General features: G+C 47.5%; 2 protein-coding genes across 5 annotated transcripts; both read left to right on the top strand.

The window, feature by feature from the left end:
- Positions 1-19,821: 19,821 nt before the first annotated feature.
- LOC104481082 (zinc finger protein 862) lies at positions 19,822-65,899 on the top strand. Of its 4 annotated transcripts, none has more exons than XM_086748589.1 (8): positions 19,822-19,887; positions 37,744-37,862; positions 38,440-38,543; positions 39,449-39,711; positions 40,671-40,738; positions 56,643-56,830; positions 59,945-60,595; positions 61,431-65,899. In XM_086748589.1, the coding sequence occupies exons 2-8, from the start codon at positions 37,747-37,749 to the stop codon at positions 63,593-63,595; spliced, it is 3,555 nt and encodes a 1,184-aa protein (XP_086604715.1). In that variant the 5' UTR covers positions 19,822-19,887; positions 37,744-37,746; the 3' UTR covers positions 63,596-65,899. The 4 variants fall into 4 exon arrangements, with proteins under 4 accessions (XP_086604715.1, XP_086604714.1, XP_086604713.1 ...); XM_086748588.1 differs by lacking the exon at positions 19,822-19,887 and adding an exon at positions 20,225-20,404; XM_086748587.1 differs by lacking the exon at positions 19,822-19,887 and adding an exon at positions 21,853-21,903.
- Positions 47,329-52,925, top strand: LOC147600563 (uncharacterized). The gene is made up of 2 exons (XM_086748591.1): positions 47,329-47,926; positions 49,671-52,925. Exons 1-2 carry the CDS (start codon positions 47,500-47,502, stop codon positions 50,255-50,257), a joined length of 1,014 nt encoding a protein of 337 aa, XP_086604717.1. The 5' UTR covers positions 47,329-47,499; the 3' UTR covers positions 50,258-52,925.
- Positions 65,900-70,425: the final 4,526 nt, after the last annotated feature.

Here is a 70,425-nt window from a genome sequence, read left to right as displayed (position 1 = left end):
GGCTTGATTTATTTTGGTTATCTGCCTGATGCTAGGAACATAACATCTGTTTCAGAAATCACCACGTGGTAAAATGTCACTGATCACCCCGATCATACGGGAAAACTGATTGACTTCAAAAAAGAAACTCAAGGCAGGGCAGAGACCGCGTCTTGCGAACTCCCTTCCCTCTGGGCTGCAGCGGAAGGCAAGGGACCCAAGGGCACTGGCAAGTGGTCCCTAAGTGTACACAAGGCCAATGAGATTGCTAGCATGGGTTGGAGTATATGTTGTTTCCAAACTCCTAGCTCTCCCCTGAATGCTGGAGCCTCCTCTGCATTCAACTCCTGACAGTAGGGCAGTCACGGACTGCAGAGCTGCCTGCGACCCCTGAGGTTTACAAGACTAACATCCGTTATATTTCATGTGTTGGTTGGGAATGGAAAAACCTCCATCTAGCTTCCCCAGAGGAAACCTACTGCATCAGCATACAGTCTCCCTTTGTCAGGGAGGGAAAACGAAACAGCCCTTGTAGGTCCCTTCTGGGCCATTTCCCTGAGAAAAGCCAAGGGGAGATTATCTCTTCCAGGTCATTTTTTTTCTGATGCTTTTTCAATCTTGAAATCTGGCTTCCCACCTTCTCCCTGTGATACAGTCTTACAACCACACATCCAGCATCCATATGTTTCTTTCTAAATCCTCCCTGTACTTCCCTGCTTTAGTGCTGTCGTTTCCAGATGGAGGTTCCCCCTTGGTTCAGCTAGATGCTCTCCCTCCTCCCTTGCTCTCCGTCAGCTGACGGATGCTGTACTGGTGCTCAGCCATAGCTTACACAAGCGTTGTAACTTGGCCTCTCTTCATCTCACCTCATATGTCCATCCCTGAAAAGCTTTTGCAGCTGCTCTCTGGACCTAGTCCAGGTTGCCAGCATCCTTCTGGTGCCACATGTCTTGGCACTGAAGGCAGCAGCCCTCCTCATCCCTTCCCTCACATCAGTGTGGCCTCTGCCCAGAGGATTTAACCTGGGCAAGTCCGAGGAGGTGACTTTGAACAGATGCCTGTCAGCCCTTCCCATGCTGGGAGCGAGGCAATGGGACTGCTGCTGGCTGCCAGGTTGATATGACACGTAACTGATAAACCCAGCGATTGAAGAGATTAGGAGTAAAGGGAGTTAGCTGGGAAAGAAATCCTTTGTGGACCAGAGGCTGCTCTGCTTGCTTGTGTGTGATCCATTCAATACCATGAGATTCTGCAGATATAAAACTCCTTTGTCACTGTCTAACACTCATAATACACACAGACAGCTGCAGCTTTGGGCAGAAGGAGCCCAGAGCCTCCCTGCAGCTTGAGGAAGGTTTGTGTTGCTCCCCATGGGGCACCACCTCTTAATTACCTCTGTTAAAACAACTTAAATGAACCTAGCAGCTTGTAGAGTCAGGAGGCTCTGAAGGATGCTGTGATGAAGACGTGGTCAGGGAAATATTAAGATAGCAGCAAGGACAGATGGCATGTTCCCACCTGGAAGGGAGAGAAGAAAACAAAGAAATGGAGCTCCCAGAGGCAGCTGAGATGTGGAGGAGAGGCCACCGCCATGGGCACACAAACACGCACCCCGCAGATGGAATCCATCACTCGTCTGAGGGCACAGCATCTTCCCTCCCGTCAACCCTGCAGAACAAGGCGAGAAGTGCTGACAGCCAGTCGCACCTCTCCACTGCCAGCACCGACACCGCACTGTGCTGCCAGACACTACCAGGCTCAGAGCTGGTCATGTCTCACTGGCACAGTGGAGGGAGGCAGAAATGGGCGCTTTGATGAGTTACACCCCAAGCGCAGCGAGGTAGGGCGGGGGCGAGGACTGCTGCTGGCAGTGCTCCTCCTGCAGCACCTCCCCACAGCAGGCTGCCCCCGGGGGAGTTCCATTTTTTTTTGATGAATCAAGGCCTGAAAGTTTCAAAGCAATCCAGGAACGTGGTCATGTCTTATGCAGCAGTTTTAATGGTAGCTGTGCGGATAAATCCCCTGGACCACTTTGAATATCACAAGAAAGATCTGGAACAGTGAGTCATCAAAGGGCTCGTTATATTTCCCACAATAATTAATTGTCTGCTGAGAATTCCAGATGAAGGAATCACATTTTGCTTCCACTTCTCATGTCAGCCGCTTGCGAGATCTAACTCCTACTCTGCTCTGAGCCTCTGTCGGGTATTGTTAGCTGGTCCCTGTGATGTGCTCCAGCCACAGAGGATGAAATAGTGCTGGTGTATCTCTTACTTTCCCCTTGGGACGCTGACGCTTTGTTCTGGCAGCCTTGCCCCGTTTGTGAGCAGTCTCGCTGAAGTTGGTCGGACCGCCCAACCATGGCAGTGATGCTCGTGTGGCTCAGCCCAGCGCAGCAAATGACTCTGAGCTTCATCAGGCTGAACGCTTCTCAGGAGGGGGTAAAGTGCACTGCCATAACGGCCGCGGGTATTTTCCATGAGTTGCTTCCTGCTAGAGCCCCATCCCCCTCTGTCAGTCTCCAGGCCACCGGCAGCAATAAATGCCACCATTTTCTTCCACCTTCTGCAAGAGCTTCACTCAGTATGAGTAGGGCGAAACTGCTTCTAAATCCCTTAACTGTTCACAAAAGCGGATTACATCAAAGATAACCTTCCACTCCATTCCTGAGAGGGAAACGGTATCACCCTGCAGACTGGTTCCTCCTTACAGTTCTTTAAATCCACAAAGAAAGGACCATTTTTTAGTGCTTTCCACACAGTGCTTCGCGCTTTTCCACCTGCCCTGATCTGCGGACCCTAAATATCTTCAGTTGCCAGGGCAGAGAGCTGCACAAAGAATTTAGGCATTGCCTCAGCTTAGTTTTCCTTTGCTTCCTTTCCAGGGTCCCACAGGAGCCAGCCATAGACTTCCATGCACCTGCAGACCACAGGCAGAAAGCTAAACTGGCCTTGAGCACAACAAATGCCACTTTGGGTCAGGAATTAGCAAGCTCCTTCACACAGCGTATCCAAGCCTCTGTTTCTCAAAGAATAGGGAACTGCAAAGGCCGAAATTTATTTCCATTTTAATCCTATCATAATTCCAGTAGGTGACTGTGAAGCAGAAAAGAATGTCTCTCTTTTCATTATAGAAAGCTGAATAATTCAGACATCTTCTTTAGGCCTCCTCCTCTCTTCCCAAGATAATAATCATCCCACATTTTAGTGCTGCAACAAAACCAGCCACCCAGGACTTCATCGTATTCACTCAGCTTCGTACTGACAGGAGCAGAAAGCACAGAGCCTCTGCCATCGGAGTGAAAAGAGAATTTTATTTAATTGCTGGGACATGGGGCTGGTGATGTAGTTGCGCTTTTCTGGCTCCCTTGGAAGACGGGCAGTGGTGGGTACCCACATGCACAGATAACTGCACACACATGCCACATTAAGGAGGATGTTTATGCAGCCCAGGACTGGGGACTCAGCTGAAAAAGGGAAAAAATCTTGCTGCAGATTTCCTCTGTGATTTTGGCCACATCACTTTGTCTGTGACTCACTCCTCCACCTGCAAAGGGAGCAGCGAAAGCACTGCCTGCCTGCAGCTGGCGGCTACGAGCAGCAGCACATGCAATGAGCGTCCAGGACTCGACCACCACGGTGACAGGGAGTGATGAAGAGTTATTTCTCACCCTATCTACCTTGTCCCCAAACCTCCAGGACGTGCCAGTGGTGCTGAGTGCCTCGACGAGCCCTGCCTGCAGACAACACGGCCTGAACTGGGCTAGGCAGGCTCCTGCATTGGGCTTTAAACCCTCACGGCTGGAGGTTTAAAAACACGGCGGGCTCCAGCCAGGCACCCTGCCCTCTCCATATCCCTGAAATGGGAAGCCTTGTTCTGAGAAGCACAGATGAGTTTAGCCAAGAAGATGAAAGTTTAGGGGCTGTCAAATTGTATGTGATCAGAATCAGGCTCAATTTGTAACGGGCGTACAGATTACAGTCCTTGCCCAGTAATCTAAAACCAGGTGATGCCTCCAAGAGAAAGTAGTTATGAGGAAAAAATGATGAACAAGGGCAAAGTGGCAGTTTAAGAAAAGAGCACACCTTCCCTAGATATTACAAAAGTTACCGTAGCTTTACAGTCACTAAACAATATTTGAAAATATCCTGACTGAGGGGAGCTCTACAGACAGACGGTTTCAGTAATACCTAGACAGGGAGTCTGCGAGTACCTGTGCAAGTGTGTAAAAAAGGGAAGATGAGGCTCTAAAAGGAGCTGGAAGGGAAGCAGTGAAAAATCTATGACTCAACAGTGAGACAGATAATGTGGATAAAAATGTTCTGAGAACAAAAGAAATTCTAAAATTGTTATAGAACTTTTATCGCATGAAGATAATGATATATCTAATATTTCTGTAGGAAAAAAAAAACCAGCAGTATCTGATAAATATTTAGCTTCTGTATTCTGAAAGAAACTAGGTGGCATATTAGTATCCCACGAGATTAATGCATTATTCCACTCTGTTCCACATTAACAACAAAAGTTGTTGCATATCCTTTACTAGAGATAAATACTGCTAAATGAGGACATCTGGATAATGTTCAAAAGGTTTCTAAAAGTTCTCTGAAGACCTCTCTAGATAGCTAATGTCAATCTTTAATAAAATCAGGGAAAACTGAGAATGGCCTGTAAACTGTAAGGGAGGTGCTGTTCTCTTAGTACTTTTAAAGTGGGACAGCAAGGGGAGAGGGAGAGGGAGAGCGACGGGAAGAGGGAGAGGGAGAGGGAGAGGGAGAGGGAGAGGGAGAGGGAGAGGGAGAGGGAGAGGGAGGCTGTCCCCAACCCGGTCCCCATGGCCAGTAGCCCAGTGCTGGGGGGAGGGATGTGAGGAGGAGGCAGGCGTGCACGAGGCTGGGTTATCATTGCACAGAGCAGGGTACAGGAGAGAGATTACAGATACCATGATGTTGTCTTTGTGCCTGAAGTCATTTGGAGGAGGGAAAATCGCAAATGCGCTTTTGTCCTGGAACAGTGCCCATCACTGAACTGGCTAAATTATACCCGATCACTGGGGCTGATATTTCTTGCATTGCAAACTCACTAACTGATAGACCTCAAAGCATTATCACCAACCAGGAATGGTCAACATGACGTCTAAGATCTCAAGAGGTTTCACAGAGGTGCATTCCTGACCTGCTGCTCTCCTACACTCCAGCAATGATCCACAATCGATCAGGGCCTGCAAACTTCTCCTCTCCCACTGCCTTGTAGGCTGGTAATTAATGAAGAAGTCAGAATGTTTACACAGGTAAATTTTGGTTACACTGACAGATAAAAGACTGCGCTCTGGAATACAGTATTTTGACCAGCACGGTGGGTGCAGCACACAGTGCAGCAATGATGGGCTGCCGGAGCACTGTTATGCCCAGAGGGAAAGCGTGGTCTTTGATGCACAGGCATGATCCTGCCGAGTGGTGCCCTTGCTGGGTAATCCTTGCATGTGTCTGTGCAAGATACTGGCCAGACTCACAATTATTGGAAAATGTGGGCAGCTGAAACGCAGGCAGATTTTACACCAGAGTAGCTCTTCAGAAAAGCTCTCCTTTCAAGATGCTCCTGGGGTGAATCTTTTTAAGGGCAGATCTTTTTAAACATTGCATGATATGAGCCAGTGGGAGAACCAGTCTGTGTCCTGGAAAGGACACAGTGACATGTTGGGATTTTGGTTTTCTATGACCAAGCAAAGCCTAAGCAGCCCATGTCAATGTGCACAGTCTCTGCTGGCTGGAGCGCAGCCCATGCACAAACGCCTCTGCGGACTGCTAGAATTTTGGTGTCACATGTTCTTTCAATATTAAGACTTCCTCTGGTTACTGAGACTGGCTGCTTTTCATGCCACTCAGTGGTCTTCACCCTTCTGCGTGACCCTTTTCTTCTCCCAGCCACCCTTCTCACAGGTATCTGAGCTTACACATTCTCTCATAAACTGGAATGTCTGGACCTGGGCCCACTGGTGAAACCAAAGATAAATACAGTTAAATAGATTACCCTTGGTTTCACTGCCTTGCCTGAAACTCCAAATAGGTGAGATTAACTCTTCCCTGCCTCTACCCCACTGTTTGGGTTGACCATCGCCTCTCCTTCCTCAAAGTTTCTCAGGTAGCATATGGCCATAGAAGAGGCAGAGGTTGTACACTCAGACATGAGAAAGAAGATGGTCCTCTCCTTATTCTTCCATGATGCTGGGAGAAGCTTTCGCTAACGGAGGAAGACCTGGACACTTGCAAAGGCTGCATGTAGAGATATGCTAATGCACTTGCATAGAAAAGAGAAAACCTCAAGTTTCCTAAGCGCTGAGAGAGCTGTAAGGAAACAATCTGTGTGCATGTGTGCACGTGGCACTGCCTGAGAAGATGCATTGCTCTCTTTCATGTACGTGATGTCCCTGCTCCTTGCAGCGGGGTTGGACTAGATGACCCTTGAGGGTCCCTTCCAACCCTAACCATTCTATGATTCTATGAACACTTTTTTAATATGTACTTGCTCTTGTCAAGCTCCCAATATAGTTTTTTTTTTCCTTTTGAATGCAGTTTGCCTGCTCCCTCTTGGGTATGAGCACTGACTTATCTACCCGTTACATCAGCTTCTCCAGGCAGAGAGATAAACACAGGCCTAGGGAAAAAGCTTTGTCAGCTTTTGACAGAAAGATTAAATGCAAGCAGTTACTGCACCTAAGGCAACACTGGTGCCCAGCACGTGAATCTCAGTAAACAACAAAAATCCCTCCATTTCAGAGACTCCAGTAGAGTGAGAAATGCATCCCACTTAACTATGGCAATGGGTCTGACCCCAGGGAGCTGAAAATCAGTCAGCCGCAATGCTCCTTATTCTCTTGCCGTAAACATTGTTTGCACGGTCTCTCCTCTCTCAGCAGTTGCTCAGAAAGTTGCCCTTTTTGGGGCTACAGAGGAGCAGGCAGTTGGTCCAAGCTATCGCACCATGTAGCTGCAATGGGAGAGAGAATGGTAGTATAAGGCCTATAAAAGTATATAGGCTTTATACTATATATATAATATATAGAATAAAAGTAGTATATACTATAAAAGTAGTGTAAAGAGAGGATCAAGGCATTGCAAAGAGCAGGTTCAGCTTCTTCATCCAGCAGTGACAGGTGAAACCAAGTTTGAACAGGATAAATGAAAAAGCAACTTAACAAGAAATCTCCCTCCGTCCTGGAAAAGGGCTGGTGAGGTTTACCCTGGGATCTGTGAAATGATAGCACCAGTCACAACTACAGACCTGCCAGCTCTGCTGTTGGCCAAGTCCTTCTGCTTTCCACTGCACAGACTCTTACATGGTGCTGCGGATCAGAATCGGTGTCATTACACCATGTCTTGGATACCAAAGCTGGCAGCAGAAATGCAGAAGTTTAGCAGCCTGGCTCTGCTTTACTCTGCAGGTCCTGGGTGACCCCTCACTCAGCAACATCTACCCCACACCAACAAGCGCATTACAGCGGCTGAGCCTGCACCTTCCTCTGCCACCCAGCCTGCTGCTTCTAACTGTGCGGTGGAAAGATGCTTTGTCCCCTTACAGTTCTCCTATCATCCCCGCAGCTGCATCCAGGCTTGAGCTATACGTGCTGTACTCTTCTGATGGTGCATGTGAAGCAGGTAACACATGCCCGTGTCCTCAGACTTGGATATGACATTTTCTGGGGCAAGCGCATCACTGGGGAGCTGGAAGGACACGAAAAAAAGGAAAAACTGAAACAAACCTCCCATGAAATGCTACTCAGAGTGGGAGCGTTGAGGGCTTTCGCAGTACTCACTGACACGGCTCTGAGAGGGACTGCGGCTGCTCTGAGGCTCAGAAAGCGAGAGAAGATATCATCCTTCAGTACCAGTGTCTGCCAAATTGTGCTTTAAGATACACACTAACAAAATGGGATGTGTCATGCCACCACAAGTACCCGGAAGCCTCTAAAGGCATAAACAGTAATGAGAGAGGAATAGTTTATTTTCACATCTACTCCAAATCTGCCAGTCTTTGACCCAAACACGTGTAAACGATAGCATAAGGGTAGCGTCAGAGAGCAACCTGCCAAGGTACCCTGAGCATTCATTTGATTCAGGCCTTCAAGGTGGCTCAGAGACCCACAGGAACATGCGTTCTCTGGATTCGAAAAAACAGCTTTGCCAGGAACCCAGCGAGCCACGGTGAAGTGGCTTCAGGCTTCAGCTGAGGATCTCCCATGCCCCTTGCTGGAGAAACCGTGCAATAACAGAGCTCTGGACACAAACTGAAAACAGTGGAGACGAAAATCCAAGTACATCATGATACTATATCCCCATGGATAAAGAGGTTGCCCAAAACTAATTTCCAATAGGAAAAATTAATAAATAAAGCCATACAACATTAAATATTCAATAGCACGAGCCTGCCATATTTTGGCATTGTATATCTGATGAAATACAGCGCATATTCTCCTGTTTTTAAAACCAGAATGAGCACTATGGAGACTGTGGTTCATGGGAAATCATATTAGATGCTCATATGGCATAGAGGAAGATGGCATAGAAATTACTGTGTTTTAGTATAAAGGTACTGAAATTAGGTTCAAAATAACTAGCTGGTGTCCTGATAGCCATTTAGTGGTCAGGTATCTTATTAGCCCAAACTGGGCTGTGCCTTGCCATAGGCTGTCTCCATTGCTCGAGTTACCAAGCTCCAGGTCAGCTCAGAAGCCTTCATTCGGCACTGCATGTAGTGCTGTGACTGCAGGATGGAGATACTCAAACCTTCTGAGCAGCTCTTGCATGGAGCCAATTAATGGCAGAAGAAGAGTAGGGAACCTAAAAAGAGAAGTGATTTTGATTTGCTGCAGTGAAGTAGAAAAAGTTAATGCTACATTAACACGAGCCAGCTGCCCACATGGGCAGTTGCGGCTTTGCAACTGCCATCCAGAAAGCTTTGCCATTGGTTGAAGAATCAGCCATGCCGGGTGGAAAGGGGCTTTGCGGGGTTCAGCATTACCATGCAATATGACACTTGTATTTCCACACTCTGTGCTTTCCCATCAGTGCTTTTCTTTCCCCTCTCCTTCGCTCCACATTGTCCTCTCACTGGCACAGGCTGTCCCAGTCCCAAAATACCTTCCTGGCAATTCCCCCATGCTCTGCCTTAGTTTCCATCCTCAGGGAGATATCATCCTTGGAAATGAACTTGGGTTGGAAAAATATGGAAAACCCTATATTTAGAGACACAACTTTGTTCACAAATCAATTTGCACCTGCTAATTCACCAAAGGTAAGAGAAACACCACCCTCCTTTGCAGGAGGGATACCACACTCGCTGGGCTTCAGGTGAAGGAGGAGCTCCAGGGAAAGCCTTGCGAGATCCCGCTCTAAAGGTGCTGCTCTGCCTGCATAGCCTTCAGGAAGCCCTCTTTTGTTTACAATATAGTCTTTTAAAAAATTATTTGGGAAACATGATCATCGCTGTTTGTCTTTTAATGTGTTCCTAATGGAGCATAAAGTGAGCGGACTCATCTTTTAACATTTCATTTCCCCCTTTATGCTTTGTCTCTTGGTACTGATGGCAACTGAATCGCCCAGAGGGAATTGGTAATGAAATTTCTGTAGCAGCCCAAACCAAAATTGATTTTAATCTAGGTCCTGCATAAACGAATGTTTTCTGACATCTTTTGTTTTAATTCCTAATTTTCCAAAGTTAAAAGTGGCAGCAGCCACACTTTTCTGACAACTGCAAGGATGAAAAAAGATTTTTACTCAAAAGAAATTTCTGCATTCTATGAAAAAATAACAAATTTTTTCGTTTTATCAGATAATAAAAAACTTAAATAATGAAATAAATAATTAAAACTTGTCTCTAGAATAAGTACCTCAAGTAAGAAATTGGAAAGGAGAAAACGTGTTTCAAAATGGCACTGGAAACCAGCTAGATACCAAGGAAGTAACCAAAAAAGGGAATGCTTAGAAACTGCCAGAGGTGTCTCCTGCATAAATTGTTTTAAATCAAGATGTGTTGGTCATGAGAGACGGACACTTCCAGGGATGGGGCATCCACAACTTCTTTGGGCAACCTGCTCCAGCGTCTCATCACTCTCATAGTAAGGAGATTTTTTTCCCTGTATCTAATCTAAATCTACCCTCTTTGAATTTAAAACTGTTACCCCTTGCCCTGTCACTACAGGCCCTGGTAAAAAGTCTCTCTCCATCTTTCCAAGCCCCCTTTAAGTACTGAGAGGCTGCAATGAGGTCTCTGGAGCAGAGGACATGGAACAATGGAAGTTACAAGACAATTACACCTGCTTTTGGTAAAATAAACCCCACACCAGGCTTGTTTTTCGCTCACATTTCGGCACAGCTGAGCCAGCTGAGCCTCCCAGCCTGGCACCACGAAGTGGGCTGAGGGTGCCTGGCTGCGTGTGGCCCCTCTGTGTGGGTTTTGGGCACCGTGTATCTGCGAGGTCCACACTTTGCCTCCTCTGCGCACCAGCAGGAACGTGTTCCTCCCCTCACAGCCCCCACCCGGGTCCCGCAGGGTGACAAGCCCTAGGTGGGGGTGCCTAGCATGGGTGGAGGGGGCAGTCTTGCTGCCCGTGGCAGCCCCTGTCTCCACAGTCCTGGGCGAAAAGACTCAAAACCAGAGCCACGACAAGCACAGGTTTTGCTAGGAAGGGGGCACCATCTTGGTGAGTGGCCCACTAGCCATGCCTCCACGTGAAAACATCGTGGTTGACGCAACCAACAGGTATATCAGGATCTTTCCATAAGCCCTGGCTCTGGGACGGGGATGGAGTTGGATTTCCAGCCCAAGTGGCCAGTCTTCTGTTGAGGACCCAACATAGCGAGCAATACAGGTCCGTGAGAAGGGTGTTCAAAACCTTTGGTGCTGGCTGGTTGGAAAAAAAGATTTGAAACCAATAGAGGCTTATACCTGCAAGGGTTTGTGTGTCGGCTTGGGCGTTTTTTCAGTTCTTCTTTAAAGTATGAAAGACCCACACAAACAGAGGAAGTGGCCTAAATGCCTATACTGGGGAAACAATGAAAGGGAATATACACAGTGTACTATCATAGTCACAAAATACATTGGGAAAAAAAACCACAACCCTCCAACTTATTTTCTCCTTCTACAGGAAGGACTAGTTATAAGAACATGAGACAAATGATTTTCAGGCAAGTCTAGATGAAACTGATAGTGGAAATTAAAAAAAAAAAGTAACATCATTCCTAGTAGCAAAATCCACTGAATCTACCGCATACTTGTAAGGCATTTCTTTGTCCACATGTTCTTACAACTGATGAAAACAGGAAAATGAATTTGGGTCAGATTTTTTAAAGTGTTGAAGCTGTTTTGATTTCAAAACAGTAAAACAAAAAAAAATTCAAAGCTTTTATTGATTTCACCTTCAGTTTTAATCTATTTTTATTGAAATAGTTATTAAAAACACTTTTTACACTTTCTATTAGCTGAACAGCCTTTTCTTTGATAAGGAGGTAATCAACAATGCTACTAGCTAAAAGAAAATAGCATTCAGCCTTTGAGGGAAACTAAAGCTTTCACTCTGTAAAAACATGCTATTTTAGCCCCCGCAAAGAAACTCATTTAAAAAAATCAAGTTGGCATTTTCCTCCTCCTGATACAATGTGAAACACACCTAAAAGTGAAGCTCATGTGCTGAAAAAGGTATAGAAAATGAGAAAAGAATCTTTTCTCACTTTTAAAAATATATATTTTTTTAAATATCCATGCAAGTCTTACCCTGTTTTCAGCTGAGTGGGACTTTTTTGATGGAGTTCTTCACCTTGAACAGGTTCTGTACATTTAGTGTTCGTGTTTGCGATTAAAAGTAGTTTGTTTTGCTTTAAAAATACCCTACATCATACACACAAAGGTGGTTCTTGCCCTAAACACATTGTCATTAGGCAGGAGTGCTGGTAGCCTGTAGGGTTCAGGGAAAAAAAAAAACAGCTAGCCACTGTGCAGCCAGATTTATCTTGAAAATTATATTTAAAGCAATAATAAAAAGGTGGATGCCTTTTATTTACTTCTAGCTTAGGAATCTTTAAATATTTTGTACATCAGCTCAGCCTTTCTGCAACCTCTTAGCCAGAGGACAAGAAAGCACTATTTTTAAAATGAAAGCTGAGAAACCCATGTAATCAGAAGCTTTAAGGAAAATACCAAGTGTCACGAGAGTTGGCAACGCTGCAGTTCCCTACCACTCTTTTTCTTCAGATCCTGTTTTTAATGGAAAATTAAAGGCTGTTTTCCCCTTACATTCTCCAATAGTATAGTTATGAGCAATGTGTTGCCCTTTAAGTGAACACTCTTTTTACAAAGCAATTTGATTATCTTCAATTATGCCATTATCAACAGCTGAGATTAGTAAAAAATCAAAAGGTTTGTAATTACATCCAATTTTTTTCTCATTACAGACAATAAAGTCTGGACAGTCATTTTGCCTTTTGTTTATTATTAGCTTCCAGTTACATTCATTTTCAGACTCTGATGCATTAGAACAACGTGAAATGGTTTGGACTGCAAAAAAAAAACCAGGTGACAAATTACTTGCTACAAAAAAAAGTTTTTTTTTTTCTCTAGGACTTCAAAACCGGAAGTGTTTATTTGATGTAGATTCATTTGGTTATTTTAAATAAAACTTTAATTCAGGGCTAAATTTGATCTACGCATCTCTAATTTGGAAGAGAGAATCCTGAGATTTATAGATCATGTTCTCATGATGGAATGCCCGTAACATAACACGCCGGTGCAGCAGTGAATGGCGGAGGCTCTGCCCGTGAAAATCCGCTGGAACTATTGGCTTTGGAGCTCTCTGCTCTGGCCGTGCAGTTGAATTAACTCACTTGAATAAAACAGCTCGTTAAGGATACCATACGGCTAATAGATACTGTAGCACAGACTGTCTGTAACATGCCGAGTTAGCATTTCTGGAAGTGCAACCCTCCCGCCCCCCAGATAAAATGAAATGTTAATAAATGATGTGTGCAGAAGGCATTCAGTCTGGCTGTCTTGAAGTCAAAGCGTACGAGCTGCCTGACAAGGGCCGTCCTCTCACAAGGAAGCAAGCAGCAAAAGGGGTCCCCAGCCTTCCTGAAAGCAGCAGGGAGGATCTGTGACTCCCTGGTAAGAAGAGTGGGCAGAGGGTTCAGCAAAGGGTGTATGGCACAAAACCACCTCATGTACTGCAAGGCTTGGGCTGGAGCCACGACAGCCTCTTGCAAATTGTGTCCCCTGCTCAGGAGCTGAGCCTCAAAAGTACTGCGATACCCGAACAACGAGTAATGAACTGATAAATACCCCTGGGAGAGGATACGCAGCCGCGCAAATGACGCAGCAGCATCTGGAGCTCCCTCCATGCCACAGACAATGCCGTGGATCTCAGGAGGGAGCTGAAGGCGTTCCCAGCGCTCTGCTCAGCGATGTGCTGGCCCCACGGGACAGAGGAGCAGAGGGTGCTGGGGTCCTACCACTTGGGGTGCAGTTGGGGAGAAGCAGACACCGGCTGAGCAGGCTGTCGAATGGCACCCAGCACCAAGCCGGACCTGGGGTCACACATGGGGGTTGAATCCAGGCAGTTGACAGCCAAGTAGGTCAGGCAGGGTGCTGCTACGCCAGCTGCATGAAAGGAGCCACCTTCGGAGCAGCTGGGAGACACACTTAAACTCGGTATGTCCTGAACAGACGAAACCCACACAATCGTGCCTAAGAGAAGAACTATTTTCTCTCCATCTCAGAAGCCAATGCAAGGATTTGTACTGAGCAATCCCTCAGGGCAGGAATAAATTGCATATTATCAGAATTTCAGAAATCTGCTAGCTTAGTACTGATGACATTTTAATAATCCAGAACAGCATGATTTACATTAATAACACACTCATTAACTAGAATCAGAACTGGTTCCTTTTGGATCTCAAAACTGAATTGTCGGTGGAGAATCCCCAGCAGAGATGGTGATGTGTTGGGACTTTCTAAGAAGGCATATTTACGTCTAACCTATTCAGTATTTCAGTCAGTGATCAGAAAGTTCAATATAAAGTTACTGCTGATAAAATTCACAGGGGACATCAAGATTAGCAAGCGAGGGAAGAGGAGGTATTATGCTATCTGATCTGCGAGTGCTTGGTGTCAGAAGCACAAGACCATTCCCAGAAAGGGGTTTTGCGGCCAGTGCCATGCACAGAGATGCAGGCACAGGCCATTCCCACAAAGTGGTGTAACATCCTTTGGGTAACAGCAGCTCTGGAAAGGGTAAAAGGACAAACTGAACTGGGGAACTTTCAGTGTCATGACACGACAAAATACCAGGGCGATCCTGAAAGTATAGTAGTAAGGAAGAAATGGCAAAGTCTGGCAAAAATGCCTTTCATTGAGAGGTGTAAAGAGATCAATTTGTTAACTTATCCAGAAAGAAACATTTTGAGTTGACTAGACTACAGTATAGATACACCTTCCCATATAGAAAATATTAAGAATGTACTGAAATATAAAGAAAAGTGTAAAAAGAACCAGGGGTTTAGAAGGTGGATGCAGCCAAATTCATACAGAGAATTCAAGCCCACATTCAGAATGAGGAAGGTGAGGACAAAGGGAAAAAGAAATTCTTTATCTCTTGATTTCTTCAGACCAGAACTCAATGTCTTTCTTAAAGACAGCTTTATAGTTAAACACAAGTTATTTGGCTCAAGACGGGGTAGCTGCTTGTGACATACAGAAGTGCGCATTCCTATGGACTGCCAAACATGTGACGGACGCCTAGAAACAAACCAATGAGTTCTGAAGTGCTTGTGAGTGGAGACATTCCTCGCTCTCCAGTCTTTGGGCCAGCTACAGAGAGACCATTTCATATGGAAAAGCAGTTCTGATTATTCATTAAAAACACACCAGCACAGATTCTGAAACCCCAGTGTTTGAAAAAGGCACTATTTGTATGTGCCTCACTTAGGCCAAAAGATTTCAGGGCTGGTTTTGGGGAGGCCATCTAAGCTCTGGGTTTCTGGCTACGCTTTGAAGTCTCATTCCCACTGCCGTCCCCACAGCCTGAGACACGGGCACTGATCTGGGCAAAAGGCAATCCACATGCATGCACCAATACTACGATAACTAAGCAGCTTTCCTCTTTTTCTGGTGGATTATTTTTAACACAGTTCAGCTCTCTGCTCCCTGCAGACAGCTTTGTCAGCACCGCTGGGGCTGGGCAGGCACGGCAGCACCCACTCGCTGCTCAGCAGGAAATCCTAAAGGCAGCACTGCCTCGGAGGCATGAGGATGCTGAGGCTGACCCAGTGGGTCACTGTTGCCACGGGAGAGGTCCGACTTTCCTCCTCTCCCCCGACAGCATGGTCCCACCACCTCTTTGCTGGTGTCGGCACTCGCGTGGCTAACTCTCTGCAGGGTTAGCCAGCCAGCTCAGAGAGGGCAGCAGGACCAGCCTACAGCACGGTGCTTCTGGAGTGGCTCTACCCACCTGCTGCCTCACAGCATCTTTGTCATCCAGCTGTACCCTCAAATTCCCTCTACAGCATTCCCAGGGAGGGCTCAGTGTCTCCGTACACTGATCTAAACCCCAGGCAGGATCATCTCACCCTCCCCACTGTCCCTTTTTCTCCTCTCTCACTAGATTCAGAGCTGCTGTGGCCAGGGGGTGAGCAGGCTCAGGTTAGCTCTTGAGACGGGCTCGGCAGGCAGTAGCACAACTGCCAGGGCTCGGAGAAGACTGAAAAGGAGAAGAGGTTGTACGCAGAAGTTTCTTGCTTTCCAATTGAACTCAGCAATGTTTATCTGCCTCCTGGGGGATGGTTCATCAGGCTTAATCCAGTGACATCCATAAAGTTCAGAGAGCACTGCTTTGCTAAAGCATTCGTATTCTTCTACTGATAACAGTGAAAGACTCATACAGCATGATGAGGGAAAAGACACAGAACTGCTGGGTAAAGGTCATCACCGCTTCTATTGTACAGCAGAAATAAACACAAGCTGCAGCTCTGCACAGTTATGCGGTCTTCAAAGAGCTCTTACCCCGTGCCTCTTTCGGGGCTTGTCCCACCCTGCTACAGTCATTTGTAACTATGGGTTTCTGGCCGAGTTTCCTTCTCAGCCATGTAATTTCCTTTTTCTTTTCTTTTGTGGGATGTTGTCACGCTCTGATTTTGGATGTAAGGAAGGCCCCCTTGTGTTCTAGCCAACCTCAGACGAGTCTGGGAGGCTAGGGGCCGCTGGACCAACCTCTCACACACCGGAGCGAGGTTTTGCTCGTATTCTCGGGAACAGAATTAAGACTCAAAACAGAGTCAAGCACTACGTAACTTTATTTACCTGACAAGTTCGCAAATGCAAGAGAAAGAGAGAAAGAAAGGAAAGAGGGAAAAAAGCTTCAGTTGCAATAGCCACCACCACGGAGCTGCGGTGTCCCAACAGTCCAGTTCACTCGGTGGGGGAAGTTCCGTCTGATGTTGGTCGTTTCTGTCCTTTTATCATTCGTCTCATTGCATATTCATTGTCCTTCCAAGAATCACGTTGCATATTCCAAGAGCGGGTTTGCTTGGCCGCACCCCTCACGTCTTTGGGCGCCTCTGTTTTTCTGGCCTGGGTCTGGGCACATACGTAGGGGTAAGGCTAAATTTCTCAGAATCAGCTGTGCATTCAGGTTCGCAGGAAAATAGGAAGATAACAGGAAGCCTCTAGTCCTGTGGCTTGACTGGCTTGCAAGAAAACAGGAATTGGCTTGCAAGATAACGGGAATTGGCTTGCAAGATAAGGGAATCGGCTTGTAGGAGAACAGGAAGATTCTAGTCCTATGGTCTAACTGATGTTCCATTGTTTAGGTGGTGGTTTGACGTTTTGACAATGTTGAGACAAACATTCAACACAGTCTCTTACAGATGTTTTCAGATTTTCAAAGGGAAAAATCTATATTCCAATTCACCATTCAACAACCAATCAGTATGCAAGAGAAATGTCCCTAATTTTAGTGTGGCTTCTTAACAGTTTTTTTAACCCTAAAAGCTAGTGAACAGAATTACCAGCCAGCTAACTTCACACTGACTGAGAGCATCAGCACAATGGTCCTGAAGACTTTTGGTGTGCAGGAAAGGTGTTGTCTGCGTAATGGCAGTAGGTTTTTCCTTTCTGCTTGCAACCAACTGAGTGACCTTTCTTGGAGGAAGAGGCAGCCCAGCCCCAAGCAGCTCAGTCCTTGAAGCCTGGGAAGCAGACATCAGCCTCTTGGTATCAATGTGGTCATGCAGGATCTTGACAATCTTAAACGACAGAATATTCAGTAAGGTGATGGCTGCCGTGCACGTTGGCTTACAGAAGAACCCGGATGGTTTCCTACCTTTCCTTGGGCACCCTGTTGGAGACAGCCAGGCAGCCCCCCACCAGCCTACCTTCAGCACAGGTCCTGACTTCCCCCCTCTTCGCAGTGTTGCACTTCAGCCACCAAGTGTTTTTAGGGAATGACATGCTTGTGGCGCAAAATACATCCAGTCGCTTCCGCTGCAGGTTGGACTTTGCAGCTGGCAGAGGTACCTGGCGACTCCCAGTGTCTTGAGCTCTGAAGACCATTTAAGTGCAGTTGTTGACAAGCTGGATTGTGTTTTATCCTCTTCTGCAAGCATTATTTTTTTTTTTATACCATTGGCTAAAAACTCAGCATCAGTAGAAGAACCCTTTTTCCTCTCCGGGACACTATCCAGCATTTCATGGAGGAACTAATACTGGAAAGTCAACACTTAATTACCTCATTCCTAACTGATGTTGCCATTTGTAAAGTTCTTTTCTGAGAGCCCAGCAGGCAAGGGGGAATTGCTGTGGGTGATGGAGTAGGGGTATGAACACTAGCGAGCCCCACAAGGAAAAAGTGCTGAAGCGCTCATTAAAAATAAATTAATCCTATGTCTTCTTAATAAGTGAGGGGGCAGTTTGCTGAGGAAGGGGGAGTCTTTCCAAGCCCCAACAGTAAGACTTTTGCAGAGAGAGTACAAGTTTGCACTGGGTTCCTTCTGTAACTAGTTTCTAGACAGAAGACACAAAATCTTTTTTGCAGGGATTTTATCGCCTGACTGTTAAATGTATAGAGACAACAGGCACACATTAAGACAAGGCAACTGCCTTCCAATAAATTAGCATGCCCATGTTTGCAAGGAAACCTAACAGCTGATATTTATATTGTACTTACCTATTTAATTTTCTTTACAAATAAAAGCTTTATGCCTCCCTTCGAGCCCGCTCTTACAGCCTTAGACTACAACAGCTACAACAAAACTATTACTCCAAATTAACATGGCATTCAGCGTGCATTTGTATTACTTCCATGATTTTTATTGTTTTCTTAATTATTATTTTTTCTCTCAGTTCATTCATCAATCATATTTACAAGCCCATTTTCGTGCTTGCTGCCAGTTTAGTGTTCTCACACATTTCAGCACACAAACAGAAACTGCAAACTAGGGCGGCTCCATTAGGATCTCTAATATTTCTAAGGAGTCGGAAGGTGCTGACAGCTTATGGTATGTCTTTCCCAGGCAAGTGCAAGTGCCTCAAAGTCCATCTATCTGCGATTACTGGAAGGGGTAAAATTACACAGCACGCTTACCCTCCAAACAGGAATGTTCGCCGGAGAGGTTAGAAATGGGGAACAAAACGTCTATTGCAGCTGGAGATCTGACGAATTATATGCATTTGAACTTCTGAGTAATCATCTGTGCTACACCAGCTGTCTTTGCAAAGCGAATTTGTTTTGAACCCCAGTTGATTATCTTCCTGGTTGTTTTGCCAGACATATTATCTTTTGCTGACTTAAGTGATATGTCAAGACCTGATCCTGAAGTCCTGCCACCTCCCAAACTCTCAGCGGAAGCAGCTCAAGGATGGCAGAAGTGGCCCCCTATTTTCCTTGGGCTAGGTCCTTTTTCACTTGTGCCCCCACTGATTTCTCTCCGCTCCACACCTCATGCTGTCCTTTTATAGCAGGCACCTCAGGGTGGTGGATATTAGGAAAGAATTTTTATTTCTTGGGACTGCAGAAAAAGGTATTTCTTAGGGCTGCAGAAAAAGGGAAGTAATTCCAAGTACCGAACCATGCACATTGTCACCACAGCCCTGTTTGCATACAAGCCCATTGTCAACCAAAGGAACTGGAAAATGATGGCTATTTATCCATCTCCCCCTTTACCCCCTGCTGTGCCTCTTTTGGCAAAGCTGCTAAACAGTTTGCATTGTTTCAAATTTAATGCTTGCAGATGGTTTTATTTAGAATTTGTTTTATTGGTGAGACATGCTTCCTCTGTTTATTAAATTATGCCTACTTTTTGTCATCCGTCATGTTGCCCGTAATTTCTGCGCGGAGCTCGGGGGTAGCGGTGGTGGTGTTGCTGTTGGGTGGGTTGCTTTTTTGGGGGGGGGAGGCGGGGGCTAATCTGAAATACGATCGAGCTGCGAGCGCCAGGGAAGCCCCGCGGCTTCGCGTTCCCGTTTTGCTCGCAGAAGGCCATGAGGCTCCCGAGGGCCGACACGGGGCGTGCAGCGGCGGGGTCCTCGCCCCGCGGCCGCCCGGGCTCTTCCCCCGGCGGGTGCAGGAGCCCCGGGCCACGTCTCACCGCCGGCCCCCAGCGGCAGGCGGCCCCGAGGGCGCGGGCGAGCGGCCGGCTGAGCTCCCCGCTCCGCGGGGCGCCGCGGCGGCTGCCGGGCGGCGGCAGGTGGTGACCGCGGCAGTGCCCGGCGGGGAGCCCGGCGGCTTCGCCGGGCCAGGCTCCCTCAGCCCGCGGCTCCCCCCGCCCGGGCCGGTTTTGTCCTTAAGGGCCCCCCCGAGCCCCTGGCCGGCGGCGGGCGGGGATCGCCGCCGGCTCCGCGCGGAACTGGCAGGCTGCGGAGCAGGAGGTGGGAACCGGGGGCGGTTTGGGTTTGCTCAGCTTTTTCTGGTGTTTTTTTTTTTTCTTTTTTTTTTTTTTCCTCCCTCGGCTTTGTGCGGCTTTTTGACGGTTGTTTTTTATTCTCCCCCCTCCTCTCTTTCCACCTCGGTATTTGGACGAGAGGCGGGAGCGCCGCGGCCCCGGGGGAGCCCTGGCGGGCCGGGCCGAGCCGGGCGGGCCGGCGGCGCCTCCCCCCGGTTCGGGGGGTCCCCGGGCTCGGCCCCCGAACGCCCCTCTCTTCCGTTCTCCATGTCATTTCCTGTGCTAATAAGATGGTGGTCACGGCCGGGAGGGAGGGAGCCGCCGCCGCCTCCGCCGAGCCCGGCCCGGCCCCGGGACCCGTCCTCGCCTGGGACTAGCCAGCGGGGCCGGCGGGGAGGGAGGGCGCAGCCAGCCGGGCTCTCCCCTCCCCCCCCCTCCTCCCCTCCCCGGGCGGAGCGGGCCCCCCGACGCCGAGGCGGGCCCCCCGCGCCCGCAGCGCCGAGGTGAGTCAGCCCCGCTGGTAGCCAAGGTGGCCACGAAAATGGCTGCGGCGCGCGGGGGCGGGGAGGGGGAAAACCCAGCCCAGCCCGGTACGGAGCAGGGGGGATGTTGGGGGGAAAGGTCTGGCCGAGGGGTGCTCTGCTGGGGGGGTGTCTGCAGCGGGCGGGGCGGTGGTGACCCGCGGGCACAGGTAGCGCCCCCCCCTTTCCCCTACGGGGCGGGCGGTGCTGGGCCCGGCCCGTCCCCACCGCGCCCGCCCTTCCCCTCATCGTGTGCCCCCCCCCGCTCCCATCCCGCTCCTCTCTTTTCCCCTCCCCGTGGCCGTTAGCGGGGCCCGGCGAGTGACGCGGCCGGCGGCCAATCGGAGGCGGGGGTGGGCGGGCGCGCGCCACATTGGAACGCGGGGGCGGGGCGGCGCGGCGCGAGGCGCTCCCCGGGGGCGGTGGTGGCGGCGGCGGGAACCTACGGGAGGCGGCAGCTGCCGGGTCGGGGAGCTGCAGTCGGACGCTGCTTCGGAGGGGCCGGGCAACTTCATCGCGGGGTTCCCGGCGCCCCGGGCTTCGCCGAGCCCCGCTCCGCCGCTGCAGCGGCGGAGCGGGGCTCGGCGAAGCCCGGGGCGCCGGGAACCCCGCGGTTGCAGCACCCTGCTTGCAGGCATCGTGCCTGCAACATCTCCCAGCTCCTTTGCAGAATGCAATGGAAGAGTTGCCCTTGCACCCCTTAGCCAGAATACTTTCTTGACTCTGGTGGAAAAAACTTCACCAAATGCATATTTGCGGCCTTCCCCCCGCCCCCTTTTTTTTTTTTTAAGTTATTGCATCTTTCCAGCTTCTTTGCAAATGCTCCAGAAGAGCATGATTTATATCTATAATTTTATTTTTAAACGCAATGCCTATATCCCTTGGTGTATGGCAAAAGGAAAGGGAAGATGCTTCCAGTGTCCTGTTTCATATCCCTGAAAAAAAAAGCTGGCCTGTGGGCAAAGCTGTTGGCTCAATGTTGCTTCCTATTTTCCCCAGTGATTAATGCTTCTCATTAACGGGAGGAGAACTGGCAGAACCAGCTTTAAAAAAAAAAAAAAAAACAAAACCGACCTGACCATAAGAAAGAGGTGTTTTCCAGCACTGCAGGTGTGCGCCACGTTTTTCTTGGGCAGCCAAGGAGCCCCGGCCTCAAATATCCAGTAGCGGCTTGGATCCAGTCCTGCCACTGAAGTTTGACTCCCCGTGAGACCAGCGGAGTGCGAGCGTGCTGGCTAGGTTGGGCTTTGTGTCCCCTAAATTTCCGTCTGTGCAGTCACCAAGATTATAAGCAATGAAAGTGGAAAGGGAAATGACTCTTTCAACTTTCTAATGTACTGTGTATAAACCCCACAATAGACCGGCATCCCTGATGAGGACAGCTCTTTTTTTTGTTTGTTTTCAAGTACGAGCTGCAGTCGGAAATGAAAGTTATTCAGATGATGCAAGTTTGCTTCTTGGAAGGGGTGCTTCGACCAAAGGTACGCCTGCTCTAAAAGTAGCAGTTCAGCCCAGGGCTGAGTGACGCAGGGCTCTCGAATCAACTGCAGTCTGCAAAGAGTTCGAGCGTCGGGGCTGTTGGTGTGGCCAGCAGAAGGACTGTGTTAGCAAAGGAGCTGGGGATTTGAGGGAGCAGCAGGAGATGCTGAAGGTTGCCCTTGCTCTTGGCTGGATGCGGAGTTGACGGATCCCACTGCGGTGTGGAATCGCCAGCCCAGGGGAAGCTGATGTTCCCCCCTGCCTGGGAGTCATTCAAAAGCTGCTGCTGCTTCTGGCTGTTCTGTGGGGCGTGAGGGAGGCCCTGTGCTCCCACATTGGTTCCAGCTTTGGTGCAGAGCTTGCTGGTTTTGGGAGAACGGCCTTTTGCTCCTCTAGCATCTGTGTGGACCATGCATGAAGCACAATGCTTTCTGGGCCCATTTATATGGGACTCTCTCATTGTGGGCTTTACTGGTCACTGGTAGCAATTACTTTTGCTTTTTTGACAGGTTAAGAGGGAGGATTATTTCGAGGGTCATATCTGGCTTTAAATATTAAGGGCAAAAATCCTGCCTGAAAAATCTGTCTGAAATCTTATTTTTGACATCCTAAGGCAAGGTTGGTCTTTTTGGGATGGGATGGTGGCTGCTTGTTTCCTCATATCGCCTGCTGGAAAGCAATGGACCTGTTCAAAACAGGTCGGAGAGGGATAAGACCATGCCTATGGGTACGGCAAGAGGAGCCTGAAGCAGGAGGGCTCCTCTGCTGCAACCGGCTGGCCTCGCGATCGGGGGGCTGCAAGCATTGCAGCAAGTTGCCGCCCTGAGTCAGGAATGAGAGTAAAGTATGTATTTTGAGGAGAATAACAACAAGCCCAGGCAAGAGAGGTCTTTGGTCTTTTTATAGAGAGTACCATGTACACTTTATCCTTATGTTTGTTTTTTTTTAATATTCTTTTTTCCTTTTGTAACTTCCGTCTCATGCTGGTTAATTCACAAGCAAAGCTGTGTCCTTTGGAGTTCTTTTTTTCGCCCCACGTCCATTTATGCAAGTGGAGCATGTGCTTTTACCTATTTATTTTTTCTTGAAGTTGCTATTAGCAGGGCCTGTCTCTGGTATAAATGCTACTTACCATTTCCAAAACTCTTAAAATACTACCTTGAGCATCATAAAAAGCGTAATAATAATAATGATATTTCAGAGTTGCATATTTAAAATTGCGATTGCTGATCCGGTGCTGTTGGCATGTGTGTGGGGATTTGCATGGGGACTAATCGTAGTCCCAAAGACAAAACGTTTTGATTTGGATTTTTTTATTTGACAATCAACTAATAATACCATAGATTAACTGAGGGACCTCCAGAAGGAAGAAATAAGCTGCTAAAACTTGTTCTGAAGATACAAGACTGGGTAGCTGTAAGAAGTAATGAGTCTTGTTCCCACAGACATGAACGCAGGTGTGAACTTTTGATGCCTGCTTTGCGTTGGCAACGTGTGGCTGAGACCTTTGAACAACCAGTTTTCCTAAGAAAGCCAAAACAAGCAAACGTTGCTTTTTTCCCCTCAGTTTGGATTGCAGCTTTTTGGCATTTTAAGAAATCTGGAGTCAGTTGGACATGCGTCCGGGTGGGCTTTACGTATGTTCTGGCGTCAGTGTTGAGTTCTGTGATCTGGGCTCTCACCTGAGGACCGGCGCTTTGGACCCCAGGGCTGAGAGGTGCTTGAGGCGCAGGCCCAGCCAGTAAAGAGGGGTCGACACAGGCAACATCCACTGGCATTGGGCAAGTGGCAGAATTCCTCCCATCCTGCTGCCGGGCAGCCCCACTGCTGTGCGGGATGCTAGCGTTTGCTCCTTTTTGTCATGCTTGTGGCGTATTTCATTGCAAGAGCGATGGCATACGGCAGTGAAGTTTCTTGGACCAGCGCTCCCGTGCAGCTGCAGACAGTTTTAGTGCTGCCTTTTGTACTGACCTCTCTACAGTCGTGGAGTGAAGAAGGCTTTCATTTCACAGGCTCTTCTGTCCTCCCTGCGGCCTCTTCTCTGCTACGGAAGGCTCTTTTAATTAAAGCCTGTAGAGCAGTGGTCCTTTTAAAGCTGCATAGTGAAATGTTGCTTTTCAGGAATCCCTGCTGGTTAAACTTGCCCATGCAAGCGGATTCCAGTAGCAAGTCCAACCTCTTGAAGAAAAAGCAGAGAGGACAAGGTGAGAGACATGTTCGTGTTGCCTTACATGGCATCTTCAGAAAGAAGGTGAGGGGAAAAGTGCTCAGAAAGGGGGGAAGTTTGCAGGTAAAAACCAGGCCAAACAAAGAGCAATGGAAAAACACAGAGCAATCTGGTGGCTTCTTTGGAAGGTGGGAGCAGCCAAGGTAGATGGAGAAGAAACTCCACAAGGAGGGCAACACAGGCATCCCTTGTTAGAGAAGGTTTTCTTTAAAATGCCCACCACGTGATAGACGCTACATTACTAATAGAAAAGATTGGGAGGATTGAGAGCAGGGAGGGGAAAAAAGCAGAGGTGAAGAGGGTTAATTTTGACTTGGCATCTAGAATCACGTTTACAACGTGGGTTTTTAGAGATCTAGTTGCTGTCCTCACCATGTAGGCTTCGGACTTCAGCTACAGTCAGTAAAGGGGGTGCTAGCACTGGTATTTTTCCTCCTTCTGTCCCTAACTGTGCATGTAATTGTGAGAACCTATGTTTCCGCTGGGAGATAGTCGAGCAGTTTAAAGTATTGACACTTAAAGCTTTGCTGTTGTGCTTCCTGGTCGTTGGTCTGTCTGGGAGCAGGGTAGCTCGTATCCTTAAGAGCTGTTGTTCAAAGGCCTCCTCTCTCTGCAAGGCAGGGAGGCAGCACTCTGGCATTTCAGACTCGGAACAGTTTCTCTGCAGTCAGAAGGTAAAAACATTATACGTATGATTTAAGGTTTAAGCTGCAGAAACTGGCAGCCTCCAGAGAGAGATCGGTAATACGTACTGCAGAAAAGCATTTCAGCGCAGTCCCTCGGTCACGGACAACCATCAATAAGGGGCCCATCAGAAGGGTATCGTAAGCAAAGTTGTCCGATTTGAGCACGCTCTGATAAATGGCTATGTTTCTATGCCCCGTTTCTTCTTTAGGCTTTGGCTTTGGCTTTTCAGCAAGTTTAGTTTTACTTTGACTGAGAGACTCATCCCAGAGGGAGCGACTGTGGTTCCGAAATAAGTGTCAGCATCAAGCCCTGGTGAGGCCAGCGCTCCAGCGGCTCAGCTGGGCTGCCTGTGCTGCCGTCAGCTGAGGGCTGGGTTTTGCCAGTGGAAGCTTGACTGTGGGCACAGTGGGTGATGTGTGAGCACAAACTGTTGGAAGTGCACGGGAGGTGGCGTGGGGCATTACCTCAAGCAGCAGCTGTAGAATTGCTTTAGTCAGCTCCACCAAGCTCCAGTGGTGCTCCTGCCTTACACAGTGCCGTGCAGCAGGGAGCCGATGCACTGAGCGTCGTTTGCCGATCCCCAGGCCAGGTTATCTCAGCGCCTTCGGGAGCGCTCCTTGAGGCTCCTGAGGGCCGATCAGGGTGCCGTGGGCACGCAGCTCCCGTGGCTCCCCGCGAATCCCCTTCCACAGTGCATTGTGTTGAAGGCTGGTAGTTGGAGCTGGTATTGGTCAGGGACGTCAGCTGTTTCCAGGCCGATAACCAATGTGAAGTATTGTCCAGTACATTGCTTTTCAGTGCAATGAAGCTTTATTTTGAAAATGTATCACATAAACTGTATCATAATATGCTATGTGGTCCTTCGACTGCAGACTCAGACTAAATGTATGTAGCATCTTCCTTGGAAGACGTCATAAGTTTAACTGGGATTACCTTTCCATTCCTAGCATGTTCCTCTTTACATCTTTCATTTGGATAAACCTTGGCTTCCTCCTGTCTGTGTATATTGGGGGGGGGGGGATTGCTGTTGCTTTTTTTTTTATTATTTTAAAATTTCTTTTGTTTTGAGGCTACTGGAGTACTGCTGCTGCTTTCTTTAAATTGGAGACCTTTTGCTTGGAACAGCTAATGCAAGTGTTAAATATGCCGCAGTTTGCAGAGTCCGGTCCTTTTGTCCCTTCAGAGGAAATTAATGAAAACACTTGGAAACTGACTGAAGGAAAAATCAATACTGATGACACGTGAACGTACTTTTGTGAATATAAAATACGTTCTAGAGTTGTCATGTGTACATACCTAGGCATGCCTGTTATCTTTTTTGAGCTCAAATGAGATCGGTCAGCTTTTGAAGAACATAAGCTTTTTAATTACTGAATTTCTCTTCCCTTCATGATTGGGAAGAGAACTTTCTTACGTATGGTATGCGTGTAAGTTGCTTTGTTCCTTGAGAAGTTTTTCCTAAATCATGTAGTGAAGGACTGCTGGATGGGTGCAGCAATACCTGACCCTCAGTGCAGAATCCCACCAACTAAGGCTGCATTGCTGCTGCAAAGGCAGTACCTCCAGCAAGGTGGATCCACTTACTGTGTCTCCTGGATGTGTTGAGAGCTAGCACCAACTAAATCAGATGCTAACACATATCCTCTTTAGGTCTGATGGACTTAACTGGTGGTTGGTTGGTTGGTTTTTTTTTTTTTTTTTTAACCAGGTCTCAGTCTGTAGTCAGGTGTTGAAATGTTGTTTCTGAATTATCTTGGGATAGTCAGTGAACTTTTTTAGGCCCTCAGTGACTTGCATACATGAAGTCACTGTCACGTGCTCCCTCTTCATTTTGGACTGGAATTGAATGGGTTCTTGGGCTCTTTCCATGCTTCTGCTTATCAGCATTTTAAAAATGTCCACAGCGTAGAGGTATTTCTGTGCAACCCAATACCTTTATCTAGAAGACACACTTGAGGGGTGGGGGTTGAAGGAACGGACCAGAAGTACTTAGCCCGTGCTGGAATTTTTTTTGTAGTTAGCTGAGTTAGGATGTACAGGGTCTGAACATCGCTCTCCCTCTGTATGGAAGGGAATGTGCAGATCAAATGATGGTGGTGGTGAATTCAGCACACGGATATCTGATTTCTTGGCAGATCTGACACTGGGAGTATCTGGACTGTTGCCTGCCCTGAGGAAAAGGGGGTCGGTGTGACCCATGCTCAGCCAGTACTCATCCAAGTGGTGTAACGTGAGCCCCTAACCTGCAGACAGATTTACCAGCCCTGAATAATGTCTGTTGTACTGAGAGATCTTATCTCCATAATGGTCTGCAAGAGGGTACAAACGAGGAGAAATAAATATGGCTCTTGCTTTTGCTCCCTCTGCGTTTTGTGGAACAGTTGATTTGTTCTGCCTGCTGTGTTCATTAGTGCTTTTAAAGGACTGAGCTATTTTGTTAGAATTTTAGGAACAAATGAAAATATGATTTGCTCCTGCTTTCTCATTTCTCCCCAAAATATTCTTTCCCTTTCTGCTGAACAAGTAAAAAGAAAGGAGCCACTTGCCGTGTCCTGAAGCCCAAGTAGAGTCAAACCACTGTAGCAAGCATAGAGGAACCGTCATGTAACATCCTTCAGCCGAAGTGGACAGGCACCAACTGGATGAATGCTACAAAAGCAGGATTTCATCTTTATTTTGGATCTGTACCCAAATGAATAGGGATCCCCCTGCAGCTGAGACTGCCTGCATAGAGATATTGGTGCTGCAGAGGCTTTACAATTTGGCAATTGATTCCTGAAGCTTTTGAGTTGGGTGGTATTGCTGAATAACCCAGAGGTCTCTAGGAGGGGTGGGAGTTTCTCGTCTGCCTTTGAGGTAAAGAGCTTTGGGTTACGATTTGTAAGTAATAGTACCTGCTCAAGAACCTTGCTGTCATGCGGCAGTATCAAGGGTGAATCTGTTTTGTCATTCATGCTTTTTACGACAGAATTTAAGGGCAGTCTTACAAAAATCATCAGTGTGTGTAAAGGCAGATCAGCGCTCGCTTGTCGCTGTTGAGTGCCTTGTTGACTTTGTGCAGGAAAAGGGTGCTCTAGTGAAGTGCACTGAGCGTTCTGACTTGGTGGGGCAGTTTGAGTTCCGTGCGTAACTTGTCCATGGCATACAGATGTGTGTGCAAGCCCGTCTGTCCTGTCAGTCCATTCCCTCTAACACCACTAAGCATTCACCAGTGGAAAGAAAAGACAGAGTACTGCAGGTAACCTTTTTTTTTTTTTTTTTTTTAAAATAAAAAAGAAAAAGCTGTAACTTCTAGAAAAGTGTTGAGTGAAAGGCCATCTTGTTAAAAGATGGATGTGTGCTCCAGAGGGGCTAATTTAGACAGTAAGGAAATATATGTGGAGCTGATTGCTGGCCGGGTGCCAGTCACTGAAGGGCACCGGAGACTGAAATGCCAGGCAGTGCTGGTAGTGCTGGCACTTCAGCCCATGACGGTTAGGTTGCATGAATTATCTCTCTGCCTTCCAGCTAATTTTATCCTGTTGATTTTTCATGAATCATTTCCCATCTCTGTGGGTTAGAAATTAAAGTGGAAGTTTGCTAGCCAGAATAGCCACATCTGCTATTTAGAAAGTAGTGTCTGGGGTTTGCTTCCTGCCCACCCCCACGCCTTCCCTTCCCTTTCCCTTTTTACCTCTGACGATGTTCAAATATGTGAATCACTGATGTTGCTCATGCATGGAAATTTTTAGGCTGGTCAGCCTGCATCATGCAGGGGTCTTCTGGATGTGCGTGCACTCGTGGTGGGCAGCCGGGTGACATTGGTGGCGGGCAGCAGGCAGGTGCTGAGTGCTATGTGGCAGAGTCCCAGGCGTGTGGCGGGGCTGGCAGGACCCGACCAGGGCGTCTTGAATTTCCTGCATGCGCCTTGTAAAACCTTAAGGGCACTCCAGTGTCTTTTCCCTCTCCCAGCACAGCAGAAGAGCAGGAGCACTGCGGTGGCCTAGCCTGCTGTATGCCTACCAAGTGTTTCCTCACTCCAACCTTTTTGTCTCTCCACAGATGACAGTAGGAGGTCATTTAGGCAGTAAGTTCACGTCTCTGCTTTCTATAAAAGCATCTGCATGATGCAAAACTTGACTTTTCCAGACCCAGACATAGCTTCCCTTTATTGAGTTGTATGCGCTTGATGGCCATCGAGGATGCCATCTGGGCCAGCAGCAAGGAAAGGATAAGTTGATTACCCAGAAGCTGAGCCCTGTAAGTAGGGATCCAGGGACCTATAGAAGAGTTGCGTAGCATGGGTCCTGTCAATGAGCAAAGTTTTGCTGGCAGCTGCATGTTCCCTTGAAACGAAGTGAGCACTAGATAAACAAGAGGAGGTCTCTAGCTTGCCAACATTTCTTTTGAATCAGTCTTTGTGTATCACAGTAAATCCAGAAGTCTGGAAGAGTGATTGTGTTGGGACAGTTCTGAAAATGGCAGTGGATGGCCCAGAAAATGATAGGCTGGGTAACATGACACCAGTCCTGGGTAAATATAAAGTAATTTGTGCTTGAGACTTGATGTTATGGAAAGTGTCTTGTACTTCTCAAACAGGTCTGATTTTGTTCTTTGAGAAGCTTACCATTGGTTTAAAGAAAGATCTGCAGATGTGATGTACTTAGGTATATAAGGCAGTTAACTCAGTGCATGATAACCCAATTAATATCTAATGCCAAAGAGTATCAATAAAATACGAGTGGCTTAGGAAGTGAAACTAGTGATTGATAGAGAGTCAGCATCCAATAAATAAACTGAAGCGGCAGTATAAACAGTAAGGAGGATGAAGGATACTTGTAAGTTGAAGGACAGTATTAGCGCACTAATAAATCAACCACTTGTAGATTAACTTTAAGATGAATGTAGAAAATGGTTTTTCGGCATAAAAAGATCAAGGCTCTGGCATTGCTGCCTTAGATGAGGGGAGCAAATAATTCGGCTATTTTAAGCTAGAGCTTGATCATTTTACAGAAGAGTCTCTGCAACATGATATGTGGAGACTGCATTTTCAAAGAAGTAGACTCTATGACCCTTCTGTTCAAATGAAGGGAAGAGAGAAGCCAGTTCTGCCGGACACTTACTCAATGATGCAGAAGAAAGCAAGACTCATTACTGGTGAAATGTGTAGATGAAACAAGTTTGGTGAATTGTAGCTATTGATAGGGGTGGGACAGAGGAGTGCACTTTGGTAAGTGGACCCTTTGAAACAAAATCATTTTCATGCAGACAAGTGGAGAGTTATGAACCTGGAAAGGCATGTCCTGAACGTGATCTGCAAAGGGGAGGCTGTGTCCCGAGCAGCGCTGTGTGAGAACGTGGGGGTCAGAATGGGCAGGCAGCTCCGGGGAGCTTTCTGTGCCAGGTCCTAGCTGGAAAAGATGACTGTGATTTTGGACACACAAACGGGGAGGTAATGAATCAGGGTGATGAGGTACTTTTATGTCTGTAACCCTTATATTTACTTCAGACTCAGTCTTATATCAGCAGGGCTTTCTGGTGCCAGCATCTTAAAATAACGTAGAGAAAATTGGAGGAATTACACTGAATGAGGAAAATTGTTGGAAAGCTGAGAAGATACAGCATGGGTACATTTCCAGGGCTCTCCTACAGATGTGTTTTTGTTCAATGCATATCACTATTGCTATCCAAACACCTTTTAGCAGTGCCTTAAGGAACAAGGCTTACATCTGCCACTTGGTTATACTCTGTTGTTGGGGAGAAAAATGTTGGTGGAGTAGCATCGTGGTTTAGTACTGGGGCTTTGTGCCTGTTTGTTTTAACTTTATAAATGTAGGTATATATTTATGTTGAAGAAGCCAAAGGCAAAAGTGCAACTGGCAGTCCTGACCAAAGATGGTGAGGTTTGTTACAGCCATTAACCTGGGAAGCAATTCTTTCCATTTGCTCAAAGCAGGGTCCCAGCATGCTGAGTATTTCATCCTTTCTCACCAGGTTGCAGGGCCCTTTGAAAGAACTGCTGAGTGGTGCCCAGAACTTGGGAGATTCACGTATAGCTTGTCTGTGGTGGGGATTAATGATTGAAATGAACTTCTGATGAAGTGTTGGCTTCTCTTCCCCTTGCTAGACTCGGATGGAGATTTTGTCCTGTTTGTAGGCTAAAGGTAAGGGCATGTGACGTACAGGGGATAAGCCAGGTTGACCTAATTCTCCTTTGTACCCTATGAATCTGTGAGATCAACGCAGAGAGCCAAATACAGCAAAAATTAAAAGTTTCCAGTTTAAGGGAATTATTTTTCATGTATTTTAAAAGTGCAAGTCACTTACGTATTCTGTCAGCTGCAGTAAGTAGCTGCCTTGGCTCCGTGGCATGCTGCACTGTTTCTGAGGCTTTTAGGCTGCATGGGAGCTTTATGTTGTCAGCATCCCGCTGTGCTGAGTCCTCACTCAACACTTACCATAGGGGAGCTGCAGCAAATAACACCCAGTTTGCAGAGGCCCACGCTGATCTGTAACACTTGCTTCCTGCTCTGAGATCAGCAAAGGGGAAATGCTCCCAGCTGACCGTAATACAGAATTTTGTGTCAAATCCTGTAAAGTCAGCAGCATTTTCCACCTTCACTAGAAGCTGCCATAAGACAAAACTAAGACTATTTCAGGCATTATTTCAGAGGTTCTTTTCCTTCTTCCCTCTGTGAAACACATCTATCCTGAAGTACATCCTGGCAGGTTTTGATGACATGTTTTGCCAATGAACCATATAAGAGTGACAGTGTGAACACATCTCCCATCCACTTGAACTGTCAGGAGGAGTTCCAGGTTGGCAAATGGGAATTTCCCTGTCCCCAGCCTGTCTGCAGTCAGGATGACACCCGGAACTCGGAGTCGTGGCATCCCGATGCTGTTTGTTGTGTCAGTTGCTGGTCTTGAGCAAGTCATTGAAACCACTGGGAGTTCGCAGCCCTCCCTGCTGTAAAATGGGTTTAAGTCTTGTGGTTTTGAAGCTTGCTGTCCAAGCTTCTTCAGAAAGCTGCAGCAAAAGTGGTGGTGCTTCCAGGTATCTTTCTTGTACTTCTGACCTTCTTCAGTGTTTTGAGAATTTGAAACTCAAAGAAAATGTTTCATACTTCTCTTCTGGTGAGCTACTGACTGTAGTGGAGAAATTGGCAATGATTTAAACGAGTCCTAGTGGCAGCCCATGCTGCTCAAGTCCTGTGTTGTCCATGCCCTATAATTTTCACTACTTAAGTTTGACTTTGTGACCGCCCCAGCTTGTCTCTGCTCCACAGGCTGCATCCAGCCCTGCTCTGCAGCTCTTGGCTTTGCTTCAAACTGGGAGGCAGGTTGTTGAGTCTTGCCCTGCCACCAGCCTTCACCATGCAGGGACGCTGCTCTGCTACACTGTGGGGTGGAGGACAGCTTCACCCACAGGAACGTCATACTTCAAGGGGGAAAGTTAAGCCAGAGCTGTGGCAACTGTCAAGGTGAAAGCAGTTTTCCCGGTGGAGCATGGGGTTAATGTCTGTCTGTGGACAGTGGTCCTCCTCTGAGCAAACTGGTTCTCCCTCTTATTTTGTGGGATCTCTCAGTGTTTGCATTGGCTATGAGTGTGAACTGCAGAGCCAGCTGGTACTTCATAAAGTGACCCGAAATGGTTAGCATGACTGAGGACCTTCGTAAGTCAATTCACCTTGGGTAAAACAGTCAGCCTGGGTCTTTCTGAGCTCCCCCCCAAACAGCCACAAGCCTTGAATGCTGTGCTTTATTCCCCCTTCTCAGCTCATCAGTAGCTGACTGTTCTGGATTACTATTTCTGGTAATAACATGCAACTGTAAGAAAAGCATATGAATTCAAGTCCATCTTTCACCATGGGCCTGCACTTTAAAATGAAAATGTGGTACAGGCTATGCAAGATCTTTCTTAAAAGAAGAGGGGATGACCTCCAGAAGGCTGGCAGTGAGAAACTGAGTGAAGGAGCTGTGTGCTGAGGAGGGGATGGATTCCTATACAGCTCTTTCGCATGCAAGAATGTCCCAATCTGGGAAACGTGCCAGTAAAATGTAAAATTAAAGCTCTGTTTTGGAGGCTGATCCACAAAGATAAGAGTCTCTGGCTGTTAACTAATAACTACAAGAGGGGCAGTGATAAAGGCAGCATACTTGAAGACAGGAATTCACAGGTTCGTTCATGCTTAACCGCATTTGGGCATTTTTTCCCGCATTAGAGATAAACAGCTCAGTTGGGGCAATCCCAGGCACAAAGACAGGCTGGGCAGAGAATGGATCGAGAGCAGCCCTGAGGAGAAGGACTTGGGAATGCTGGTGGATGAGAAGCTCAACATGAGCTAGCAGTGTGGGCTTGCAGCCCAGAAAGCCAACTGCATCCTGGGCTCCATCAAAAGAAGGGTGGCCAACAGGTCGAGGGAGGTGATTCTCCCCCTCTACTCTGCTCTGGTGAGACCCCACCTGGAGTACTGTGTCCAGCTCTGGAGCCCCAAACATAAGGACATGGACCTGTTGGAGTGAGTCCAGAGGAGGGCCATGAAGATGATCAGAGGGCTAGAGCACCTCTCCTGTGAGGACAGGCTGAGAGAGTTGGGGCTGTTCAGCCTGGAGAAGAGGAGGCTCCAGGGAGACCTGATAGCGGCCTTCCAGTACCTTAAGGGGGCTTATAGGAAAGATGGGGACAAACCCTTCAGCAGGGTCTGTTGCAACAGGACAAGAGGTAATGGTTTTAAAATAGAAGGAAGCAGATTCAGACTTGATATAAGGAGGAAATTTTTTACAATGAGAGTGGTGGAACACTGGACCAGGTTGCCCAGAGAGGTGGTTGATGCCCCTCCCCATCCCTGAAAGTGTTCAAGGCCAGGTTGGACAGGGCTGCAAGCAACCTGATCTGGTTGGAGATGTCCCTGTTCCGTGCAGGGGGGTTGGACTAGGTGATCTTTAAAGGTCCTTTCCAACCCAGACCATTCTATGATTCTACGTTCTTGTGTTTTCTACTTCCCTGATGGTGAGCAACGTGACAAAGCCACTGGAGATCTTAATATGTGTCATGCAGAAACATGAGAGGTCCTTGCCTACTTGTAAGGAAAACAGGAGAGTTTATGTGGCACAGCGTGTGAACCCGGGGATGCCTCTTGCGATTTGTAGCAGTCACAGCTGATGTCCTGGGCCTGCCAAGGGGCACTGTGCCCCATACCCCAACTGCCTTTCCTGTCCAAAGGATGTGTTGTTTGCAAACGGCACCTGGATCTTTACAGCATCCTTCTCACCTAGGGGTTGTCCTCTAAGATGCTGCTAGGACTTTGCAGTAGGCTGTGTGCATGCTGACATTGGGAGGACTGACTGTCCTGATGGCCACAGGGACGCACGCATGGGAGGCTGAGTACCCTTTGGAAATGCCTTCAGCTGTCACCAAGGAGCCTGCTCTGCTTATGCTTGCACGTTGCTTTTCTGCATTACCTGAAATCTTCAGACGGATTTCATATTTAGGTGTTAGAACCAACACAACTCTAAAAATTACCTTTAAAAAAAGGGCAAGAAAGAGAAACTAGTGGGCAGTAAAATTAAGAAAAATTAAAGCAACTTTAAGTACATCAGAAGCTAAAAGAGTTCTAAAAGCAGTCATCTGCTGATGCCTGGAACTGGAGAAATGTGAATGTTTCTTTGCTGTAGCTCATGGGAAAACTAGATGATGCTACCAGTTACAGCAGCAGCGTAATGCTCTCTGTTGTAGCGATACTTTGGGAAATTACCAAACAGCTACTACAGCAGTACACTTGTAAGTTTGCTGTTCTGACTGACTTTTATCCAGGGATTTCAAAAGGGCTGGCTGAGCAGTGCTCTCCAGGCCACAAATGCTAATGTAAAAAAATATATAGAATCATAGAATAGTTTGGGTTGGAAGGTATTTGTAATGAGTTAGACTGAAAAAGAATGTTGTGTATTGGTCAGAAACAAGTAATCTAATACCAAGTGTAATCTGGGCAAACTAGGATATCAGGTTACCTGCTGTCTGATGTTGATTTCTGGTAAAATAGTGTAATAATCGATAGGGGTTTGATTGTTCTTGATTAAAGAAGCATTAGTTGTAATAATCTGTACAGATTTTTTGAAAATAGATTTTTTTTTTTTTTCTATTGTGATGTAATTTTCTGATGTTGCTATAACTTTGCGTGATAGAGGTAAAAGTGTTGGTGTGTCTCACATCTTGAATGCACTTGAATGCCACAGGTCACTGGGATAAGCAGCTAGAATGATTCAACGTGCCATACTCTGAATAAATGAAAACTTGACTAAATGAAAGGTCATGGTGTGACAGTGTAAGGAGGGCCATTTCTGGTAGTGTCAGCTGGATTTTTTTTTTTTTTTTTTTTTTTTAACTTGATTCTAGTCAACACGTTTGTTGGTGTCCTGGAAGAAAGCAAAAAGTTAATTTTGATGATGTTTGTGGGCAACAAAGTCTTGTCGAGTGGGAAGTAAGGAGAAGGGGCAAGTTATTAGTGATGGAGTTGTGGTCGCATGTATGCTACGTGAGACAAGAAGGGCTTGTGTGAATGTCTTAAAAGCGGGCACCTAGTCACAGAGCAGGTAGGAGAGCTGGTGGGGTGTGTGGTGGTCTGGGAGCTGTTGCAGGAGCAAGGACTCTTACGGCAGCACAGCAGTTCGCCGAACACAGAATCGCAGCTGGGCACGGTGTCCAGGAAGTGGATGTATGCGGTCCTTGGATGCAAACATGGAAATCCTGAGCAGGGGCAGGGAGGGCGTTATCTCTGTGCAAGGTGCTGCTCCCATCAGCGCAGGAGTGCTGCGCCCGGTGCTGCGCAGGAATGTTGCTGATAAGTTAGAGGGAATTCAAGGAGGACCATGAGAGGGGAGGGCTGAAAAATGTGCCGTACAATAAAATGAGGAGCTCCATGTGTAAAATGAACACTGGATTTTTTTTTTTTTCCCCCTTGTTGGAGATATGGTGTAGTTTAAACAGGAGTTCGCTGAAGGAAATGCTGTGGCTGACCTGCGCAGAAGGTCAGACTGTGCTGTCGCGGGGTCTCTGTTGCTTGGTGATGCAGGAGTCTCCGTGAGGCAAGAGTGGGAAAGGAAAAGCCATTGTCTCTTCAGAGACGAGTGTCTGCCTCTCTTCCTACTGAAGCCTTGGGCGTTTTGGGCACTTAAACTCCAGGTGCCCTGTCTGGTAGGCTTCCCAAACGGTTGGGTTTTCTGACCAAAAGCATCTGCCCCACTCTGTGTCCTCTCCTGCACCACTGCAGGCCCCACAGCTAGCCAGCTCTGGGGCAGCATCTGTCTCTCCTTGGTTTTTTTAATATTTTTCCACTCCCTCAGCTGCTGCTTTTTTCCTCATGAGCTGCTCTACTGCAGACTTTTGAGGAAAGATGTTTCCTTCTCCTCTGGGAAGGGCAGGTAGGCCCTGCCTGCAGCACCAGCTGGTGCATGGGAACAGGACTGGAGAGCTTCCCTCTCCCACTGGAGAATGCAGACCAGGGGCTCAGTCTGCCAAAATAGAGGCCCATCCATGCCCCTTGTATCAATTTCCTTCGACTGGCTGTGGTAATTCTGAAAGAAAATGTATCTTGTTTTGGCCATCTTGAAAAGGTTTAAAAGTGTGTGTGTTTGCACGTCTCTAGTTGTGCTTAGGTTGAGGCTCTGCTTTCAGAGCACTATATGCATATTAACTAGTGCTTCCTTGATACAGGCTCGATAAAGGTCTTTCAGGGTGTGCATTGGCATGGGAAAAGTTGGGCTGGAAAAATTAATCATTTGTCCCCTGGCATAAAGAGGAGCCACCAAGGCTGGAAATAGTGTTCCTTCTGACTGTAAATGGGGCACAAACGCAGACCAGATTTCTGTGGTGCTCAGTCCCATACAAGCACGTGTGGAATAAGAAAAATCATGTTTTCAGGGGTTTGTAGGCTCAAAATGTGAATTTTGGGATGCCCAGAGGTAAGCTGCAGTGAGGACATGCTTTTCCCCCAGCTCCCCTGACAGATGGGGTCTGATCGGCTGCTGAGGCCCCTCCATTGGGCGCTGCAAGTGTGCAGCATAATGGAGCGTGCTGTCGGGCAGCGGACGTGGAAAGGGGGTTATAGGAGCAGCTGGGAAGTCTGTCCAGTCTGGTGTGGTGCCTGAGAGTAGCCAGTTTGTGTGCCATGAAGGAAGTCTTAAGACCAATTCCAAATTATTATCACGTGCCTTATCAATAGTTTCTCTTCAGCACCATGACAGTGAGGGGGAAGTGTTATTGTTTTGGAGCTTGCTGTCTTTAGACATCAGTAAGTTGTTCCTGGCTCTTGCATTGACCTGAGAGAGAAGCGTTTTCACTACAGCAGCCTGTGTACCAGAAGGGTGCTGGTAGCTCAGCTCTGGTCATCGCAAGGGACAGAAAGATCGAGAGCATGACTTGTGCAATTTTGATGGAGTCCTGCAGGGCACTGTAGGCACTTACCTGTTTGTCAGAGGTGTCCAGAGCACACAGACATCTCCATCTGCAGGGATGCAGTGTACCACAGTCTGTTCCCAAATGGAGACTGGCATATGTTACATCTGTAGACAGATCCTGGTTCACGCCACCACTGCATTCCTCTTGTCATTCTGTCCCCAAAGACCTGCTCTGAGGTAGTAGTGTTCCATAACACATCCCACTCATCAGTCTTAAATTCGGTGTGCAACATTTTTCATGGGTGCTGTGGAGCATTCTTCAGATTCCCCATGCCTCAGGTTGCTCCATGGTGTCTCACGCTCTTCACCTGACCTGTGACTGAACTACTCTTTCCTGCCTGGCATGGGAAGGGGTTTCCACCTGTGTGCCAGGAAGGAGCCTACTCTTCTGGCTGCATCCTGGCCTGGAGTAGGAAGGCTGTGGTTCCTGGGGGAGGAAGGTTGTGGTTCCTGGTTTCTCATTTTTCTTTTCCCTTCCTTCATTCTGTTTCAGAACATGAGTGAAAACTTGAAGGACTGTTTAATCCAGACCCAGGCTTCCTTAGGGGAGATGGTGACGATAAAAACAGAGGCCTGCTCTCCACACCGGGACCAGGAGTATGGACAGCCTTGGTACGCGTCTGAGCTTTGATCTGATGTACTTTCCCTCCTTCTCTCCATCTCCTGCAAACAGCTTAAAGTTGGTTTTGAGGGATATACTTAAACCTCTCAAAGCTATTAAAATTCTCCCTTGCGAGGTCTGCCTTGAGGTTTATGACAGGTGTGGTCATCTACTCATGTGCTAGGCATGTGTCTGCTATGTGTGCTAGTTCACATCAGGCTTTGCAGTGCTGGCATGTGTTGAGAGTCATGCCGTACCTTGGAGCAGCATGTTTCCTGGGCTGTAGCAGAGCCGCATCGCCTCTCTCCTAGTGGGAGTCGCCTCTGCCTCTCTCTTGCTTGGTGCAGGACGTGCCATGTGTGTACCATGCATGGAGGTGCTCTAGTTGAAGCCACTCCATGCTGTAGGCTTCAACATGAAGCCATCTCAGATACTAGCTTTTGGCAGGTTGGATGGGAAATTGAATCACTTCGGTACTGTAGATGTAGGCACTGAGAGAGTTGTTCAGACCCTGTTGCTTCTGCTCCTTTCTGTGCACAGTCCCAATGTCTTGGTAGGTCAACATCATCTCTGTTGTTCCCTCCCCAGCTCTGGAAGGCCTGACCCGCAGTCCATGGAGATGGAGCCCAAGAAACTGAAAGGGAAACGAGATTTGATCATGACCAAGAGCTTTCAGCAAGTTGATTTCTGGTGTAAGTGTCTTATGAGTGAGGGAAAAGCAACACGGCCACATGTATAGACTTCGATCTTTCCTAGTTAGCACCCCGCTGGTTTGGGGTGGGAAGCAGGGAAGAAAAAAGCCAGGGACAAATTTATGTGTTCTCCTGAAAAGACCAACACTTTTGATAGGGAATCTGTTGTGCAAAAGCAGCTTGTCTGTCATGGGGCTCTACAGCAGTAGGGAGGCAGGTGGAAAGCATGCTGGAAACATGCGAATGCATGTCGGAAAACCCCAAGAGTCAAAGGCTTGAATGCAGAAACTGTGAAGGGAGCATTGTGTGGACGACAACTCTTTCCCTTCCCTCATATTCTGGGAAAGAAAACTGGTGCCAATTATGTTGGCATGCCTACAAAATATTAAATTGTCCTGAGTCCTTTTCTGACTGCAGGGCAAGTGCCTGGGGATGCTATCTCTCTACCAAGAACAGAATGAAGGCTGTATGACGAGGGTATTTGTTTTCAGGGGTATTTGTTTTAGTTCCCCTCTGGTGTGTGGAGAATCAAACCTTTTGGCTAGAGGACATCTCTGCTAACAGGTCATGCGCAAGGAGCTCCCAACCTCTGTCTGCAAACAGGTGATGGGACCTTTTCCTGTGCATGTAGCTGTTGGTTGTGACTCTGTGTAGGGCAGCAGGGCTCACACAAGCACAGCTGCTGGTTGGGCAGGTGTGGGTTGGGGCAGACCCCTCATTGAGAGACGTCTGGTGAAACAAGTGAGCAGCTGGTGAAGCATCTGCATGCATGGAGGTTTTGGGGAAGGAGTGAAGATGGGGAGCTGAGGCGTGCTATCCTGAGTGCTGTGCGTCCTATAAGCTGCATGAACCTGTACAGGTATCACATATGCCCAACCTAACCCCTGCTCCCCTCGCACCTGCAGTCTGCGAGTCCTGCCAGGAGTACTTTGTGGATGAGTGTCCGAACCACGGCCCCCCAGTATTCGTGTCTGACACCCCAGTACCTGTTGGCATCCCTGACCGGGCAGCGCTGACCATCCCGCCTGGAATGGAGGTGGTGAAAGAGCCCAACGGGGAGAACGACGTGCGCTGTATGAACGAGGTGATCCCCAAAGGTCACATCTTCGGGCCGTACGAGGGGCAGATCTCTAGCCAGGACAAGTCCGCAGGATTCTTCTCATGGCTGGTAAGTGTCATGTCTCCCCAGTGAAGTGATACCCCAGCTGTGCAGCTCAGAGATGGAGGTCTTGCAGACCTTAGCCCCTTTCCTGAGGGTGTGCTGACCCACATGGGCAGTAGGCAAACATTGACTTGCCATAATTATTAGTAGCTTAGGGTACGGATATGTGAAAGGAGACTAGGTGCCATGACCCCCAGGTTCAGTTCACAGGTGTAGGAAGCAGAGATTGCTTCTCCTCTCCCCCTTGCCGTGTTCTTCCATCCCCGCTCAACCTCGAGGGCTCCTCAAGTTCCTTTCTCTACTCTGGTCATCATTTTGAGGCAGAGGAAGGATTGTATCTAGAGATTGCATAACTCTGTCATGGGCCTGCAGCACTCTCTCCCAGCTCACTTGAGCAGAGCAGATGGCCCAAGAGGCCAGGAAAGAAATCTAGTCTATCAGGAACTGATCTACATGCAGACTCCAGTACCAAAACCTGTATTTTTTTTACCCTAGTACTACAAGCCTCAGTTAGCCTATGAGATAGAGATGTCACTAGATTGATGGTTATTAATTATTGTGAGAAATGAGATATGGGGCTTGAGTTATAGGTGGGGAAAAAATTGAGAGCTGCTGATATGAAATGCTACTCGCGCTTTTCTGTCTGTAAAATAAATGCTTGTCTCAGCCCTGTTCTGAAAGGGAAGTTAATCTTTTGTATCTCAGGACTGTTTACAGTTTTGTTAGCTGCATCCGTAGTTCTGTGTTACAGATAGTTGTACATAGGAAAATGCTCCCTGGTCAGTTCAGAGTAGCCTCACACACATCAGGACAGCAGCCTGTAGTACTAGGAGAGCTGAGATTCATGGCATAGGGTTTCATGTCCTGACTTAAGGCTGGAACTGAAGCAATGATTTGAGAGACATAGACCATCTCCTGTCTGGACCAGCTAGCTGACATGCTGCATCTGTTCTCTTGTTCCGCAGATCGTTGATAAGAACAACCGCTACAAATCCATTGATGGGACGGATGAAACCAAAGCAAACTGGATGAGGTGAGTCCAGTTCTCTTTTGCCTTCCCTTTTGGGGCTCTGCCTTCCAGAGAGAAGCCATCAAACATTCCTTGTTTTTTTGTGTGACAGAAAAACAAACCAAAATGCCACAACCTCTTCTGTAAAGGGTGTGCTTGTACTCTTTCAGTATTTATTGTGATGAGAATCCTTTGGAGTCAGATTCAATGACAGGACTTGTGTATGGAGGATGGCTATTTCCTGGAATGAGGACCAATAATAAAGATGATCCTATTTATCCACTGTTAGAAGCTCCGATAGGTCTCACTCCATTATTATTATTTTTTTAACTTTATGTTCAGATACTTGCAAAATGCTTTGCATTATCCCCAAGGTAACATTTGATTCATTTGAGGTTTTTGTCCTTTGCCATTGATAGACATTGAAAGAGGTGCTTTTTTTTTTTTTTTCTTTTTGAGCTTCACTTGAAACAGTTGTCTATGGTGGCTCATGTGGTAGTAGAATCGCAGGAATCATGTGAGTGCTTGTGCTCCCTCTGCCGGCCCTGGGACTCGACAAAGCAGAACCTAAAGACCAGTCAGTACTGAACAAGAAGTGGGGCTGGCTCTGGTTTGTTGACTGCAGCGATAAGGGAACATGCTTAACCATGATGCAGTGCTTCAAGTATTGGCATATATCTGCAAAATGTAGGTCACTCTTGCAGCCTCCTGAGGTGGAGGCAAAGCACTGAAGTGCCTCGTGCGTATGGTGAGTTACCAGAATGGGGCATTGCTGCATACTGAGGATCGTCCCACATTTGGACCAATCCTGCTTTCAGGGGTGAATTTTGGAAGTGGTTGTTGTCAAGAAGGCATTTCATGCAAGGGTAAAGCAGTGTGGGAATTAACCAGTTTGTTGGCCTGGATGTCTGGGATTTTCAGTTGTCACTCTCTAAGGGAAGAGAGAGCATGAAGTACAGGTAGATGCAAGACTGACCTAGCTGGTCAGATCTGGTTGCACCACTTCTGCTCCATTTGAGTCTCCGCATGGACAGCATCTGTTCTGACACTTATGAACATAAAGTTCAGCAAAGGATCTCATTTTTCTGTGAGAATTCCAGCTGTTACACTTGTTTGCTACTGGATGAGAGAAAATGCTAGGCCTGGGCTGAGGCTGGAGTTGTCAATCCAAAAAAAAGCAGTGGTATAGAGGACAGATAGGTAGGAGGACATGTATCTTGAGTAGGGGAACATGTATCTTGAAGTAAAGAATGCAAAGTTAAAAAATCAGAGTGAGATTTTTCTGCTTAGATCTGGATCTTTATGTGATTTGGATGACAGTGAAACTATGGGAAGACACAGTCTTGAAAAGCAAAAATCCTGTGATGAACTCTTCTTCCTAGTGCCACGACCATAAGCTTAATGTCTGGATTTAAATGGACACTACTCATGGTCCCAGCACCAAAGAACAGAATGCTCTTGCTTAAACTTGTATTTGCTGTGGTTAAGTCTTGAGACGAGTGTGATCTGGGCCGTTCTCTACAGCCTTGAAAGGCAAGGAGGTTACGATTTTGTGGAAAGCGGATGTTTGTAACTCTTCTGGGGAAAGGTGTATTAAAGGACCTGTGTAGGCTATACCAGTCTTACTGATCTTTCTGGTTTTACTCTTGAAAATTTCTTCTAATATCAATATTAAGTAGAGTCTGCCTGACAGTTGAAGTGGAGATAGCAGTCCTCAAAAAACCTTGGTTTTGTTTGTTAGCAGCTTTCAAATAGAGGTGCACTTGATACCCTGCGTTAGGACATTACATCATGGAGATTGCCCACAAAAACTGTACTTCCAGGACGCTGTAGACAGCGATCTTTTTGTTTTTCAGATGGTGCTCTTTGCCATCACTCACAGATGGAGTGCTTTGCAAAGCAGATCTACTCACCCTCTGGGTAGGTGGGTATGCCATGGGGCGGGCAGCTTGGGCTGACTCCCCTCTCTTCCTGTAGATCTGGCTATTGTTTTTGTTGTTTGACTACCACATCTGAGTCCATTTTCGTGTTCCCACTGAGGACAATGTGTATGTTGCAGCACTTGCTGGTTTAATTACAAGTGACTGTTTACCCAGGGCAGTGGATGACAGGGAGGAAGGAGTACAAAGCGTGGCAGATGGCATGGCAATAGGAACATCCTCTTGCCCTTTCCCTCTTCAGTCAGTCAGTTGAGACAAAGTCCTACTGCTGGGAGCGTGTTCTAAGCTGGCTGCTGGCACAAGAATAATGCACCCTTCATCTCTGTCCGGAGTAAGGCACTGTTGTTTCCAGTACTTATGAAACTCCATGGCTTTGACGTGCAGGGATGTGTGCAAACCTCATCCTCTGTATTTATTTTTCTGGGGGCTTGGGATACTGATTACCACAGATTGCAGCAAACCTCAAGTGACATTGGTGCTTTCTTGGACGCAAACTGTAAACTGCTGCTGATGGGAGTTCTTAGGGCTTCTGAAGAGTTGCACAGAACCAGCCATTGTTCCTGGTTACTTCTGAGGAAATTCTGTTATTCAGTTGTTGAGGACCTTAGGAGAAAAAAAAAAAAAGCATCTGACCAAAAAATGAAAGTAGTTCAGAAAGTACAGGGAGCACCCCTCTGTGTATGTATCATTTGGCCCAGACTGAGATGCAGGATAGGAAGTATCAACAAACTGGTAGTGCCTCGTGTGGGGTTTCCAAGCTAGTTGGGCCATTTGTAGTCTGTGTCCTTTCTTACATGCGAGTGTCTGAGTTCTCAGGCTTTTGGCACAGTCCAAATTCATCCTTTTTTTCAGCCCACATGAAAAGGCTGGTGCAAGACCTCACTTCTTTCTCCTTTGTCTTTCCCTCTGCCCCCTTTCCCCTCCAAACATGGTAACAAAGAGGTCGTGGGGAGGAAGACTGTTCTGTAAGTCTTCTGTATCTCCTTATAATAGAGATGTCTGCGATTCAATCTTCAGGTAGTAATAGAGCTTGGAAGGGAGCTCTGGTCAGGCACTCCATCAGCCTGCTCAAAGCAGGACTAACTTAGATTAGTAGATCTTTTAAGTACTAAGCTGCTATTTCAACTTTACAGGACCTTTTAAAAAGAAATTATTTTTTTTTAAAGTCAGAGCTGCTGTGTCTGCCCACGTGTTCAGGGGGAGTAACAGCCACCAGCCTATGCACAAGTCTTTTTGTTGAGCTTCATAAACTGATCTCTGTTATCTTACAGCAAGTGGAGCAAATGTTCTTACCCATTACAGACTGAAATTTATGCAGAGCGAAGTACTGTAGGACTATGATCTCTGTAAAAAAAAACTACTTTAGAGCCCTGGGAAAAGTTACATGCTTGTTTCTTAGAGGCCAAGAAAAGTGAAGTTCGGTGACACTTTGTGAGGTTATTATGAAGTGCCCACTGTTCATGTAGTTTATGACATCACGTGTTTTTAAAGAAATGGCTGTACTGTCTTGCAGTTTCAGATTGACCTGCGCTGAGGTGTGAATTCACAGCCTCACAGCCGGGGCTCCTCTGGAGCTTGATAAAACCCACACAGCATCCCCAGAGAGGTACTTCCAAATATCTGTGACTGCTCCTAGAGGAAATGCATGAGAAGGAAAAGATCTCTCTGACAGTAATACTGTCTGCATTTTTATAAGGAGGAGGTTAATGTGCCTGCTGGGAACCTAACATTAATTGAATTAGTGATTAAAACTGGCCAGAACTCATTACTCTTTGCATAGTGAGTTTGCTATTGGAATGCTTAAGTTATCTTAAATAGCTTTAAGATAACTTAAAATAAAATATCGTAAAATAAATAACTTAACTTAATTTGCTGGAGCAAATGAGCGGAAACCCTAAAATCTGAATATCCAGGTCTGCCACAGGTTGTCCTAAGTGCACTTGATGGTTTCTGTCTGAGAAGAGCAAAAAGTGCTCTAATTCCCAATTAGTGCAGCTTTGCTAGTGACAGCAGGCATGGGTACAACAGAGAAGAGTGGGCAAGGTTTCCTGACCCTGCCAGCGGCTCTGAGCAGCTCCTGAGAGACTTCTGTTCTGCAAGCTCACCCCTACCCAGGGGCACTTTGCAAAATACCGTTACTCCTTTTCGCCAGAGCAGCTTATCAGTTGAGGTTTGTCTCCACCACATGGAGGCACTGATGATACTGTGCAGTCATGGGTACCTGAGGAGACTATCCGTAGAATCATAGAATGGTTAGAGTTGGAAGGGACCTTCAAGGGTCATCTAGTCCAACCCCCTTGAAGCGCAGTTTTGCTGAATGTGATAAAAATCAAACTTTAAATGTTTCCTTTCTCAGTGTTCCATGTAGCTTTTTCCCGCCTTTCAGTATTCAGCTGGGAGAACTCCTTTTTCCTTTTAAGTCTGTTTGTTTGGGATTTTTTTTTTTTAATTCCCTGAGGTCAGTGCAGCAAGTGCTTTGCTGGCTCTCCATCATTTCATTACCATCTTCCCTAAACGCTCCTTCTATCCCTCCATAAATGAAGCTCCACCAAAATAGTGTCTTGAGGATGCATTTATGTTTGTCCCAGTGAAATGCATCCATGCACTTAGCTCCCGGCTCTCCTTGTACGTGGCCTGGATTTGAGCAGCATTTCCTACTGGTTCTCCAGCTTTAACCAAGGTTAACAGCTTCTGACACCTCCATGGAGGGCAGCAGTGTCAGTGAGATTCATTAAACAGCAGCCTAACAGCAGTAAAGAAACTAGAACGACATCTGACAAAGGTCACTCTGCCTTTCTGTAGGTTTTTCTTAGTCTGCAGCACACAGGCACCTTTCACATGAGTGCATCCCAAACCACCTCTCATCTGCTGGGCCACAGCAGTGCTGAAAGGCACCCACCTCTGAGGAGGTGGCAGCAGGGCCATCACAAATGTGGGGCAAATGGGGAAAAATGCTGAGGCCTTTGCTTATACCAGCTTTTCAGAAAGTGTTTTGAGGTGGCTAAAGTGTGCCTGTGAGAGATAGAGCATTCAGCCAAGATTTTAGGATTAAATGTGATTTTTTTTTTTTTGAAAGAGGAGGGTCTGATCTATCCCAGCCTGAGTTTTTTTTCCCCTAACATTACAAAGATACTGATAATATGTCCCAAATTAAATGAAACTAATGATGCTATCTACTAGTCATAGTAGATGCTATCTACTAGTAATAGCATCTTTGGTTTCATTTAATTTGGGACCATAAGCAGAAAAAAACCTAACACATAGGGAAGCCATAAGGTTTTCCCTCCCATGGTGTCACTTCAGAGTTAACAACTGTTAGGTGTCGTAACCATTAAGATGTCTTATTTCTTCTATGTTACATCTTAATATAATTTTAAAATATTAATTTTTTAGGCTTGTAGTGACAGCTTTTTTGGGCAATTTTTATTAACACTGAAGTTGTCTACCTCAAACACGTGTTGTGTTCTCCACCATAACTCCATGCTGATGTAGATTTCTATCTGAGAACTTCCTTTTAAAATATTAAGAACTGTATGATGTGAGCACCAAAAAGGTTGACCTCTTTCAAAAAAACTTCCTGACATCGCTGCTTTTAATGTTTGAAGATATTACAAAAGACTGCTTTTACATGTGTTGCACTAGAAAAAAACATTTTGGCTTTTTACTTCACTCTGCCATAATTCAAATCAAGGCATACACTAAGTTTTCCCAGCAGTTCTGCCCCTCTGCGGCCTCTGATCTCTTCCATGCTGTTCCATATGCTTATACAGAGATGTCCATTGCCCAGGCTGCAGATTATTCCCCTGTCCACAATCCCACCTTGTTTATGTGCAAAACTGCATGTTCACACAGTCTGTTGTCTTTTTCTCTATAGAGAATAGATCTGCCCCCCCCCCCCCCCCCTTAAAAAGCCATAGTTAGGACTAATGTTTTGTTTATTTTTAAAATTTCCTTTGATTGTGGCTGGAAAAATGAATACCCCCAACCCCTTTGGACAAAACTACTTGTTCTTGGAATGGCCGCCTCTTCTTCTCACTGGGCTGAGGCTATGAGTTGTTCATTTGAAGAACCAGAAACTGGGCGCAAGCTCCTGTCAGTGACAGTGACAGCGAAGCCGAGCCAGGAAAAGCGAGTGGGTGGCCTCATTCCTTTTGAGAACAATGGGAAAAGGCAAGCATTTCTGGGTGAAACAAGAGCTTGCTGTGAATCAAAACAAACACTTGATGTGCAGCACCCCTGGTGCTGAAGAAAAGACTTTTCCTTAGGAAAAGCACGTTGTAGAAATTGCCCATGAGTCTAGTCGAAAATTCAGTTTGATGGAGCCTTTGCATGACATCCTGCAAGTTTGAACAGGAAGGGTGCTGTAAAAGTTTCTGTTGCATATTGTGCGAGGCAGAACAATAAAATACGTTTCAGGCCTCTAGATTTCCTTAAGAACCCATTTTCGAGCAATGTCACCTTAGAAGCTAATTCATCAATGTGATTGTGAGTTCTCACGCTTTTTTCTGTGCACAAACTGTGGCAAGTGTTGTGAGGCTGTACTGAAATTCTCATACATAAGTCAGGGCATCAGACGAAGTGTGAATTTTCATTTTAACTGTAAAGTTGACAAGGCTCCTTCACACTAGTGTTGCTTGGTGTTTTTTTTCTTAAGCTTGAAAATTGCCTCTTAAAAACAAAACGGCTGCCTTTTCCTGGTGCGATTGAGGAAAACTGAGAGGTTGTTGCGGGTGGGGGGAGCTGGATCCCACCGAACTCCTCTGCCCCAGTGCCGCGCTGGCCAAGTGGTTGGATGCAGGGGGATACTTTGCGCTGATTTCCTTTTACCCAATTGTGCTTTGTGGGATGTTCAACCCAAGGAACATGGCTGAACGAAAGAGGAAGCCCAAGTTTTCCAAAGAAGAACTGGACATTCTGGTCACGGAGGTGACCCGAAATGAAGCCATGCTGTTTGGGAGGGAGACAATGCGTCTATCCCATGCTGACAGGGACAAGATCTGGGAAGGCATAGCCAGGCAGATCACATCAGTCAGCCAGGTTCCCAGGTCTGTAAAAGACATTAAACACAGATGGGACGACATGAAGAGAAGGACCAAGGACAAACTGGCATTCATGCAGAGGTCCCTCTCCAGCCCCGGCAGCACGGGGCGGCCCTCGGCCATCGTCCTGACCGCCCACGAGAGAGCCATCGAGTCGACACTGCATTCGTCACGCCAGATGCACGGCTTCCGGAGAGCGGATCTGGACGTGGTTGACAGCCCATCAACAAGCTGTAAGTATTATTGCCTTAACACCTCTTTGTCTTATGCTTGCATACCTCAGTTTGACACCGGAAGAGCATTTTGTGTTTTGTGAGATGCTGGGTTGCCTGTCCAGCCAGGTCCTACTGCTGTGTTTGGTTTCAAGACAGCCTGCTCTGGTGATCATGGGGTGTTGAGATGGATTGAGGGAAAGCTGTTTCCGACTTAAGATCATCTTCTTTATCTATTTATCTAGTCCTTTTCCATACTGTCTTCTAAGGGTAGACATTGTTCAGATTCCACTTTCTTAATGGGTCATAAGTCTGAACTAATCCTACAAGTGAGGGAACATTTGTGGTTGAAGACCAACTACCTCCAGTCTATGAAAAAGTATTTGTAAAGGATTAGGAGTTCTTCATCTTGCATGCACCCCAATAACCCAGCAATACTGTCAAGCTGATAACCATGTGCCAGTCACTAATGGATCACTGCATGGTAACCATCTTCCAAGGGGGCTCAGCGATCACTGATGTTTATACTTTGAGGCCAGGCCAGTAATGGTTTCTCACTAGTAGTCTGAAGGCTCAGCACGAGTGCTGTGAAGATGTTAAAGATTACTCCCTTCTTCACTGTTTTTTAAGAAACTACTGGCCCTGCTTTACAAATTAATCTTCTTACACCACAACTCTCAAACACCTTCCAGTGCTTTTTGCAGGTTCTTTTCCCAGTTGCGAACATACTGTTTTCTTGTGTGGAGGTGCAACTTCTTGGTCTCTGAGCTTTTAGGGATACAAAGGAGAGAAAGAGGGGATAACTTCTTGGGAAGTGAGCCAACTAACAATTTGTGGGTGGCACTGTCTTACCACATTAGGTCTTATCCCATATCTGAAGTAATGCTCTTAGTGGGAAAGCAAGGAAAAAAAATCTTCAAGAACTGACAAAGTGGGACTTGGTCATTCTTTGCATCTGTCTTGGAAGCCAGTTACGCTGTTTCAGAGGTAAAATGAATACAGTTTATGTAAGGAGATGGTGGGCATTTGCAACAAATGAAGTATTGTTTCTTCTTACACTTGATGTGCCTGTACCCGTGAACTGGCACGTCACTAGACATTTGTCAGACTAATGAGAACTTTCCTATGGTGTTTTGCTTTGGTTTTGCATCGAGTATACTTGCCCAATTAATACAGGGTCCTGTTGCTGCTATGCCTGACTGCCTGGTTATCTTAGTGGTGCCAAGCCATATAGTGGCCTTGCAGTACAGACTTTGTGAGCAACAAATACTACCTCTGTGCTTTCCTCAGTACAGACAATGTAAGAAATAACAGTGGAGCAGGGTTTTGACATGAGGAACCGAATGCGTCAGGGTGTTTGAGACTGGAAACTGAGACAGGGGTTGGAGTCCGAACACTCTGAAATGTTGGACTGTTCTAGCTGGTTATGGTTTTGGGGAAGAGGACTCATTGCTAAGGTCTGAAATAGATTTATCTTCTAGTAGTAAACAATTTTGTGTACAGGATACTATGGCAGCTTGGATTCCTCCTCGTGTGACTCGGTTTGCCTGCTCTTCAGGTCTCTTATTGCTAAGCTTGTCACTCAGCTCCTAATGTTGCAGCGCATGCATGTTGAGTTATGCATCGGGACCTACAGGCTTGTCTCAATTGGCAGACTGAGGGGAGAGGAAAACCCTTTTTCCATGTGCTTTGAGATACCATGAAACAAAAGTCAGAGTTATGATGGATTTCATATTAATAATTGATTCTTCCCCTTCTGTTCAAGCTGACGAAGATGGAGAGATGCCAGGCACTTCTCGGCAACACTGCTTCTCATCGCTGCAGAGGGCTGGAGCAGGAGTCAACAAGCTCTCCAGGCCCTCCTTCCTCCTCACTTCTTCCTCATCAGAGCACTCAGAAGCTACCAGCCAAAGGCAGGAACTGCACCATCCATCCTCACGCACCACTTCGTCCTGCAGACCCCCGCGCCCCTGCACAAGGAGCCCGCCCCTCTCCAGCTTCGATCGCCAGCTTCTCCATTCACACACACAGCAAACAGACCTGTTCAGGCAGTTCTGCCAGGAGCTGGTGGCTATTCACAGAGACATGGCAGACAGCATGCATGTCATCGGTCAGAGGATGGCTGACCTCACCAGCCAGGTGGGCCAGATGTGCCAGACCCTATCAGAAATCCGTGATGGGGTCCAGGCTTTCCATAGGATACAGGATCCTAGTGTCATGCAGAGGTCTCTTCTGCAAGCAGCTTGCTCAAAACAGCCCCCTGAGCCCAGTGCAGAACCTAACCAAACCCCCCCAAAACAGACTCCTCCTGCACGAACTACCAGGTCACGAAAGAGAAAACATCATTTTTAGCCTGCTTCCTATAAAGTAGAGAAGGGTGCCCCTTCCTGAGCTGCTGCATGCTTACATGGCCTCTCCATGTGTATCAGTACTCCGTGGGGAAGGTCAACAGCTGCCCCAACCCATCCATCCCCCTCCTAGCTAACAGAGCAGTATGAATCGTGGCAGCTGAATACTAAGGCTGGCCCTCTGCAATGGCAAAGAGGAATCTCAAATCTTACAGAGCTTGGGATGTAGGACAACTTCCTGTTCATAGAGAGTAGGAGTTTTCACTGGCTTTCCCATGCATTGAACACTCTATAAGCTAAGATATGCAATAGGAATCATTACCTTGATCTCTTCTTGTGCCTGTGAAATGTTATTTACTGAGACAGTGTACTACAGAGCTCCCTTTGGAATCAACCCACAAATTTACCCTACTACTGCCTTCCCATCATCTTCCTGCAAATTAGTATATGCACTGAGCAGGGATGCATCCTTATGGCTCTAAAGACTCTTATTGCTCATTATTTTTATCTTGCATTCAGCAATAATGGGCAATCCAGGGCTTACTGTGACCTACGCACAGGTTTTGAGGAGACGGGTGTAAAAGCGGAGCTTGTTTAGAGAAGGGAAGAAGGCACGATGCTGAGGGGAGGAGGGCAGGTCTGAGCACTGTGTGGTTTTTAGACTGCTGAGAAGGGCTGCTATGGCACGTGCCTGGATCCTGCAGTACCACATGCACTTTTATCAAAGAGTTTAATCTTTGTCTGCTCCAGTCTGAAACCCCTACCTACCCGCCACAATTGCAGTTAAAATACAATTGTTTCATAATATGACATTTAAAGAGAATTGTATCATATTATTTTCTCACATGTTATAATCTTCAATTTTGAACCACCTCACCCTCTTCAAAGTGTGAGAGACTGCACAGAAACAAGGGAGGATATAGACCCTGCTTCTGACCTTGGGGAGAGTTTGGTTTTGTATCGCTGTAATTCTGTCAACTTCAGTACAGTTACTTTGCACTTACTCAGTGTTACTTAGAGTGGGATCTGTACGGTGTTCTCCTATCGTGAAGAGTTTACAACCTGAATTCACAGCCGTATAAGTTAAAATCTTAGACATGTTGGTTTTGTCCTGCTTTCTTTCCCCATACAGATGCAAGAAAGAACTGTGTTACAACATTTGAATTGCTTTAGCACTGCAGCAGGTTTCCATGTACAACCCTGATTCTGAAACTATGTCACCTCAGGTGGTGATAACGTGTGGCAGCTTTTTTACATATCTATCTTCTGCTTGATTTGCACATCTGCACCTACCATGCTGCCTCCATCTCTGGAAAAATCTGGACCATTATCATGTCATGCTTCAGCAGTGAAAAGGGCCAGGGTGTTACTCATGCATAGTTAGCACGCCACTGCTCTCCAGGCTGTCCTGTTGTGTGTGGAGGTGGGTTGCAGGAAACTTCAAGTTAATGTGAGTGCCCATCGTCATGGCATCTCTGGGCTACAGACTTGTCTGAAAAGTTGTATAAACTTGGGCAGGAATTGAACACAGGCAGCCAAGTATAGAGGAAGGATGGCTTGTTTTATGTGATCTTGAAGGATCTTCTTTAATCTCTCTGGCCTGTCCTTTGAAAGTATAATACACTAGCTTCACTTCTGGAAAGCTCACTGTATGTCTGCTGCGTCAGGCCTTCCTCACGTGCTTTTCCTTTTTTTCTTTTTAATTGCTCTGTAATTTGATTCAAGTAATTTATTTTTAGTGGTGCAGTAAAAAGCCCTTGCTCAAGGAAGTAGAGATCTGGCAAGGAGAGAAAACTCCTTTCTTCTGAGGAATGACCCATGCTGGTTTCAAGGAGAGGACGTTCCTCATAGTGTTGGTGCCAGACCAGGGCGGTACTTGCTCACCTTTCTCTGAGGATTTAATTTTATTTCTGTTGTAACATTTCTATTCTGCAAAAGTCAGTCTCCCTTTAGGTGAAGGGAAGATTGGGAAATCTGATAGAAGGGGATCTAATTTATGAATCACAGAGAACTGTAAAAATGGTGATATGTTTTAAAGGCATTCTGAGTCAATACAGTGCTGCTGCTATATATTAGAAGTTGTATTTAATATTTTTATAATATTTGGTCCCTGATGATGTTGTCCCATGGATGTACTGATAAGATTAGCTCTTCTGATGTTGTCCAGGGGGATCCCTTCCAGGAACCCTCAGGTCTGCAGAGGAGGAGACTCCTGCAGGTGCTAGGCACTGGAGCGAGTTGGCATCGTCACTGCCATCAGTTTGCCCACACAGACGTGTTCAGAGAGAGAACCCTCTTGTCCTGGCGCAGGATGTGCAGCCTTCAGTGCAAACACTCAAAGGGTGGGCTCTGGTCAGGAGAAAGGACCTTGTACTATAAACTGCCTGATGTCTCCCCGGGTTTCCTCTGTGGACTATTACAGATTGGCCCAGATCTGGGGACGTATCTCCTGCCCTGTGTAGACCCCTCGGTGGAATGGCTTTTCTGTACTGGCTCGCAAAGGATACTTCCTCCTGCACCCATCATGTTAACTGGCTGTTGAAGTAAGTGCCTGTGTCAAAGCAGACTGCTGCGCTGAACCCCGGTACCTCCATGTCTTGTACATGCTGAAAAAAAATCTCTCTTTGAAAGTATTTTTAAGTATACAATAAATATATAACACTTTTAACACAGCTGTTGTTGAGTCATTTGTTTCTCTCGTAGAATTTTTGCCTAAACTGGTAAAAAGCCCATTGCAGATGCTGGGTCTCCTGGAGGGCACTCGGCATTGGAGAGCTGTGGCAGGGTTTGCTGGTATGGCACCCCATGCTGTCTACCTGGGCTGGTGGCAGCTCTCTTGCACAGGATCTCCTGCCCTGGCTCTGCACCTGACATTGATTTGGAAAAGGCCAGTGGCCTTTTCCCTGCGGTACTCTGTCCTGGCAGGGCGTCAGCAGAGCACCCTTGGGGCCAGCGGGAGGGTGAGCAGCGGAGAGGGTAGTGGGTGGGGGGGGAGCACAGGGCAAATCCTGGTGAGGTGGTACAGAAGCCTGAGCCTCCCTCCAGCTGCGGAGCTCTCCTTCCTCCTCGCTGTCTCTCCTGGCTGCTCCGTTCCCCTCCTGAGGAGGAATGGTTCCAGCTGCCAGAAAATACCTTGATGTTTTTCTGGGCATGCTCACTGGGCCATCCCAAAACTTGGCAATTTGGTGTCCTGAGTGGGCTGTGGCTTAGAAGAAAGGGAGACAAGTATGGTTTTCTGCTGCTAGCTATAAAGGCTATGGGAAAGGTGCCTCTGCATAGCAAGGAGCTGTGCCCCTGACAGCCATGGTGTTGATCCAAGCCCCAATAGCTGCAAATGGGTCATAAATGGTCTCCGTTGGTGGAATGGCTGGTCCTGAATAGCCTGGGCAGAATCTGTGGTGGTCTTGGGCATGATTCGCCCCGGGGACTGAGCGGGAGATGAAATCACCTGTGTGCAGCGGTGGCAATGCCTCTTTGCAGGAACAGCAGAAGCTCGGGGTGGCTGGATCTGCCCCAACGGCAGTCCCGACCCTGCTCCTCCTCCGGGGATCATGGTCCCTTGGGAAACCTGCTATGCTGGGAGGGCCATGCCCATCTGCGCACAGTACTTGTGTCAGCCTTGCCGTGCCTGTTCTGAGCATTTAAACTGAGGTAGCCACTTTGCCTCAATCCACCTTGAGTGTTTGGCATCAGAAGGGAGACTGGCCGCTTTCCAGCCGTTGCAGGAAGGGTTGTTTGGGATGTGTGGGCTTCGGCCTCGGGAAGGCATGCCAGTGAAGTCAAATTGTGCCCCTGACTCACTGAGCAGGCTGCTGTTCTGTGGAGTGACTTCCTCTGTCTTTGGGAAAGCGCCTGCCTCTAACCTGTGGTGTACAGCGGCATGAGGTGTCTTAGACCAACAGTTGGAATTTGGGTTTTATGCAATCCTTCATAACCTTTTGTGCCCCTGGGGTCACTAGAGCCAGGGCTGGGCAGCGCTGGCTTGAAAGCGGTTCATTTGTGTGGATGATCTCATCCCCATTTATGTTACCTCAGGGAAGTATCACAGATGTAGAGCTTCCTCTCTTGGAGCATAAATCAGTTACTAGCTGCCAGCAGCTGTGAAGAAATGTGTTTATGGCTGGATTATTCCACAACTGTCTGTTAAGGTGAAATCGGCAGCGCTGATGGCTGCAGGAGGCAGGATGGGAGCAGGCGGCTGGGCGGCGTGCTGCAGGGCTGCAGCAGTACTGCGGCTCAGTCCCTCCGGACTGCACTCTCCTGCCAGCTCTGGGCAGCAAAGCTGAAGGATACTCTTGGGCAGAAACTTGGAAGGGTTTAGAGGCGGGAGAGCAGCGAACAGGAAAAGCATGCTCATGCTTAATAAAATACTTGGTAATGCAATTGAGCCCTGAGGGGAATAGTTAACCAGGCTCTCCCCTTCCCACGCAAAGCTGTGTTTTAGAGAATTTTCTAAAACTGGCTGTCAAATGAGAGTTTTCTGGGAAGGCACCGGGCTTCCTCCCACTGCCCTGTGAATTCCTCAGTGCCACTGACTGTGGGGATCTGGGTCCTGTATGTTGTATTAAGGAGCTGTGAGTGACTTGGGGGTGATAAATCTCTGCAGTTAACCGGGCTCCTTTGCAGGGGCAGCCTGATCTTGTCATTGCTCCGGCTGATATTTGGGCGGCGGGATGCAGAGCAGCCACAGGGGCTCTCTGTAGCTGGTGTTAGGAAGCATCCTGGCATTTTGCTTGGACTGCAGAGAGCATCTGCTAGGATCTCCTGTGCTGCAGGGCATCAGACTGACCATAACACATTGCTGTGTGTCGTAAGATGTGTATCTCATGGCTATCTGAATGCCTGATACACTTCTTGTAGAGTGATCGTGAACACCCAGAAGTGACAGCCTGGCAGCACTAGCTGTGTGCCATTGCAGGACCTCCTTCCCACTGCACTGCTTCAAGCCTCTGGTCCTTCTCAAATACACAAACTGATGGTTTTGTGATCAAAAGTAAAGTAAGGGTTAACAAAAGCCAATGTTTGGCTAATTTTGGCAGTGCCAGAGCCTGCTGTTTAAATAATTACTGAAGATTGCGGAGAGTCCTGAGTAGCACACATTAGGAAAAATGCCGCTGATTGCAGGCACATGCACAGTTGCTTAACATTAAAACCAGAATAGATGGAGCCTCGGGCAGTCTGAGACACTGCAGATTTGTTTTCTGCATTTTGCGGGAAGTTCCACCAAGTTTGTGACCTTATGTGTGTGGGTTGGTGTGATCACATGCAGATGGACTTGTGTCTTTATCTGCATGCACATGGCCAGAGAAGTGGAGAGCATTTAAGGAAAAGCTGATGGATTTCTTAAGCTGAAGAAACACCTGTGAGCTATAAGGGAGTGTTTGGGCAAGGACTAGTAGCAGCAGATGTCAGAGGAGCCATATGCCACTCACCTTCATTAATGTTACTGTGGCAGGGAGTGCTGAATAATAAGAAAAGACAAAGATTTTAGCTGTGAACAGTTCAGATCTGCTCTCTGCTCTGTACGTACTGTGACAGGACCTCGTCCTGGTCCTGGATGGGTGTTACAAGCTCATGTTGGTGGCAGCTGGACCTGGTGTTGCCAAACCTTTTCCCTGTTCTCTAGCAAGAACACGGAGAGCGTGGGAGAAAATAATATGATCCTATCTATAGATCTGTGTCTTATGGAGTTGCACAGAGGGCCCGTTGTTTGGAGTGTGAATTAATACATTTCTGTTGAGCTGAAATTTAGCTGTTCTAAATCAGGAAAACAAACCCTGTGCCTAGAAAGTGATCTTACTGGCATGGCCTTGATTTCCTTTGGGACAACCAGTGAGTACCTGCATGCACATTAGGTGTCCCTGTTTCTGCCCTGAGTATCTCAATTCTGCTTGTTCAAGAGGAGAGAAGCAAGGAAATCTGGTTTCTGCTAAACAGGAAGATGGTGGTTTTGGGAAAGAGACAGGCAGAGGGACCCTGCCATGTTTCGGATGCTCCTGAGAACAAGGGAGGAGGCCCTGGGATGTGAAATGATGGTGGAAAGTCCAGAAGTCCTTGTACCATCCCTAGGTAAAGAAATTTCTGCCCATGAGAGTCTATGCCAGCATTGCTGGCAGAGATGCCCCTTCAGATTGGATGTACATTGCTGTCATCCCTTCCACAGCAGAAATGCACCCACTGGCTTAGTGTTCCCTGGGTGTCCGTGCTCGTTGTCCTGTATCTCTGGCAATTTGCACACCATTACTTATAACTCCATGCTTTCCAGTCTGGCTGTGTTGATGGCTCTTTCTGAAGGTCATTCTGGCTTCATCATGGTTGTCATTCTGGTGCAAGGGGTGGCAGAGGAGAAAACTTTGCGCTTCATGCCTGCCTTGTCACCTCGCCCTCAGGTACGTGATCATCTCCCGGGAGGAGAGGGAGCAGAACCTGATGGCCTTCCAGCACAGCGAGAGGATTTACTTCCGTGCCTGCCGTGACATCCGCCCTGGGGAGAAGCTGCGGGTCTGGTACAGTGAGGATTACATGAAGCGGTTGCATAGTATGTCCCAGGAGACCATCAACAGAAATCTCACAAGTGGTGAGTCCCTCCCTTTCCACCCTGTCTCCTGATCCTCTTGGACTGCCACTCTTGTTGGACCGAGAGCGTCTGAGTGGGTGAAGTAGGTGATGCACAGGCTGTGTGAGGAGAGCTGCGTTTCTAGAAGCAGAGCACCTCTGGGTGAGAGCTCTGTGCGGCATGGATGGATGGGTGTACAAGAAGAAGAATATAACCACTGTCATGGAGATTGTGAAAGAAAGATTTTTGCTGTGTCATGTCATGTGGTGTCATATGTTGTGCTGTGTCAGGTTGTGTGTGTGCTGCAAGGGCCTGATGCAAAGCCCAGGGATCACAGAGCTCTGTTGCAAGACTTTCTGACCTGAAGATTATTGCCAAGCTGGTGATTCCACAGGCAGACATGGCATTAGGTTTTTCTTCTGAAAATGCTGCTTTCTCTGGCTCCTGTGAGCAGCCTGTTTGAAGCAGCTCCAGCTGGTTTTGTGTGCATATGAAAGAGTGATTTCCTTGGTGTGTTTGTATGTCCATTTTCCTCGCTTAATTTATCTCCTCTTTCTTCAGAAAGATAATTTGGGATCAGCGCGACATCAGCTAGAGACTCCTTAGTCTCACAACCTTAGAGTGCGTGTACGGCGTACAGGAGGCATTGTACTTGTCAGACTGATTCTTCCCTCAATAAAAATTGTTACCTTATCTTAAGAGTAGCCATGCTGGAACAAACCCAGAGGTCCTTTAGGTCAGTATAATGTCAGCAATACAGGGAGCTTTAGAGGAAGGCAAAAATTCTTAGTGCATCTGTTAATCTATACAATGTTGAGACCTGAAGTTAATTAAGGGCATTTCTTTCCAGGCCTAGCCACAGAATGGCAGGGCCTCAGAGGGGCAGCCACACTAAATATAACTTTCTAATTAAGATTCCCATATATATTATTACACAACTGCTGTTGCTGCCTTGACTTGGTAAAAGGTGTCTCCTCTTTAATCATGGGGTGGACAAGATGTCCTGAAAAAGCTGGTTATCCTCCATCACCTTGGAGTTATTATGCACTTGCAGTGTTACATCTTGATGGCTGTACTTGGGCAATTCCCACTTCTGAATTAACATTGGTGTGAATGTGCTTTTTTGTGTTAATAAACATCACTCAGTGATTCAGTACAGGCGGCAGTGATTTTGCTACATCCATGCACACGTTAGTTGTCCAGATGGCTTAGTACTTTCTGAAAGTACAGCAAGAGAAAGACTATGCCTTTGGAGCTGCTGTTCTGGAGGGGCACCAAGGCTACGAATGATTCCCCTGCCATACAGACATGCCTTTAGTCATGGTTTGTCATGGAGTCATGGTTTGTGTGAGCTGAAATGGTAACTCTGTGCTGCAAGTGTGGTGAAGATCTGCCTCTGGGCTCCTCAAGACCCGCCATAGCCTACCACACACTTGGGTAGAAACCCATGTGGCTGCAGAGACCATCCTAGAAACCCCACGATGTCTTGGTGAGCTCATCCTGCAGCAAGCTGGGCTCAGCCTGTGTTTTGCAAAAGGAACACAGAGACGTTGTTAAAATGGAGCATCACTTGGGCCGTTGCTAGACTTGCAAGACACCACAACCTCAGCTGGGAGGGTACTGGGAGGTGATCAGGGAGCAGCACCAAAATCTTTTGGGTCACTTTCTGTTTAAAAGGTTTCAAATCCCCTGCAGATGAGCGTGTCATCATGTCGAGTGAAGTAGCACACTTTGTTAACGCACAGAAAAATAACGTGGTTCCTGGGTTTTGTTTCTGTCAGTAGTTTCTAACCTGCCTCATCAATGGAGTTGAGACCAATAATATGAGGAATCGTCTTGTGATTTCTAGCTTTTCCATAGGGCTGAACCGCTCATTTGTTTGGGGTAAAAATCACCGAAAAAGAAGAGTCTATTCTCTAAATCCCTACCTCTGCCAATAGTCATTATAGTCCGTAACAGCGGAAATACTAAGACAAAGCTTTGCTCATAGACATTCTCATCAATGTGTTGAAAATGAGGTCTTTTGATATGGATTCACTCAAGAAGTGGCTGAGTTTGCCAGCCAGCATCAAAACCCAGTGCAAAATCCTTGCAATTTGGGCCAGCCCTTTTTATGATGCCTTACTCTAACTGTTTCGAGTCTTGCATCTTTTCTGCATTCTTAGCATTGCTCTCCTTAGAGAGGGAATGGTAGCTTTTGCTCTGTAACTCTTATGAAAGTATGAATAGGCTTTAAAAGCAAACAAAACCAAAAATCAGCATAAAGCAGCGTCTTGTTTGGGAAGCCATCAATGCTTGAAGTTATTTACAAGATAGAAGAATGATGGAAATTGAGCCAAACCTATCGTCTTTTGAATTTCCAGGTAAGGAAATATGGCTATTCCCTTTATTTTAACAATTAATAATTTGTATGAGGTTGCTTTTATTATTGCTTTTTTTTTTTTAAATTCACTGAATGGCCACACTCTTAGACTCTACTGGGACAGGCTAGATGTCCCATCCTTGGAGGGTGTTCACCCATTGTAGCTCAGTTGACAATGAGTACCTTGGGGTTTAAGAGTGCAAGTTATTTTTACTTGGAGCAGCCTCCAAACTGAACGAGAGTAAAGGAGCTTGCAAACTTTGTGCCATGTCGTGCACAGATGCTGGGGTTGTCATGAAACGGTCCAAATCTCTCGCTGCACTGCTGTACACCTGATACCTTTTACCAAGTCAAAACAGGCACAGGTCTTCCAGCCAGCCGAAACGGCACTTGGGGTCTGGGCGTTAGGTTCCACTGCTACCAGTCATTCACCTCGTAGTCATTCACCTCGTAGTCCTCTTCCAGCATAGGTTGGTTATACCTTTAGGTTAAATGAGTTGCCTGTAGTTTCTCTTCTCTTTAAAGTGTGTGGGTCCTACTCCGCTGTGGCTACCCAGGACTGTCTCTGTTTTTGCAGACGTGCCCATTAGCAGGGCTCCTCCTCTCGTGAGCCTTGGTTTCCACTGAGTTGTGTCAGTTCCCTGGTTTGTAACGCAACATGCAGACCTGCAGGGATTCAGCCTGCCTTTTTGTTCTTTTTTCATTTAAATTTTAGATTGAGGGATGTTGCTCGGTTCCTGGTGATAATCCCCACCCCCCATTTTCCTTTCCAGGAGACAAAAAGTTGCAGAGGGAAAAGTCAGAAAAGAATGTGGAAAATCAAGAGGATGCGAGGGGGCTGCTCCAGCTCGCCACCTTAAAGCAAGGGAAGAGCCCCTACAAGCGCAGCTGTGACGAGGGGGAATCCCACTCCCAAACAAAGAAAAAAAAGATTGACCTCATCTTCAAAGACGTCCTGGAGGCTTCCTTGGAGTCCACCAAATTTGAAGAGAACCAGTTAGCAACGAGTACACCGCTTTCTATCAGGAGAGCATCTAAACACCAGGCTGAAGACATCTTTGAGAGGTGTGGCAGTGCCATGCAGCATGGCTCCCTGAATCTCAGCAGAAACTGGAGCGAAGGGGAATGGAAGGTTCCCCACAGTTCTTCTTTCAGCTCAGCCAAAGAGGTGGGCATCCTTGAAGACGAGGAAGAAGACCCCCTGTCACTCAAAGCAGACAGCCCGACTGAGCTGTCACTGGCCTCTGCACAAGGCAACTCCCATGAAATCCCCACCACCTCCTTCTGCCCCAACTGCATCCGGCTCAAGAAGAAGATCCGTGAGCTACAGGCTGAATTAGACATGCTGAGATCTGGGAAGTTACCTGAGCCACCTGTGCTACCGCCCCAGGTACCTGAGCTCCAAGAGTTCTCGGACCCCACAGGTAAGCCTTGCCGAGTAACAGCGTCCTCCAAACCCTGCCTAAGGAGAGTAGTGATGTGCCTGTGTGCTATGTACCCATCTAGAGTATTTTGCTCTGAGTATTCAGGTGAACACGTGGTTCCATGGAAGGTTTGTTGTCAGGTTTTGTGACTGGGTGGGCCAGGAGCTGACACAGCTGTGGGCACAGTGGAAAACACCATCTGGGGAAGACTCTGTATGACACCTTGCTCTATTTGTTGACATTGTAATCAATAATGCACTGCCAATAAAAAAGACATTCCATTGCAGACAGTTTGTTTGCTGTATTTTTGATGCATTCTCTTTCAGCGGAAGCCCCTCCGCAGTGCCTCACATGCTATGAAGACAGTCTGAATGACTCTGTGGTAACACTGAAATGTGTGCTCTTTGTGTATGAAATGATGTCCCACTGTGTCCCTTGTTGGAAAGCCCCCTCTCTGTTTCCTCCACTGCCTTAACACAACCATGTGTCTCTTTCTGAAGATACGTTTAATTTCCTCCAGGAACATGCTGCCGAGCAGCGAGGAGCCTTCACCAAAGGGAATATTTGGGTCACGCTATGTACTGTCAAAGTGGCCAGGATGTAGTGTCCTTTCTTGCTGTCCATTGTGGCGTGTTGGAGACAAAGGTCATATGCAGAAACATTGATTTATTTTCCCTTCAAAGCCACTGTTCAAATTCTGCTCATAGTGCATTGTGGGCAGGAGAGCGCAGCTTGTGGACAGCTTGTCAGGCAATGATCTGCTGTCACCAGTAGGATGCTGCTCTAGCTCAGCAACTTTGTAAATACCATTTTTTTCCTTTTTGTTTTCTTACAGCTTCAGAAAGCATCATCTCTGTTCCCACCATCATGGAGGACGATGATCAAGAGGTAGATTCTGCTGATGAATCGGTTTCCAATGACATGATTGCTGCTACAGATGAGCCTTCCAAGATGTCTTCTGCGACAGGCCGGAGGATTCGGCGGTTCAAGCAAGAGTGGCTTAAAAAGTTTTGGTTTCTGCGGTACTCCCCGACATTGAATGAAATGTGGTGCCACGTCTGTAGGCAGTACACAGTGCAATCCTCTCGGACTTCAGCCTTCATCATTGGCTCAAAGCAGTTCAAGATACACACGATAAAGCTTCACAGCCAGAGCAACCTCCACAAGAAGTGCCTGCAGCTTTACAAGCTCAGGATGCACCCAGAGAAGACAGAAGAAATGTGCCGAAATATGACCCTGCTCTTCAATACAGCCTACCACTTGGCCCTGGAGGGCAGGCCGTACTATGACTTTCGGCCTCTGGCGGAACTACTGAGAAAGTGTGAACTCAAGGTGGTGGATCAATACATGAACGAGGGAGACTGCCAAATCTTAATCCACCATATCGCCCGGGCTCTTCGAGAGGATCTGGTTGAACGCATCCGACAGTCTCCCTTCCTCAGCATCATTCTGGATGGGCAGAGCGATGACGTACTTGCAGACACAGTTGCAGTTTATGTGCAGTACACGAGCAGTGATGGGCCTCCAGCAACTGAATTCCTGTCTCTTCAGGAACTGGGTTTTTCTACAACAGACAGTTACCTCCAAGCATTAGATCGGGCTTTTTCTAGCCTGGGAATACGATTGCAAGATGAGAAGCCAACTATTGGCTTGGGAGTTGATGGTGCTAACATTACCGCCAGCCTGAGAGCCAACTTGTTCATGACAATCAGAAAGACCTTGCCCTGGCTTCTCTGCCTGCCCTTTATGGTGCACAGGCCCCACTTGGAAATTTTGGATGCAATCAGCGGGAAGGAACTGCCGTGCCTGGAAGAGCTAGAAAACAATTTGAAGCAACTGCTCAGTTTCTATCGTTACTCTCCTCGACTCATGTGCGAGTTGAGGGTCACTGCTGCCACTTTGTGTGAGGAGACTGAGTTCTTGGGGGACATTCGAGCAGTGAAGTGGATCATTGGAGAGCAGAATGTGCTCAACGCTCTAATCAAGGATTACCTTGAGGTTGTGGCCCATCTCAAAGATGTCAGCGGCCAGACCCAAAGAGCGGACGCTTCTGCCATTGCCTTGGCCCTCCTGCAGTTCCTGATGGACTACCAGTCGATTAAACTCATCTACTTCCTGCTGGATGTGATTGCTGTGCTTTCACGCCTCGCCTACGTCTTCCAAGGGGAGTACCTTCTTGTGTCGCAGGTGGACGATAAAATAGAGGAGGCCATCCAGGAGATCAGCCGTCTAGCAGACTCGCCTGGGGAGTACTTGCAGGAATTTGAGGAAAACTTCCGTGAAAGCTTTAATGGCATTGCTGTGAAAAACCTACGGGTGGCTGAAGCCAAATTCCAGTCGATCAGAGAAAAGATCTGCCAGAAGACCCAGGTGATCCTAGCCCAAAGGTTTGATTCCCGTAGCCGAACATTTGTGAAGGCCTGTCAGGTATTTGACCTTGCAGCTTGGCCCAGAAGCACTGATGAGCTCATGAGCTATGGGAAGGAGGATATGGTACAAATATTTGAACACCTGGAGACGGTCCCATCATTTTCCAGAGAGGTTTGCAGAGAGGGGATGGACACCCGAGGGAGTCTGCTGATGGAGTGGCGAGAACTCAAGGTGGATTATTATACCAAAAATGGTTTTAAAGACTTGCTCAGTCACATTTGTAAATACAAACAGAGATTCCCCCTCCTAAATAAAATAGTTCAGATCCTCAAAGTCCTTCCCACCTCATCGGCCTGCTGTGAGAAGGGGCGCACCGCCCTGCAGAGAGTGCGCAAAAACAACCGCTCTCGACTCACGCTGGAGCAGCTCAGTGATCTTTTGACAATTGCTGTTAACGGGCCGCCCATTGCCAACTTCGATTGCAAAAGGGCGCTAGATAGTTGGTTTGAGGAGAAGTCGGGCAATAGTTACGCGCTGTCAGCCGAAATGCTGAGCAGGATGTCGTCTCTTGATCAGAAGCCGATGTTGCAGAGCATGGACCATGGCTCTGAGTTTTACCCTGATATTTAGGAAGGAATGCCTCAGATCAGAAAGCTGTTGAATAATTTTTTTAATCTATACTCTAAACTTTGATATATTATATAAAATATATATATATTATATATATTAAGGAAAAACCCACACTGAAAATTTAAAAGTTAAGACGATGTGCGTCTGATAGAAGCTAAGCAGAATTTTAAAGATTGAGACAATGTTTAGACATTTACTGGTGTCTCCAACCATGGCAGCTGCAGTGTAGGTGGCAACATTTCATTCTTTAGAAGCATGTGCTGGGGCCATACTCTACATGTTCAAACCTAATGATCTATAAGCTAGACGACGGGTCTTTGTCAGCCTCATCCTCCCAGCAGTTTCCTTTGTATGTGTGTTGTCGCTTTCTTGGGTTGTTTTTTGTGTTGTTTTGTTTTGGGGTTGGTTGTTTGTTTTTTCCCCCTCGGTTTTAATCTCTGCCTCTCTTTCTGTTGTTCAGTCCAGTTATTGAGCCATTTGAGCCTTTTGTTGACAATCGTCAGTTTTTCTGATTTCAGACAGAGCATCCCGTACGTTGATGTTGCCCCCAGCTCTCCAGCTCCACCCAGTTCTCTTCGCTTGAGTGGGAGCTTGCTTCACTCACAGAGATCACTGGCAGGAGGGAAAGGCTGGGGGCCTGATTTTGGGTTTTTCTTCTGATTTAGAGACAAATGCCTCCACTAAACTGTGATGCCTCTTTCTCAGTTCTCCCTTCTTTTGGGCTGTAGAGTAATACTTGGCTTTCAGCTCCTTTTATGATAACCATAGTACCAGTCTATCATACATATATTATAACATGATGTCATGTGCAGACTATAAAATAGCAAAATAGAGAAGGCAGGGGGAAATTTTTGCATTTATATTTTTGTATTGTAGGAGATAAATATATATATATATATATACAACTATTCATTCAAAACCAGGGCTGCTGTGGAAGCTAGACAGCCAATGAGTCAAGAGCCATCTCTAGGCAGAGATTCAAAGGCTTAAAAATTATATTCTAATTTACATTATTTATACTATGTCTTTATAATCCTAGATTGTTGTGGGGTTTTTTGTTTTGTTTTGTTTTGTTTTGTTTGGAATGACTGAAAGAAAAACCTGCTGCGGTTTGGTGGCAGGAGCTATCAATGCAAGATTATCTTGGATTATATTCATGTGATGATGTCCTACAAAGGTTCACTTATTCTCTTGTGACCAAGGTAACATGTTCCACAGCACAGCAGACTGATGACAGCAGGAAGAAGGGATACTCTACTTCTTCGTGCGAAATATTTCTTCCTTTCTTGAAGGGATGCGGAGTCCAGCTGAAATGTGAATGGGGGACTTGCACCTTCCATCACAAAGAGATTGTTCTGTGGGCTTGGGATTCTTCTTTCTTTTATTCTTTTAAAGTAAATGAGCTCCAGGCATTCACACAATATCACTTCAGGTTAGAAAAAAAAAAAAAAAAACAAAAAAAAAAAAACAAAAAAAAACACAAACAAAAAAGGTGCAAAAACTCCACAGATGCTAGTGCCTTGCCCCGCTGATGTGGCATGGACAGCACCAACCTGACCAGACCATCATGGGAGTGAGAACCTGTTGTCCAGAAGGTGTCCGAGCCGACATGTTCTCACTTCCCAGAGGGATGAGCTTTGTGCCAAGCTGTGTTGTTTGGAAACATAATGGTGGTATCAGCAACACTGAACCTTTCCTTTCTCCTGTTACCCCCCTGCCCTTGGTCTTGGTGCTAAGATATCTCTAGAACCGTTGCTGCTAGTTGATAGCTTTTCATTTATATAAATATATATATATATAAATATTATTTTATTTTTTAAACTTTTTTGTTTGTTTTCAATGGAGATGTAGCATGTTTGGAACCGATCTCTCTTGGAGTCACTTTCACTGCCAGGGTTCACGCATTGTCTTCCCTGCGAAAACACGCACTTCTACCTTGGTCTGGCTCACCTCCCCTCCCGCTAACCCCTTTGCCCTCAGCAGAACTGCGCAGCCAGCGCTGGGCAGAGGCGTGCAGCCAAGCCGCTACATACTGGCTCAGCTTTCGAATCCCACAGGAATGGCTAGACCCGTGTCGGTCAGAGTTTTGGAAGTGCTTCCCCTCTGTCCCTATAGGACTGAGGAAGGACTGAGCCCGCCTGAAGCACTAGCAGTGGCGAATCCTTGCATCTTGACTCTGCCTCCTTTGCTGTAAAATGGGGCTCTTCGGCCAGACAGTCCAAGGGGAGTAGAGCGGACCTGGTGAATGTAGCCACGAGGGCTGGGCGGGTGGTGTATCCTCCATAGCACTTAATCCCTGTACCCTCTGCCTTACCTCAGATGGCATGTACAGCCCGCGGGCTGGCTCGGGCAGGAGAAGGCATCATGGAAATGATGCGAGCTAGGTCAGGGCATGGCGCCGTCACAGCACAGGGGCATCCATACACGACACCTAGTAAGCAAAACAAAATGGCTTTGTTTGCATTTTTTCCTGTCTTTCCCAATAAGTGATGTTATCAAATTGATCCATTCATCTAGAGGAGTAGAAATTAAACTGGAAACCCTCTGCCAGCTGTGCAGACTTGGGCGGATGTTTGCCTGACCGTAAAAGAGGGATCCCTCCGCACGAGGTGCCTGTAGCCCTCCAGGCCTGGCGAGTCAGCTCTGCTCAGGGTGCTGCCACCCAGCCCCCTGACCTGCTCCCTGCCGGGGAGAGAGCAGGCTCCCTCCTTAGTTAACATTTGAGGAGATGTAAAAAGGAAAAAAAAAAAAAATTAAAAAGATAGAAAAACTGCTGCTCCGTTGTTTCTGACCTGGAGATGGGCAAGGTGAACGTAGATGTTGGAGACAAGAACTGCATTGGCACAGGGGAGGGGAGTGGGCAGGTGGAGAAGAGGCTTCCTCGTTGAGTGTGCACATGGCAGCAGAAGCAAAAGTAACAAAGATATTTGACGCAAGCTGCTGTGGCTGTCAGGAAGGCTGTAGAGAGAGCTTCCCTGCTCCCCCTTTTTCTCATTTTCTCTTTGCTCGACTCCATAGCTCTTTTTGGCGGGGGGGGGGGAATATCACTTGCCTAGCTGTTGGCAGCAGCGAAAGCTCCTTGGCATGTGGCTCTGTCACAGAGGCCCGTGGAAGTGCCTGGCCTAGGAGGAGGGAAGGGACACCTGTGGACAGTCCCAGACACCCTCGCAGACAGGAGCGCTCGCCCAGGGCTTGTGCTGAGCCGCACGAGAGGCCTGTTTGCAGCTCCTGCTCTGAGCCTCTTTTACTCTTGCTGCTGTGGGGAAAATGGTGCCTCGCCTTGTCAGCGAGGTGTGAGCTGCTGGAGGCTTGTTCAGAAATGATTCCTCTAACTTGTCACTCCTTTTCTTTGGTTTGTTTGCAAGTCCCGCTCTCATCAGTGACATCCTTCACCAGCTGCTCATGTTCCTAAGGGCAGAGTGAAACGTGTAGGGAGTGGTGTTTTTTTCTCCAGGCTTTGTCAGCTGGCAAAGGGAAAGCACTTGTTTCTTTTGCAAATAACTTTGCGTGTTTCTTTTGCAAATGGCTTTGCGTGCACCCGTAAGTGGCGTTGGTTGGAAGAGTGATTCCCTGCCACAGAATGTTGCGAATACCTGCGATGGGAAAGGTCAGAGATTCCTTGCATTGGTGATGGAGGGGAAACGAGTGCTTGGCGAAGCGGTTGGCCAGGCCCAGCCCAGTTCACCCAACACAAACAATTCCCGTCACCCCCGATGCCAGAAAATAAACCCGGTCTTTGTCCTAGGCGAACGCAGGTGCTTTGCAGGCCTTCCCTCCAGGTCTACATGCCTATCTCAGATCTGCAGCCGTTACTCCCGTGGATAGTCTGGGGATGGAAACGTGACTGCCGGCATGAGCAAGGCAGGGAGGAGGTGGGAATACCAATGCAAAGGGCCCCTGGCTGCCCAGCGCCCGGCCTGCCCAGCCTTTCCCTGGGGCAGGTGTGTGTCTGTGCCCGGGGCCTGGCGGGGTGGCAGTGAGGCCAGGGGGCAGCGGCAGGTGTGGAGAGGGGAGGGGGAGGCCTCCTTGGCTCAGGATCGCCGTGTGTCAGGTTTAATCGATCCCCTTCCTGCTGCGCTGAGCGAGCGAGAGGATGCTGTCTTGAACGTGTTCCTCGCAGCATCTTGAGCTGCTTCGGCTGCAAAGAGAGAAGGGTTTAGTTTTTATCAAATGAGCTCTTTATTCTCTCCTCCCTCTGTGTCTGAGCTAAGACATCTGACTGTGAATAATGCACACTTCTCCAGACCCACGGGTTTGTATTTCTAGCCCATGGTCTTTTTGGTTGCCAATTTCCCCTCCCCACTTTTTGCTCAGGCTCCTTGCCTCTTTTACCCTGCTGTGAAGCAGAAATCCGTGAAGCACACGCAGACACGTCCTTCTGCTGGGCTCGCCGGTGGCCACAGGGGTCCGGGCCCTCCAGCCACGAGACAGAACTCAGCAGGGATAATCCTCACAAGAGACCAAAGCTCTTCCCATACCAGCAAAAGCGTGCGGGAGCCACAGGGGGTTGCAAGGGGACGCAGTGTGTCCTCTGTGTTGGGTCTCGAACTGACCGCAGTGATGTCCCCCGTGCTGGTCGCACTTTTGCTGATAGGACTCCTCAGATGTGATTCAGGCTCGGTCCATCTCTTCCTCACAGCACAAACTCAGCCAGGTGGCCTGTAGGGTCTTCAGGGTCCCCTTTCTGTCTTATCTCATGAGGATTGCTGTTTGTTTGACCAGTGGGTAAGAGAACCTAGACAGCTGGCTTGCAAATAAGCAGCAACAGCCTCTGCTTTTGCAGATTCCCCTCTCAGCCCTGTCAAAAGAGGTCTTAAAAGCAGAGAAATGGTACGTTGCTCCCCCAGCCGTTGTATTAAATGCAGTAATGCCTATGCAATTCCTGTCTCCCTTGGAGACACGTATGATGTGTGTGCATGTAAGCTAGTGTATGTATACAGTACATATGCATACGGTCTATATATTGTATATACGCACATCCCAGTACATATACACACAGTACAAAAGATTAAAATCACATGCTTATATATCTATAAATAAAATCCTATATATTTATATATTTCTATGTTTTCAATAGATATAAAGATATAATATAGAGATAGACTCAACCACCCTTGTGTAAGGCTGGCCCTGTGTTCTGGCACAAGGCACGTAACACTGAAGACTTTAGACTTTGGGATAGTTTTAGCCATACACTGAGGCCTACATTTACGTGTATAGCACTCTATGGAGAGAGACTTTGCTGTGGTTAGGGCAAGGGGTTTCCTTGCTGGCATGTTAACCGAGTGCTAAACAAGGTTTGTGTAATAGGGGAATGTCTTGGTGGGGGAAAATGCTCGAGTGTCCTTGTCTTCTCCCGAGTAAGCCTCTGGCTGAGGTCCTGTGTGTTCGCACTTGGACAGATACATATCCCACCCTCATACGCACTTTTCTCTCTCTGCACAGATGCAGTTGGCAACTGCCGGTACTGGTGCTGTGAAAAGGTGGCTTTCTGCTGTTCTGCCCAGTGTTCCTTGGTGGTTGCTGGCACACTGCTGAGGACACCTTGCACTGGCAGGCGCTCACGCAGCACCCAGCGAGAGCATGGGTTTGCTGGTGGGCATCGGTCAGCGACACAGCGGTGGCGCTGGGATAAAGGCAGGAGAGCGAAGGTGTTACTGAGTGGAGGGAGGGTCACTGGTCGCTGCCATGCAGTCAGAGGTGGCAGGGATGTCGTATGGAGCTGGAGCGGCACGAATGAGAAGGGACTGTGAATTCGGAGCGATAAGGATAGGAGCGTGCAAGCCCCACTGGGGAGGCATTTCAGCTCTGTTGGGTCAGGCTGCTCCCTCAGGTCTCGCAGCCGGTCCTCGGCCAGTGAGCAGCCTGCCTGGCCAGGGGTTTTTCAGGTGGAAAGCGAATGATGCTGTTGCACAGAAGATGTGTTTGGTGGTGCATACGTGCCTTTAGGCCCCAACACACGGCATGCTGACCTTGCAGACTGAAGCACTGAAGGTGCAGCCCTCTTGCCCTGCCCGTGCAGAGACACCGGTTTTTGCATCACCAGCATTTCCATGCTGGGACTGGGGGGTGGATCCGGGCGATGGATCAGCCTCCCCTGAGTGTCTGCCAATGCCTGTGGGATGCACAGCCGCCTTGTCCCTCCATCCCTCCCTTCACACAGCTGCTTGTAGGACGCCGACCCTGCTGCATGTTGAGGCCCTTGGCTGGCACGTGGGGGGACCCAAGAGGTGCCACTGTCTGGGCTGGCAAACAGATTGCGGGTCACCGTGCTGCTTCCCCACGAGGGTGAAAGGGGAGGCATGGAGGTTTGGCTTTGCAGCTCCACACCAGGCCTGGCAACCACTGCACTCCTTGCCGTTTGTTTTAATGGTTGGCTTCCGCTGGGAGGAGGGTGAGTTGTAATTCCGACGGCCGAATGACTCGTTACACTGGTATTGCATGAGCAGACGCTGTGCAAGCTCCCCCCAGCCCTGTCACACACCTCAGCACCCTCTCCCAGGCCTCTCTCCTCCACACAACTGGTAATCCACCTCAGTCGCAACCTGTCTGCTGGCGGCTCCTCGCACTGCTGCAGCCCCTTGGCCGCTGCGGCAGGGAGCTCCCCGGCGCATCTTCCTCACGAACCTCAGAGACGGTTTCCTCATTCCCAGCCCCCTCCTTCCGATGCCACTGACACTTGCGTAGGCTCAGCCCGTGGCCTCGCCGCCCGTGCTGGCGGTGCTGCTGCCCGGCGAGGGGCTCCCATGCACTGCACCTCATGTCGAATAAGCTCGCTGGGCTATGTGGGGGAACCATGTCTCATATGCTGTAATGTCCCGAATGCTATA

The sequence above is a fragment of the Chlamydotis macqueenii genome, chromosome 5 (assembly GCF_036417535.1).
Source record: "Chlamydotis macqueenii isolate bChlMac1 chromosome 5, bChlMac1.mat, whole genome shotgun sequence".
NCBI classification, from domain to species: domain Eukaryota; kingdom Metazoa; phylum Chordata; class Aves; order Otidiformes; family Otididae; genus Chlamydotis; species Chlamydotis macqueenii.
Note: the sequence above shows the minus strand (reverse complement) of the source record. Positions and strands in the feature narration are given on the sequence as shown.

Coding starts and splice junctions, on each gene's coding strand:
- LOC104481082 (XM_086748587.1), top strand. CDS start 21,862: ATGATGCAAGTTTGCTTCTTGGAAGGGGTGCTTCGACCAAAG. Junction 40,739..56,642: donor ACCAAAGCAAACTGGATGAG/GTGAGTCCAGTT, acceptor CCTCGCCCTCAG/GTACGTGATCATCTCCCGGG. Junction 56,831..59,944: donor CAACAGAAATCTCACAAGTG/GTGAGTCCCTCC, acceptor TTTCCTTTCCAG/GAGACAAAAAGTTGCAGAGG.
- LOC147600563 (XM_086748591.1), top strand. CDS start 47,500: ATGTTCAACCCAAGGAACATGGCTGAACGAAAGAGGAAGCCCAAGTTT. Junction 47,927..49,670: donor TGACAGCCCATCAACAAGCT/GTAAGTATTATT, acceptor CTTCTGTTCAAG/CTGACGAAGATGGAGAGATG.